General features: G+C 45.7%; 1 long non-coding RNA gene across 2 annotated transcripts; it reads right to left on the bottom strand.

Annotated features, from left to right (window-relative positions):
* Nucleotides 1-283: 283 nt before the first annotated feature.
* Nucleotides 284-47016, bottom strand: LOC147114185 (uncharacterized). 2 transcript variants are annotated; one of them, XR_015079365.1, is made up of 5 exons: nucleotides 46945-47016; nucleotides 35876-35963; nucleotides 34645-34865; nucleotides 1157-1194; nucleotides 284-486 (listed from the first exon to the last, which is right to left on the bottom strand). It is a non-coding gene; the product is annotated as an uncharacterized LOC147114185 (long non-coding RNA). The 2 variants fall into 2 exon arrangements; XR_015079366.1 differs by lacking the exon at nucleotides 35876-35963 and having other exon boundaries at nucleotides 46945-46995.
* Between the last annotated feature and the right edge of the window lie 13932 nt (nucleotides 47017-60948).

Below are 60948 nucleotides of genomic sequence, written 5' to 3'. Positions count from 1 at the left end.
TCAAATAACTCAGTAACTTTTTCATTTGTGTGTAATGTTCTTATTTCAGAGCAGAATAAAATGAATATTCCACTGTTACTCGTTCCATATTCTTAATTATACTGTACTATAGATATGGTAATCATATAAAAATCATCAATTTAAGCTGTATTTTTCTTTTTCTTTCGATGGGGATAACATAAATAGATGCTGCCTTATTACTTCCATGACGTCATGTGAGCTGACACCTTTTGCAGATATGGCCTATCTACCATCTGGAAAATACCCGAAGCAAGAATTGTACTTTAAGTCCACAGGAGCAAATTTCAATTTTATTAACCAAATTCAGTATTCACCTTCAAAGGTCATTGACCTGAAATGTTAAATCTGCGTCTCTCTCCACAGATGCTGCTTGACCTGCTGAGTGTTTCCAGCAGTTTCAGGGTTTATTTTCAGAATTCCGGCATCCACAGTATCTTGCGTTTGTTTCAATATTCACCTCCGTGACTTCATACAAAAAGAAAAAGTGTTAACTTTGCCATACAGGAAGAAAAATCACTTTTGTCACTTCAGTTGGTCATAAATATGGTACTGTTAATGTAAAGCATATGAATATGACACATATGCAACAGTCGTATGGGAAAGGGGAAGTCATGCTGGTCATAAACTACATATCACACTGAAGTGTTATAACCTAGTAATAGCTTACAGGCAATCACAAACACCTGTTATAAATAGGAGCCAATACACTCGAATGTACTCCACAATGTCTTGGAGAATTTAAAACAGATCTGAGAAGCTTATGTCAGTGAATTGGTCTTTCATTAGATTTTTGTCCTTGTTAACAATTGACAGTGTATCTCTTTACACATTCTTTTCCACTTTTTCTAGGTTCTGCTGTCATATTCTGTACTTGAAGCTAGGACCAGCCTCAATAGCCACCATCAGTGTTAACTACAGTAGACAGGAGTGGGCTTTCTTGGAGCAGGGTGCATTGTGATGACTTTTCCTCCCCAAGGCAGAACTCTGCTGCAAAACTATATAAAATACAGTATTCTGAACCGGATATTCCCGACAATGGTGCTCCTTCAGCAATTCTCAGCATGAGAATACTTTCACCCCATCCAGTAAATAAATCCTGCAGCTTGGTTAAACAGTCATGCAAACAGCCACTTACTTTAACCAACTAGTTCAATCATCGTCTCCATCCTGGGCCTAGAACAGTTACAGGAAACAAGAGGTTCTGCATTATTACATGGATTGATGTTAGCTATACATAACACATTGGTCTATTGATCATATAATTTACAATAATGTGCTCTGGCCGATTATAAAGTAAAATAATTATATCTCTATCATATTGACATAATTTAACTTTCAAAAACTTTGGGTCAGAGTTCAATCAGCATGGTTCTTACCTTGCCTTAAGCTAAGTACAGGGCAAAGGCCACCATTGTGTATAGGGAGAAAGCAGATGCTATGGGAATTCATGGGCTCCAGTGAAGGTCAAAGAAACAAATTTCTCTTCACCCAACCTCCAAAAACAGTGCGAAAGAACCACAGAAATTTGAAGCTCTGTTAGTTCATTTGAATTGAGAATCATTTCAACACTATTTGCCATTCTGGAGCATTCTTCCATTGTACAAGAAGTCAAGCGTGGTACTTTATATTGCAACTAAACCAGTGGCATCGGTCTAAAGGACACAATAGCCTTTTTATATTTTTTATCCCATCAGCTCCCATTTTTGCCATCTGTCATTGTATTTCTTTATTCAGCCTGCAGGGCAAGATTGTTGAGGGTGACAATTATAGAATCACTCTGAGATCAGCTGACAAGAGAGAGATGTGCAGAGGAACAAACAAATTGCTGCTTTTATTTTGATAGACAATAGTAATGATAAATTTTAGCTTACAGTACAATTTTTTTAAGATTGCGTCCATTTCTTGCATCCATGGAAAAGATTTGTGAGACCCTTTCTTTAGCATTATCTATTCCAAGTGATACAACTTTAAATGGAATTGTAGGAACAGAGTTGCTTCCCACCAAGATGGTCACTACTGTGTCAATGGAATGGCTTTCAGCACTTCATAGCAACTGCATCAAAGCAATTTAAGAGATTAATGGCTTAGGCCACTTGTACTACAATCCTCGCTGCATGCATGTGCATCTTCCCAAGAGTAGCTGCATCATGTCCATTTCCATCCTATCCCCAGTTGTTCCTTCCTGGAGAGTGGAATCTGAACAAGCTACTTTAACAATTGATAAGTGTGAAGTGGTGCATTTTGATAGGAAGAATAAGGAGGCCTTGTATGGATAATAATAAGTCTAAATGGGGTAGAGGAGCAAAGGGATAGATACACAAATCACTAAAAGTAGTGATACAAGCTAATCAGGCCATAAAAAAAGCAAACCAAGCACCGGGGGTAGAATTGAAAAGTAGGGAAGTCATGTTAAACTTGTATAGAACCTTGGCTAGACCACACTTGGAGTACTGTGCATAATTCTGGTCTCCATGTTATAAAAAGGATATAGAAGCATTGGAGAAGCCACAAAAAGGATTCACAAGGATGATACCAGAACTGAGAGGTTATAAGTATCAGGAAAGATTGAACAGACTGTGGCTCTTTTCTCTGGAAAAGAGAAGGCTGAGGGGTGATCTGAAAGAGGTCTTTAAGATGAAGAAAGGGTTTGATAGAGTAGACGTGGAGAAAATGTTTCCACTTGTGGGGGGGGGGGGACCAAAACTGGGGGCAATAGATATGATAGTCACTAATAAATCCAATAGGGAATTCAGGAGAAACTTCTTTACCCAAAGAGTGGTAAGAATGTGGAACGAGCTACCACATAGAGTGGTTGAGGCAAATAGCATAGATGCATTTACTAGATAAGCACATAAGGGAGAAAAGAATAGGATATGCTGATAGGGTTAGATGAAAAGAGGTGGGAGGAGGCTCGTGTGGAGCATTAACGCTGGCATAGACCTGTTGGGCCAAATGGCCTGTTTCTGTGCTGTTGACTTAATGTAACACGCAAGGAAACTGTTCCACCAAAATCAATGATTTCAAAAATGATTTCAGCTCAAACTCAATTGGATTCTTTTGTTCTATGTTACTGAGTGGAAAGAAACTAAGGCCTAGAAATTCAGTATAGCCGTGTTTGGGGCGCCAGTCCTGGAAATGCGCAAAGTTTAGCGCCAGGCGCAATTTAGCGCCACCTAGCGTGATATTGGGTTGCAGCGCCCCTAAAGGTGATTGCGGCGCTAAATCAGGCGCTGCACGCTACTCTTAAGGCGCTAACCCGGCGGCGCAACCCAATTTCGCGGCGGCGGGGCGCAGCGAAGGTGCTGTCAATAATCACTTTCCCTGAGACACACTGGCGCCGGCCAGCTCTTAAAGAGGCAGGTCAATTGGCATCACCAGACACACTCACTGCCTTGTAGGCCTTCAAAGTGGTGGGAGCCTACCTGTGGTGCACCAGCCTAGCAAGACATGGAAAGGGTGAGGCAGAGGGCGGAACGCCTCACTGATGGGGCATTGGATGCTTTGGTTGGCGCAGTGGAATCAAGGCCAAGGAAGATGGTCGGAATGTGATTTATGTTTTGGACAGTCTCCCGGGTGTGAGAGGCAGTTATGTGTCAGTGTATTAGTTTTGCTTTCTGTTGCCATAGCTTTCTCATGTTTGAAGGAACCACATTTTGTGTAATGAAACACTTTCTTCATTTACAATGGCTATGCCTGCTATTTACATGCATCTTGCCCTTCACAGGCTTGGGGATATCAGACCGGTTCCATTCCTGTTCTTGGAATGGCAGCAAGCATTCCGTGAGAGGGGCCTAGAAGCTACTTCTGATCAGCCTCTGATGCGCAGCCTGAGAAGAGCCGCTCGCGTAGAAGTTCAGGCCAGCAGGCATCTTCTCAGCCACCGACAGAGATGTCCTGCACCTTATCTGAGGCTGCAGATCTGGCTGAAGCAGCTGGCACAGCTCAGTCACCACCTCCTTTCTAAACCGCAGCCTTCTGACACACTGCTCCTCCGGCATGTTCATGTAGGAAAACTGCTGTCGGAAAACCCTGCCAGCGTAAGGTCTGCTGTGGCGACGTCTGTTGGCCCTCCTCCGTCTGGCCATGCCCGCCCCCCTCTCCCAGCATCTCAGTGCCCTTTCCAGATGATTCAGCAGCAGGACATTCCCCTCCAATGCAGCCCCCATAATAAGTGCCCACAGGAAGGTTCCCCATTGTCAAGGCTCACCAACAGCAAGGTGATGGTCAGAAGGCTGAAGATCGTCTGCCTGCGCTGGCTCAGTGGTCAAATGGCTCTCAGTGTGCAGCTCAGCAGCTCTTTGTAGCTCTCAAGGAAGTTGTGCTCCAAAAATGGCTGCCGCTTTTAAACCACACCAGTCCCCTTTAAATAACGCTCCTCCAGCCTGAGAGCGACTTGGTAAGGTTCCAGGTAAGCTGTCACTATTAGTGCCAGGCGCTACGGAGGGGGGCGCCACTGAATTTCCAGTCCGGGGCGCCCAAAAGGCATTGCACACTCAAATGACGTCATAATCAGCCTACACCCATGAGCAGGCGCTAAGATTTAGCGCCGGCACAAAATGCATGCTCAATATGGGGCGAGGTGCTAGGTGCCCTGCGCCAGCCCGGAAATTGGCTAGCGCCGCACTTCTCGGCCTCTTTAGGCATTAATCGGTGGCGCTAACAACCGAATTTCTCCCCCTAAGAAACATAGAAAGGGATTACAAAGTATGGCTCATTTTAAGCATTTAATGCACAGACACAATTTTGAATCACATGTTCTAATCATCATGACTGCAGGAATTCCTCAGGTGGGTCTGGAGCAGAATTGGTTCTGTTAGGTTTCTCCTGCCCTCAGCTGAAGAACCCTTTTATGATTTGCTGGACTATTTATCTAATGAATCACAGTTACTGAAAAGCTTGTTTAAATGACAATCACACTGGGAAGTGAACTTGGCATACTCTGAATGCAACCCTAGTATTTCATTGCTGGAGCTGGTGAGTTCTTCCAATTCCATAAAGTGTTTAATACTTAAATAAAGCTAGAAACAAATTGCTATTTCCTTAAAAATAAATAAATTACAGAAAAAAGTATGTGCCAAAGTTCTTGCATCTGTTTATCAAGTCATCTTTTAGCCCTCTCCTACTAATATATAGTGTTCACCTGATGTCACATTGCACTATGCAGCTGGGAAATTTGATACAATAGAAAGAGATTTTAAAAAACTTTTAATACACACAATATACACTTATATGAACAACAGGACCGTATTAGAGAATCATGTAAACGGGATCAAATCAGTGAACTTGGAGTGAATCTGTATTAAAATGCCCAATGTTCAGTGTCGGATTTGTTCCTAATTAGGTCCTAAATGAAGCAGGTGTAAAGTTGTTAAATTTATCCCAGGATTATCATCAAACAAAGCAGCATTCATCACTGTTAATCAGTTGTTACACAATTTCTTGAAATTCTAGCTTACAAATGCAAATCTCTTGTTATGACAAACATTGTCCTTGATCCTGGTGATAGCACAATTTATAGGTGTTCAAATCTTAAAATAAAACTGCTCCTAAGAACTAGGTTCATAACACCGCAAGTTTGAGAGTGACTCACTTTGACAATGGTTAACCACAAACTCCAATATGTCCAAAACTCTGCCACCCACATCCGAAGGGAAATTTTACAAATCAGTACTCCTGCACAGAGCTTCATGCAACAGGAGGTCTGTGCCTGTATTCCCAATGGGAGTGTCTATTCGTAAAACCTACTTTAAGTAGAAAATAACAAACAGAATGCAACTGTACCTGTTGTGCTAAACTATATACAATATTCCAGATGGGGGTTATTTTTTTTCCATTCAGCCATCCATGGAAATTCTCTAGCTTGACTCTTTCTCTCCCTCTCCCTGTCTCTGTCTCGCTGAAAGTCTCAGACAGATTCTTAAATTTGAACTGGACGGATTGAGAAATATTTTCCAAACATTAACCAGGACCAAGTACATTTAAATAACTGTCTGTTAAATTCCAAAAAGAGAAGCTAATCAGATATTTATTTCAACCAATCCCTTAAGAGGTTTGTACTTGGATTGAATGGGTTGGCTCTCCTTTTGGACATTTGGCTCAGATAGCATCTGACTATTACTATTGGATCAAAAATACCTAGAGGCTCGATTTTAATTGCCCACTCCCGACAAGAACAGGGCATGTGGCGGGGGGGGGGGGGTTAAAGTATCGGCAGCATAGTACTCACCTTGTCCACTCCACACTCATACCCCGCGCCAATTTAACAGACACATTTTGGGCAGCGTCTGAAGCCTTCGCCCGAGGCAGGCAAGTATCTGATTGAGATGCAAAAGTTGTGGCCTGATGACGTCATTCAGATCCCAATGTTATTTTAACCCCAGGCCATGCATTGCCGATCACACCCATGGAAGCTAACGTGAGAAGGCTCCAGGGCCAGAAGTGGCCCAGGTAAGTAAAAAAAAAACATTTTTGTTCAAAGTTTCCTTGTGGGCCAGGATAAGCAAGAGTGCTTCTCCAGGCTGTAAAAGGAATCCTTAGACCTCCTCTTTCCTGGGCTCCCCCTCCTCTCCCGGCTGAGATCGTATCCAGAGCACCCCCACCCAGTTGACTACAGGGGACTGTCCCTGGCAACGGGCTCCTGCCAGGCTTACCCTTCTTACACACACACACACACCCCCCCCCGGCCGTCGACTCCTCATCATTCCTGCTGGTTTCAGGCTGGAGTCACACCTGGACTATGTTAATGAGGTCTGGGAGTTAAAATGTCCCCGGCCTCACATTGGTGAGTCGGAGCGAGCCTGTCACTCACCCTGCTGACCCCACTCTGACCTCTCACCCCAAGTTAAAATTGTGGCTTAGGAAATTTTCTTTTCTGTGAGTAAAGCTGATTGTTAACCCCCTATATGCCATGACAGAATTAAAGAAGGCAATTCCAAATTACATCTTAAACAAACATTTTTGTCACCGAGCCCAAGTTTAAAATATTGGACAAAATAATTTGATGTAGATGCATTAAGCGTTCAGATGCTAATATTCGTGTAGCACAATGTCAAGGACATTAGAACAAGATTAAATAAATGGCAGAATATAAAAAGTTGCACATGTTCCCCTGCTCTTACGGTCTGTTGTTATTCCTGGTGCCATTGATTTTTGCAATTCGTGCAAAACTTTTTGGGCTTGGTGTGAATGATGTGTTGCTAGTACGATGGTGAGCTGTATCCTGGTGTTGCAATGCAAAAGAGGGAATTTTAACCGAGTAACCCACTCTGTAGAGGCGGGTCCGTGATTATAATGTGTTAATGAGGCTCCGTGCCTCAGATTTTTGCAGCCATTTGAATTTAACACTAGCCAGCCGAATGTCTTAGGGCTTGGGAAACCCGGCAGCTAAAGGGAGGCGAAAGCAGCTGGGTCCAGCAGGTAAATGCTTTATAAGAGCACTGCAGGAGTGCTTCCCCAGTCCCCTCAAGAGGATCTTCTGTTGCAATCAGCTGCCCCCCACCCCAAACCCACGATCTTTGCCAGTCCCCCTTTCCACCGCCCCCCCGACCGCTTGTCAGTCTGACTCCTCCCCCTCCCACCAACCCACGATGTTTCCCGATTGCTGGGCACCGTCCCCAACGGCTGCGGCCTTCGACCGCTGGCTTTCCCACCCGGCAGCCAGCCAGCCTCTTAATCTGGCCTGCTGTCAGGCGGAAAACCCAGCAAAAAAATGATAATGTGGTCCTGCCGTTATATTCCCGTCATTTCTTGGGGTCCCCCCCGAAACCCCGCCGCAAACATGCTCCCTCCCCACTTCCCCGTAAATATCAGGGCCACAGTTTCTCACTATTTCGGATGGATAGGAGCAAACAAATCCACACTGCACGCAGACAAAAGGATTTGCATTTTCTCAAATGCCCTAATCTAGTTTATTATTGAATGCATTCACAGAAGTAAAATGTTTAAATGATGGATTAGTAGTTTCAGAGTGATTCATTCGGGACCCGCCATTGAAGAGGTTATAAATGAAAAGCAATGAAGTCTATATAGTCCTGGGAAATCCATTGCCACCAAGGTCCAAAAGACCTTCTATTAAGGACCATGTTCTATGCCCTGAAGAGCTGAAACTGACATTGTGTACATCTCCGTGACACTGTGTGTCTAATTGCCTTATCTTTCATGTATTTCATGCATTACCCCACTCTTTTAAGTAGATGGCAGTTCAGTGTGTTATTCTCTGATGACTCCAAGAAAACTGAGCACATCTGTTCAAATATAAGTCATCAAGCAGAAAGGCTGGTCAACACTAATTAGTACTTCTTGCTTTGCTGATGCATAACCAGCATAAAATATATTTACTACTTGTTGGAAATAACATCATTTTCTTGAGATGATTCATCAGTGTTGAAATGAGCACAATATCAAAGTCATGCAAATGGTTTGGATTTAATCAATTTTGAATGTTTTCTCATAGAAATGGGCCCTCTCTATTTGTAGAATCAACTACCAACATTAATGTTTCATGTGTTTGTACGACATTTCTCCGTCTGCTATTTTAATCTGTTTATTTTAAATGGTGATTACCTCCATTAAAATAACAGACTGGGCAATATCGTACGAACATGTTATATTCATACGCTAATATCTGCACCTGTAATTTCTAGGCTATGGTTGAGTTGAATTAATTTAGGAGCACTGTTATACTACAGACACTGGTCTGAGACTGGTATTTGTAGAATGCAATACTTAATGCACAGACCTGGGTCCTATTGTCAACTGCGAATTGTACTAGTACCGTGACAATGGATCCCAGAGCACTCGTACTTGGACAGCTGCAGAGCTCCACACTGCAGGAAACTAATTTTTAAAATTAGGAGATTGCCGGTAGCAGGGTCCACTTTCTCATTATTAAACAGTTATTTGCACCCGATGAGAAGCCAAAGCAGCGTGGGTCTACCTACTCAAGGTGATCTTGCATCTCTCACATTAGTGTGCTCGGGTGTCAGATTGGCAACTTCATTTGCGAGTTATACTGACAGTTTCACAATGATGTATGCCTGAAACCATTTTACATTGACGTGAAAGTGACAGCACATCTGTGCTCAATGAGACAAATTAGTCTCAATCCTGATAATGTGTCAACAGCATGCTTTTGTTCTCACGTTTGCCACCAAAGAAAGAAAATCTGAGGTTAGGTGTTTACACCTCAGCAACTGAATGTTAATTATATAAAATCACCCCTTACCCTCAGCCACAATGCAAATATATACACATTTATATTTGCAGTTGGCGTAAGTGCGTGTGAGACTCTGAAGGTAACCTTCACCTTCTAGAGTTATCTGGGACAAAAAATGAAGAATCAACCAACAAAAAGAATCCAATAATTTAATTGGATCATTCTTTTAAAAAGCTGACACAGGTACGATGGGCCAAATGGACTCCTTCTGTGCTGTATGATTTAATAATTAATCTAACATCAATAAAAATGCTTAATTTCTGTCTATGATAGATTATTTATTGGATTATTAGATTCACCAGACTGATACCTGGGATGGCAGGAATGACGTATGAGGAGAGATTGGGTCGATTGGGCTTATATTCACTGGAGTTTAGAAGAATGAGAGGGGATCTCATTGAAACTTATAAAATTCTAACAGGACTAGACAGACTAGATGCAGGAAAGGTGTTCCCGATGGCGGGGGAGTCCAGAACCAGGGGTCACAGTCTAAGGATAAGGGGTAAGCCATTTAGGACTGAGATGAGGAGGAATTTCTTCACCCAGAGAGTGGTGAACCTGTAGAATTCTCTACCACAAAAGGCAGTTGAGGCCAATTCATTAAATATATTCAAGAAGGATATATTTCTTATGGCTAAAGGGATCAAGGGATATGGGGAGAAAGCAGGGACAGGGTACTGAATTTGGATGATCAGCCATGATCTCATTAAATGGCGGAACAGGCTCGAGGGGCCAAATGGCCTACTCCTGCTCCTATCTTCTATGTTTCTATTGTTTCTTGTTGGTTTCAGCATAAACAGGGTTACAGTCAGTTACTGCTACCTGCTTCTGAAAGTTGCATAGAATCGAAATTGCAGTCCAGTTAATTTTTACACAGTTATATAGACAAGCAAGGCAGCCAATGGGTTAGATTTTAGCTCCCTCCGCCTGGCAGAAATGGTGTTGTAACAGAGTTCAAATGGGGGTGCTAAACTTACCGCCCCATTTCAGCTCCACTGCCATTTTCCCTGGGGCCTTCCACTGTGCAGCTGAGACACTCGTCTGAATCAGGAGGGATCCTCATTGATGTATGCAAATCAGGATCTTATGACATACATAAAACCCCATTGCTATTTTCCATGCCTACTGTGCAAAGCATGTGGCACTCCACGCAATAAAACCTAGTGGTACTGCAGCAGAGGTCAAGAGGAGCAAGCACGCATCTCTAAGATTCACAAAAATAATGTCAGTCGCTGCCGCCCCAGGATCTTCTCCCCCGCCACCCCCACCACTCCCTCACCATGGTCGCAGCCTGTTGCCCCAGACCTGTCTTTATTGTGGCCAGGTCAGTCTCTCGGCCACCCAATATTGCACTGGCCCAGGGCCAGCGAGCTAATGGGGACGCTTGTTTGGTCTGCCGCATATATGTGCTGCCCAATAGTTAAAATCTACCCAAATTTGTCCACAGCCAGATCGTACAAAGAACAAATGAATAAGTAACTACATACTCTGTTTTGTTAGTTTTGGTTGAGGGGGGAATTTAGTCAAGGCACTGGGATATTATAAGTCTGTGGCGTTGCCACATTGGGGAAACACTGTGTGTATGTAGATAAACCTGTATAATCCCCTTTAACTGCTGTATTCCCCTCCCCCCGCAAGACAGTTGCAAGCTGAGAGGAATAAGGCATGTTCAGACTTGCCTGCTGCTGAGAGAAGGAAAACCAATCAGGTTCCAGCAGGTGACCAATCCGTGAGTCATCACAGGTTCGCGGGCTTTACGAATTCAGTACTGTATTGTGAGAGTTGGAGTAAAGACCTATTTCTTGTAGCTCGCTGTGTTGCCTATTTCTTTACGCGGGAGACCGTAGTCCCCCACATTGGTGACCCCGAATGTCGGCGGCCGAAGCCCCCGACTCACGCAGCCCTACAGAGGCCAGCAACGACCCGATGGCAACCAGCAGCAGCCTGATGTCGGCCGGCGCCGCATCCTTGAAGCTCCCCACCTTCTGGGAACACCAAGCACCAGCTTGGTTCGCGCACTCGGAGGCCCAATTCACCCTTCGCAGGGTTCAAGACGATGAAGAAAGGTACCTCCACGTAGTCTCAGCACTAGCAAGCTCTACCGCCGCCGAAATTCTCGACCTGCTGGGGAACCCACCACAGACCGGCAAGTACTCAACCATTAAGGGCCGCTTGCTGCAGGCTTACGGCCTGTCCAGGGAGGAGAGGGCCCGCAGGCTTCTCTCACTACCAGGCCTCGGCGACTCTACCCCGACCCAGTTGATGAGCTGGATGCTTGCGCTCCTGGGCTCTGAACCGCAGTGCTTCTTGTTTCGGGCCCTTTTCCTCAGCCTGCTTCCTCAGCAGGTACAGACTGCCCTCGCGGGGTCCCCGATCACAGACTGCGTACAACTGGCAGCCGCCGCGGACAAAGTCTTCGCCGTCGCCCAACTCGGCTGTGCAGCCGCGAGGCTCCCCGACACCACCGAGCGCGCGCCGCCACGCCAGGCCACAGAACTATGCTACTACCACGCGCGTTTCGGCCACAAGGCCCAACGCTACAGAGCACCCTGCTCTTTCGATCAAACCAAGATGGCCACCCGGCCCAACGCACCAGCCCCGCGCCGCCGCCTAGGCCCGCTCGACCGCACCCCCGCTGCCACGATGGCCATCGGCACTGCAGGTAAACTGCTGTACATAACCGACTCTCTTTCAGGGCGCAGATTCCTTTGCGACACCGGAGCCCAATGCAGCATAATTCCTGCCTCCCAGCTCGACATCCAGGCAGGCCGCAACGGCCCACCCCTCGTGGCGGCAAATGGCGCAGCCATCGCTACTTTCGGAAAGTGACGGGCCGAGGTTTGTTTCAACGGCCAGCGATTTACATGGGATTTCGTGACGGCCTCGGTGGCACATCCCTTGCTGGGCGCCGATTTTCTTTGCGCCCACGGACTCCTGGTCGACGTCCGCGACAGGCGCCTGATCGATGCAGCAACTTTCGTTTCACTGGCCTGCCAGCAGAGCAACAGCCCGGCCCTCGTCGGGTCCTGCTCCGCCCCGGCGCATGACGACTACGCCCGCCTACTCGCAGATTTCCCGAGGCTCACACAACCGACCTTCTCAGCCGCGGCAGCCAAGCATGGGGTCGAGCACCACATCGCCACTACGGGACCACCAGTGTTCGCCCGAGCCAGACGCCTGGACCCAGCCAAGATGGCGGTGGCCAAGGAAGAATTCGCCACGATGGAAAAACTGGGCATCATCCGCCGCTCGAGCAGCCCCTGGTCGTCCCCCCTCCACATTGTGCCCAAGCCAGGCGGTGGCTGGCGCCCCTGCGGCGACTACAGACGGCTCAATGACGCCACCACGCCCGATAGATACCCCATTCCGCACATCCAAGACTTCTCGGCACACCTAGCAGGAAAGTCCGTCTTTTCCAAGGTCGACCTGATTCGTGGCTACCATCAGTTTCCCGTCCACCACGCAGACGTCCAGAAGACGGCGGTCATCACCCCCTTCGGACTGTTCGAGTTCCTGCGCATGCCCTTCGGGCTCAAGAATGCCGCACAGGCCTTCCAACGGCTCATGGGCTCCGTCCTATGGGACCTGAGCTTCCTGTTCGTCTATCTGGACGATATTCTCGTGGCCAGCACCAGCAAGGCTGAGCACATCGCGCATTTGCGCTCCCTTTTCCAGCGCCTCAGCCAACACGGGCTAATCGTCAACCCGGCCAAATGCCAGTTCGGAGCAGCCCAAATTGACTTTCTCGGCCACAGAATCTCGCCAAGGGGAGCCATTCCCCTACCTTCCAAGGTGCAGGCGGTGGCGGACTTTCCCCAGCCCACCTCGGTCAAGGCGCTGCAGGAATTTTTGGGGATGGTCAATTTCTATCACCGGTTCGTGCCCAAGGCCGCCGCACTCATGCGCCCCCTCTACGAAGCCACCTGGGGCAAAACGGGCAAAGAGCAATTCACCTGGTCCAGCGAGATGGCGACAGCTTTCCACCAGACCAAAAGCGCCTTGGCCAACGCCACACTACTGGCCCACCCCATCCTGGGCGCCAAGACCACCCTCACCACGGACGCGTCGGATTGCGCCGTCCAGCAACAGTGGGCCGAAGGCGCGTGGCAGCCACTGGCATTTTTCAGCCGACCGCTGCGCAAGAACGAGCAGGCCTACAGCACGTTCGACAGAGAGCTCCTGGCCCTGTTCCTGGCAATCCGGCACTTCCGTTTCCTCCTGGAAGGCCGGCCGTTCACCGCATTCGTGGACCACAAGCCGCTCACTTTCGCCATGGCCGAAGTAACCGAACACTGGTCCGCACGCCAACAGCGCCAACTCAACTTCATCTCGGAGTTCACCACGGACATCCGCCATGTCGCCAGCAAGGACAATTTGGTGGCCGACTGTCTCTCAAGACCCTCGCTCCACGCAGTGCACCTGGGCGTCGACTACGCCAGCATGGCGAGAGACCAGGCCACCGACACGGAGATCCAGGCCCTCAGGACGTCAACCACCAGCCTCACCCTGGCCGACATCCACTTCCACGCAGCCAACACAACCCTCCTGTGCGACGTCTCAGTCCCCTCTCCTAGGCCGGTCGTCCCACCCGCCTGGCGCAAGCGAGTTTTCGACATCATCCACGGCCTCTCACATCCAGGGATGCGTGCGTCTCAGAAACTCATGTCCGCCAAGTTCGTCTGGCCTGGACTCCACAAGGATGTAAGAGACTGGACCAACACATGCGTGGCGTGTCAGCGCGCTATGGTCCAGCAGCACACCAAGGCGCCATTGGAGTGTTTCCCGGTGCCCGAGAGGCGTTTCGACCACATCGATCTGGTAGGCCCCTTGCCGCCGTCGCACGGTTTCACACACCTGCTCACGATCGTCGACCGCACCACCAGATGGCCCGAGGCGGTTCCCCTCGCCTCCACCACCACGACCAACGTCGCGCGAGCATTCGTCTCGACATGGGTGGCCCGGTTCGGCGTGCCGACTGACATATCCTCGGACAGAGGCCCCCAGTTTACCTCCCACTTGTGGAATGCCATCACCGCTGGCCTCGGCACCAAGTTGCACAGGACAACAGCCTACCACCTGCAGGCCAACGGGCTCTGCGAGCGCTTTCATCGTTCCTTGAAAGCCTCCCTCCGCGCCAGCCTGGCCGACAGCAGCTGGATCAACAAACTACCCTGGGTCCTCCTGGGATTGCGCACCGCGCCCAAAGAGGACCTCCGCGGCCGAGCTGGTCTACGGCCAACCGCTCAGAGTACCAGGCGACTTCCTCCCCCTGACAACGGAGCCGTGGTCGGCCGCCAGACAGCTTTCCCTGCACCAGGACGCGGCCCAGCAATTCCGTCCAGTGCCCACTTCGCAACACGGCCCACAGCCGTCCTACGTGCCTCGAGACTTACGACATGCGGAGTTTGTCTTCGTGCGCTGGGACGCGCACAGAGGCCCGCTGCAGGCACCATACGCCGGCCCCTTCCCAGTATTGGAGACGGGGGACAAAGCTTTTCTTATCAACGTCGACGGGAAGCCGGACCTTATTTCAGTAGACCGCCTCAAACCGGCGCACCTGGACCTCAGCTTCTTGTTGTGTATGTACCTTTAAGAGAATAACTGGTCTCAGACTGCAGTACCGGCAGTGACCACCCCTGTATAAAAGGCGCTAGAGAGCCTCTGTTGTTTAGTTTCGTTATTGCCTTTCAACAGTAAAGATGTGTTTGTTTTCACTCCTGCTAGTCCGTGTCTAAATCATTCACGGACTTAACACTGGCGACGAGTAAGAAACGAACTTACCTGCAACTCAGCAGCAGCTCCGACGACGTTGTTGAAGGTCGGAGCCAGAAGAAAAAAAAATAGAGTCCATTGAAACTCGAGAAACGGGCATCGACCGTCAATCATCGGGTTCAAGGCTTTGCAGGAGCGACTTTCCAGAGCCAGGCTGGGTTCCTCGGTCCGTGGTTTCCCAGCTAATCGGGCTGGTGGCAGGTAGTGCTCTGATACTTCCTGGGCTGCGGCGGGCTGAAGCTCGATCGGGTGGCCTTTCAACGGGGCCGGGCAGCGAGTCGGGAAGCAAAGAGAGAGAGAGGGTGGAGCATACAGGGCACGGCCGGTGTTTCGAAGCCGGGCAGCGTTCGGACCTCAGAAGAGGGAGGGAAGTGTCCCAGAGGGTGCGCTCCACGACGGGAAAATAATAAAAGAAAAAGAATACGTGCAAGAAACCATGGAAAGCAGCACTAACAACAGCGGGGAAGAAGGCAAAGCGCGGGAGGCGCCATTTTGTTAAATCGGAGAAGAAGGCAAAGCGCGGGAGGCGCCATTTTAGATTTGCAAGATGCCGAAGACTGGCTGTATCACTGCTTTTGATAATACATTAGAGGACTGGACCACGTATGTGGAAAGAGTCGAGGTATATTTCGAGGCAAATGATATAGCGGAGGGGAAAAAGGCATCGATATTGTTAAACTTAATGGGCGCTAGAACGTTCGGCCTATTGCGGGGTCTGATTACTCCAGCCAAACCGAAGGCAAAGAGTTTTAACGAACTTGTTGCTGTTCTACAGGAGCACTTAAACCCTGCACCGCTGTTGATAGCAGAAAGATTTAAATTCCACAGGAGAACTCAGCACAAAGATGAGAGCAATGCTGAGTATCTTACGGAACTACGCAAGCTATCAAAGCACTACCAGTTCGGAGCAGGACTGGCAGATACCCTACGGGACAAATTTGTCTGTGGACTCCTGAGTGAAGGAACACAGAAGAAGTTACTCGCAGAAAAAGAGCTGACGCTAGATCAGGCTTTCAGCGTGGCAGTATCGTATGAAGCAGCAGCCAGGGGAGCTGCAGAAATTCAACAAAAACCACAGGAATACGGCACCCACGAAATGACATGGGGATTTGCAAAATGTTATCGCTGCGGCAGAACTAACCATGACCAGAAGGACTGCTGGTCCAAAGACAAAATATGCAGACAATGCGGGAAGATGGGACACATTGCACGAGTTTGTAGGTCTGGGAAGAAGACCAGCGACAACAAAAAGGCTACTAAGGAACCATACAAGAAAGTACAAAAGATGACAGACAGTAGTTCCAAAGACCAGATGAGCGATAGTGAATCCGGAAACAGGAGACTAAGCTGTCTCAAACTTCACAATGTAATCGCAAAAGAGGATCACCGAACCATTTGGGTCACTCTCACGATAGCAGGGTCCCAAGTTAAAATGGAATTGGATACAGGATCAGCGCTAACCGTCATGAATCGACGAGACTACGAGCGGCTATTTTCACACATACCCTTGAGAGAGACATCCATCGTCTTGACGACGTATACGGGGCAAAAAGTATACCCCAGAGGAAAAATAAGGGTGCCTGTCGAATACAATGGCAAGAAAATACGGAAATTGTATCTCTGTATACTGCCAAATGGTGGACCACCGTTATTGGGACGGGAATGGATCAGGAAGATAAACTTAGATTGGCATTCCATTCATGCAATGACGGTGGACGGTAAAAAAGATGAAGACGTCACTCCTGGACGATTGTCAACAATCTTAGCTAACGCCAAAGAGGTATTTCAACAAGAACTGGGCACGCTTAAAGGCGTAACCGCCTCGTTAAAAATAGAAGAGAATGCAGTTCCCAAGTTTTTCAAAGCGAGACCGGTACCATATGCAATTCGCCCAGCCGTCGAGGCAGAACTGGAGAATCTGGAGAAGGCGGGCGTGTTGTCTAAGGTCGACTGGAGCGAGTGGGCGACACCCATCGTTCCTGTCATGAAGAAAACATTAAGCAATAAGTCCGGAGAGCCAAGGAAGATTCGCATCTGTGGGGATTTCAAGGTGACAGTGAGCCCAGTCCTTCACACAGTACAATATCCTCTTCCAAGGATAGAAGACATCTTCGCCTCACTGTCTGGAGGGAAGCGTTTTACAAAAATTGACCTAGCACAAGCATATTTGCAGATGGAGGTTGAAGAGTCCTCTAGGAAGTATCTCACGATAAACACTCACAAAGGTCTTTACCAGTATCATCGATTGGTATTCGGAGTAGCATCGGCTCCGGCGATATGGCAAAGAGCGATGGAACAAGTCCTGCAAGGGATTCTGGGGACTCACTGTTACTTGGACGACATCCTTGTAACAGGTGAAGATGACAGTGAACACCTTAACAACCTAGAACAGGTGCTCACTAGACTACGGGAACATGGGCTGCGAGCCAACCGCCCCAAGTGCGAATTTTTTAAGAAACAGATATCGTATTGTGGCCACGTGATTGATGATGAGGGGTTACATAAGTCCCCTGACAAAATTGAAGCGGTTGTTAAGGCCCTAGCGCCTGAAAATATGTCGCAACTGAGGTCATTCCTCGGGTTGGTGAATTACTATCATAAGTTTTTGCCGAATTTGTCGACAATTCTGCACCCACTGAACGCCCTGCTACAAACGGGGGTAGCATGGAAATGGAGCGATGATTGTAAACGTGCTTTTCAGAAGAGTAAGGACTTAATCACTTCGAAGGAAGTATTGGCTCACTACAACCCAGCACTGCCAATCAGGCTGGCGTGTGATGCGTCTCCCTACGGCATTGGGGCGGTACTGTCACATAAATTCCTTGATGGTTTGGAGAGGCCGATAGCTTTTGCGTCACGCTCGTTAACTTCTGCCGAGCGTAACTACGCCCAGATTGACAGAGAGGCCCTTAGCCTAGTGTGGGGGGTGAAGAAGTTCAATCACTATCTGCACGGTCAAAAATTTACTCTACTAACCGATCATCAACCTCTTGTCTCCATTTTCAACCCTCAGAAGGGCGTACCGATAATGACAGCACAACGGCTGCAGAGATGGTCCCTTTTCCTAGGGGCACACCAATATGACATCGAGTACAAAGGAACTAAACAGCATGGAAATGCTGATGGATTGTCACGTCTACCGTTGCCGACGGTGGAAGAAGAAGACCTTGCAGTGGATCCAATGGAGTTATTCCACTCGACCATAGTCGAATGTCTCCCTGTGACGAATGCAAACATAGAAAAGGAAACACGGAATGACCCGACACTATCACGGGTCTATGATTTAACGGTGAAGGGATGGCCAGCACATGGCGAACCACTGCTGCCAGCATTCTCGCCGAGAAGAGAACAGCTGTCAGTGTGCAGAGGAACCTTGATGTGTGGATCCAGAGTAGTAATTCCACCTAAGTTGACGGATAGAGTGCTCAATGAGCTTCATGAGGGTCATCTGGGTGGGGTAAAAATGAAGAGCTTAGCCAGAGCGTTTGTGTGGTGGCCGGGAATCGATAGAGAAATCGAAGAGATGACCAAGAGCTGTGCAGGATGCCAGAAGGTCCAAAACGCCCCACCACAAGCTCCTCTGCATCCATGGGAGTGGCCCTCATCTCCATGGCAAAGGCTGCACATTGATTTTGCTGGTCCCTTCATGGACTCGATGTTTTTAATTGCAGTGGATGCACATTCAAAGTGGCCAGAGGTAATAAAAATGTCCTCAACCACCACGGAAAAAACTATCACAGTTTTACGAACCATATTCGCCAGGAATGGGCTGCCTGAACAGATTTGCTCTGACAATGGACCACAGTTTGTGTCTGAAGAGCTCCGGAGGTTCTTAAAGAACAATGGTGTTAAGCATTACACATCTGCCCCATATCATCCAGCCACTAATGGATTGGCCGAGAGGCTTGTCCAATCATTCAAGAAGGCTATCAAGGCAATGTGTAATGAAGATATACCCCTACAACACAAGGTGGACAACTTCTTGTTTGCCTACCGGAATGCGACACATGCGGTTACCAACCAAACTCCAGCCATGATGTTCTTCAATCGAAGACTACGATGCCATTTGGATTTGGTTAAGCCAAACGTCCGAAGAGATGTGGAGAACAGGCAGTTTCAGAATATGAAGGAAAGGCCGACCAGGAGTTTTAAGATAGGTCAACCAGTTTTGGCCCGGGACTACCGCACTGAGAAATGGCAGCCAAGAACGATTTGTACACTACAAGGACCTCTCATGTATACCGTGGACGTTGGGGAGAGCATTGTAAGACGCCATGCTGACCAGATTCTAGAGTCACTGGAAAACGTCAACTCCACACCACGATCTGATACACCTGGTAATGAAATCGACGTTCCAATTGCAGCTACCGCAGAACCGGTAATATTGGAAGCAGATGAAACAAACAGCGACATTGATTCCGACTCAACATTGCCAGAAGAACCTGTTACCCCAAAGAGGCGTTATCCAGACAGAATCAGGAAGCCTCCTCAAAGACTGAACTTATAATTGCTTAAACTTAACCAATGTATCTTGCAACAGTAATTGTGATTGTAATTCATTATCATTTAGTTGTTAAATGAATTATGTACTGTTTATCTAAAAGGGGAGGAATTGTTGTGTATGTACCTTTAAGAGAATAACTGGTCTCAGACTGCAGTACCGGCAGTGATCACCCCTGTATAAAAGGCGCTAGAGAGCCTCTGTTGTTTAGTTTCGTTATTGCCTTTCACCAGTAAAGATGTGTTTGTTTTCACTCCTGCTAGTCCGTGTCTAAATCATTCACGGACTTAACACTTCCCGTTTCGGCCGGCTCTTCCCCCCACGGCGGGGCAGACCTCCCGCGTTGGCGGCGGCCCCACAAGAGGACCAAGACACGCCAGAACCTTACTTCCCGGCCGCCGCCCCACCTTCGCCGGCAGCCCGTCCAGCCAGCCCACCGGCAGACCAGCCGCCAGACCAGCCGACGATCCAACCGGCCAACCTCCCAGACAGCCCTCCTCACACGCCAGATGGCTACTACAGCCGCTACGGCCGCTTGGTCAAACCTCCGCAGAGACTGACTTTTACAGTTAACGAGGATTCTGGGGGGGCGTATGCGGCGTTGCCACATTGGGGAAACACTGTGTGTATGTAGATAAACCTGTATAATCCCCTTTTAACTGCTGTATTCCCCTCCCCCCGCAAGACAGTTGCAAGCTGAGAGGAATAAGGCATGTTCAGACTTGCCTGCTGCTGAGAGAAGGAAAACCAATCAGGTTCCAGCAGGTGACCAATCCGTGAGTCATCACAGGTTCGCGGGCTTTACGAATTCAGTACTGTATTGTGAGAGTTGGAGTAAAGACCTATTTCTTGTAGCTCGCTGTGTTGCCTATTTCTTTACACGGGAGACCGTAGTCCCCCACAAGTCCATCTTAGAATGACAGGCATAACCTCGGTTTAACATCTCATCCAAGAGGCAGCATCTCTGATAATGTAATGCTCCCTCAATACAGGCATTGATCTGTCAGCCTAAGCCATGTGCTCAATCTGTAGTGGGGCTTGAATCTAATTACTGTAAATATACTGTTTGCACTGAATATTATTAATTTACCCATTTTACGTTAAGTAAATTTATCTGTTAGTTTGTAGCTTTATCCATAGTTTAATAAAGTTCCTTATTCTTCCAGCTTTCAAAATCAAGGAAATCACATGATGGCTCATGATGTATTCCAGTAAAGAAGAGTTCTCTATTTGATTCTTGGGACTCGCTTATATGTTGGACATGTAAAGGAATACTTTGTAGGAGACATGATTCACTTATGGGTGTGTCCGGTGATGCTGAACTCAAGGAGAATATCTAACATAAAAACCTAAAAATGTACCACTGGCTATACAAGCATATAGCAAGCCTGGATGTCTAGTTACATCAAGACACTTCTTTGGTACCCAGTGGACCACTAAGGCACAGAGATGTAACATAAATATCAAAGGTGAACTCTAGTCTCCCACCAGGGCTGCCTATAAATAATGCTAAAAGATGTTATAAGCTGGTATAAAACTCATGGTCAGACGCATAACATTGATATGAAATGTTCACACAAAAAATTGCAGTAGTAGAATCTATACTAGATTCCTTTCATTACAGTCCTTTTTTAATGTTAAAATATAGGGAGGCATAGCTGGTGTTGATGTAAATTTAATTTGGACTACATGCAAAGAACTAGAGAACACAAGTAGCTGCAATAACTAGTGAATTAGAAGTCCCCCGCCCTCCACACATACACCCACACACTCGCACACACACACACAGAGGTTGTATGCCAAATACGTTGCACAAATAATGAGGTAGATAACTATCTGGGAATTAAACTGAATGCTATAGTGATAAGTAGGGACTGAGATGATCAAATACTCCATGTGGCCTCAATAGAGACCAGGAGAAAGAGGTTGTCTGTGGAGGGCACCAGGTCAGGGTAGAAGAAAGGGGATTGCAGCATGGATGAATATTCTGGAGTCTTGTTCGATGACCTTTGGGGATCAAGGAATGTTGGTATAAATTTTTCCCTCAGAAGATTAAATCAATGCAGCAGAGTCCATGATAGGATAGATTGTACAAGATCTGTGGAAGTCGAAGACTTGTTGATCTTTACTCGCTCCATGTTTTGTTATGTTTTAATGGGGTGGTACATTCCAAATGTAACTGTGCCAAGCTGCTGAGACCTGCATTCTGAGCACATCCCTACCCAATAATGGCTCAAAATAGCCTAATGCATGAAAACCCAATAAAATATGACAGTTTTTACTATTGACACGTGTTTAATTAGATATACTCTAAAAGCTCATATGCATTTCATTAACAAAAATAAAAATGCAGTCCAAAAATGGCCCTAGTGTAGCTTCTGTGCACATTATATAAAATGAAGAAATTTGATTTTGTTGCCTTGTCTTTCTTATTTATAAAGTATTCAGTGTGAGAAAACAGGGAACTACAGACCAGTTAGCCTGACATCGATCATCGGGAAAATGCTGGAATCCATTATTAAGGAAGTGGTAACAGGACACTTAGAAAATCATAATATGATTAGGCAGAGTCAACATGGTTTTATGAAAGGGAAATCTATTCGAGTTTGTTGAGGATGTAACTCTCAGGGTAGATAAAGGGGAAGCAGCGGATTTAGTATATTTGGATTTTCAAAAGGCATTCGATAAGGTGCCTGGTTATTGCACAAGATTAGGGCCCATGGGGTTGGGGGTAATATATTACCATGGGTAGAGGATTGGTTAAAGGACAGAAAAGAGAGAGTAGGGATAAACGGGTCATTTTCAGGTTGGCAGGCTGTTACTAGTGGGGTGCCGCAAGGATCTGTACTTGGGCCTCAGCTACTGTATTTACAATCTATACCCATGACTTAAATAAAGGGACCGAGTGTAATTTTTTTTTATTCATTGATGGGATGTGGGCGTCGCTGGCTAGGCCTGCATTTAGTGCCCATCCCTAATTGCCCTTGAGAAGATGGTGGTGAGCCACCTTCTTGAACCGCTGCAGTCCATATGGTGTAGGTACACCCACAATGCTGTTAGGAAGGGAGTTCCAGGATTTTGGCCCAGCGACAGTGAAGGAACGGTGATACAGGTCCAAGTCCGGATGGTGTGTGGCTTGGAGGGGAACTTGTAGGTGGTGATGTTCTCATGTGTCTGCTGCCCTTGTCCTTCTAAGTGGTAGAGGTCGCGGGTTTGGAAGGTGCTGTTGAAGGAGCTTTGGCAAGTTGCTGCAGTGCATCTTGTAGATGGTACACACTGCAGCCACAGTGCGCCGGTGGTGGAGGCAGTGAATGTTGAAGGTGGTGGATGGAGTGCCAATCAAGCGGGCTGCTTTATCCTGAATGGTGTTGAGCTTCTTGAGTGTTGTTGGAGCTGCACTCATCCAGGCAAGTGGAGAGTATTCCATCACACTCCTGACTTGTGCCTTGTAGATGGTGGAAAGGCTTTGGGGAGTCAGGAGGTGAGACACTCGCCGCAGAATTCCCAGCCTCTGGCCTGCTCTTGTAGCCACAGTATTTATATGACTGGTCCAGTTCAGTTTCTGTTCAATGGTAACCCCCAGGATGTTGATAGTGGGGGATTCAGTGATGGTAATGCCATTGAATGTCAAGGGGAGATGGTTAGAGTCTCGCTTGTTGGAGATGGTCATTGCCTGGCACTTGTGTGGTGCGAATGTTACTTGCCACTTGTCAGCCCAAGTCTGAATGTTGTCCAGGTCTTGCTGCATACGGACATGGACTGCGTCAGTATCTGACGAGTCTCGAATGGTGCTGAACAGTGTGCAATCATCAGCGAACATCCCCACTTCTGACCTTATGATGGAGGGAAAGTCATTGATGAAACAGCTGAAGATGGTTGGGCCTAGGACACTGCCCTGAGGAACTCCTGCAGTGATGTCATGTGATTGAGATGAATGACCTCCAACAACCACAGCCAACTTCCTTTGTGCTAGGTATGATTCCAACCAATGGAGAGTTTTCCCCTTGATTCTCATTGACTTCAGTTTTGCTAGGGCTCCTTGATGCCACACTCGATCAAATGCTGCCTTGATGTCAAGGGCAGTCACTCTCACCTCACCTCTTGAGTTCAGCTCTTTTGTCCATGTTTGGACCAAGGCTGTAATGAGGTCAGGAGCTGAGTGGCCCTGGCGGAACGCAAACTGGGCGTCAGTTAGCAGGTTATTGCTGAGTAAGTGCCGCTTGATAGCACTGTCGACGACACCTTCCATCACTTTGCTGATGATTGAGAGTAGACTGATGGGACGGTAATTGGCCGGGTCGGATTTGTCCAGCTTTTTGTAGACAGGACATACTTGGGCAATTTTCCACATTGCCGGGTAGATGCCAGTGTTGTAGCTGTACTGGAACAGCTTGGCTAGGGGCGCAGCTAGTTCTGGAGCACAAGTCTTCAGTACTATTGCCGGAATGTTGTCAGGGCCCATAGCCTTTGCAGTATCCAGTGTCTTCAGCCGTTTCTTGACATCATGTGGAGTGAATTGAATGGGCTGAAGACTGGCATCTGTGATGCTGGGGACCTCAGGAGAAGGCCGAGATGGATCATCCACTCGGCACTTCTGGCTGAAGATAGTTGCAAATGCTTCAGCCTTGTCTTTTGCACTCACGTGCTGGGCTCCACCATCATTGAGGATGGGGATATTTTTGGAGCCTCCTCCTCCTGTTAACTGTTTAATTGTCCACCACCACTCGCGACTGGATGTGGCAGGACTGCAGAGCTTTGATTTGATCCGATGGTTGTGAGATCGCTTAGCTCTGTCCATCGCATGTTGCTTCCATTGTTTGGCATGCAAGTAGTCCTGTGTTGTAGCCTCACCAGGTTGACACCTCATTTTTCGGTATGCCTGGTGCTGTTCCCGGCATGCTCTCCTGCACTCTTCATTAAACCAGGGTTGATCTTCTGGCTTGATGGTAATGGTAGAGTGAGGGATATGCCGGGCCATGAGGTTACAGATTGTGGTTGAAAACAATTCTGCTGCTGCTGATGGCCCACAGCGCCTCATGGATGCCCAGTTTTGAGTTGCCAGATCTTTTCGAAATCTGTCCCATTTAGCACGGTGGCAGTATCCAAGCTTGCTGATAATACAAAGCTAGGTGGGAAAGTAAGCTGTGAGGAGGACACAAAGAGCCTGCAAAGGGATATAGATAGGTTAAGTGAGTGGGCAAGAAGGCAGATGGAGTATAATGTGGGGAAATGTGAGGTTATTCATTTTGGTAGGAAGAATAGAAAAAGAGATTCTTTTTAAATGGTGAGAAACTATTAAATGTTGGTGTTCAGAGGGTTTTGGGTGTCCTTGTACATGAAACACAGAAAGTTAACATGCAGGTACAGCAAGCAATTAGGAAGGCAAATTGTATGTTGGCCTTTATTGCAAGGGGGTTGGAGTACAAGGGGGTGTTTTTGTGAATGGAGGCACATTAGAGGCAGGACTGCTGCTTGTCGGGTTTCAGTACCGCCTCCATCGAGTTGTGGCCAACCCACGCTATTTTCCCTTGATTGACCTTGTTAAGCCCACCCAGCGGGCTTAGCAGGCCAATTAAGGGAAAGCCGGTTGCAGAGCACGTCAATGTATGACGTGTCATCTGTCAAAAAATTTTGACCGATGAATTGTCATTGTTTGACAGCTCTGTGAAGTTGTCAAACAGTGACAATCTCTGCAGTTTGCTGAGGTCTTGCATACAAGACCTCATCAACCTTCTTTCTTTTACAGAAATGAGATGTTTGTTGCATATGAGAATGCAACGGACATCTCTCATCTGCAACGCGGAAGTGGGAGACTCTCCGTATAGAAACTGACTGAAGCCTGCAGGACGAAACAAAGGTAAGTACACTTTAAAAAATACTTAGAACTTACCTCAGATACTCACCTCTACACTCTTGCACCCATCACTCACCTTCACACCACACTTGCACCCACCCGACCACCTACTCGCCTGGCTGAGCTAGCGGATTTTGGAGACGTCGGGAAGCCCGCACTTGTGAGGGCAAAAATGGGATAATCCTATTTCTTGCCTGTTAACAGGCAGTTAATAGGCTTTAATCCCTTCCCGCCTCCAAGGAGACGGGACCCGGCGTGGGACGGCAACCCACCTCCTGGGTGTTATGTTCATAAATAGACATTATCATTATGAACAGCTAGCTTGGAGCTAGTCATTTATTCAGCCATGTGGACTAGTGTACAGGCATCCATCTTGACTACTGCCTTGTTGGTAGCCTAGTGCATTGTGGGTAGCCTACTATTTAAACATACAGCTCCACCTAGTGTACCATTCTATAATGACATGTTACTGATCATTATATCCCCTTTCTTTGAGGTTAAACAAAATCAATATCAATCAATATCAATCAATCATAACGACATAAACATCTTCACAGCAGTCAACACATTTTCAATATAGTTTTCTTTGTACTCAAAGATTAAGTCTATCAGGCCTTTTTACTTCACGTGTGGATCTTCTCAGCACAGGTAAGTCTGATGTGTTTTCATGAGAGCCTGTATGTGTGTTTGTGTTAGATTGTTCTGGTGGTGAGTGACAAGATTCAGTTGCGGCATTGTCATCGATTTGCTCTTGGATAGTTTCTTGTGTTTTCAGGAGGGAACGGCGGTTCCTCCTGAGAATCTGTCCTTCCTCAGTTCTAACAGTGTATGACCTTGGTCCTATTTCCTCAAGAACTGTAGCTTTCCTGTTCCATGCATCTGGATCCTCAATCCTGACAACATCATCCCTTGTCAATGGTTTCAGAGTTTTGGATGACTTGTCATAGTGTGATTTCTGTTTCAGCTTTAACAGTTGAAGTCTCTGTCTTAGTTCCTTACTCTGCTTTTCTTTTGCACAGCAGGGTAGCGTGGTACGCAACTTGCGACCCATTAGGAGTTCAGCAGGTCAAGAACCAGAGTCTAAAGGTGAGGCTCGGTAGCTCAGCAGGGCGAGATAAGGATAAGACTTGTTTTCTGTTCCTTTCTTCAGTAGCTGTTTGAGAACTTGAACACCTTTCTCTGCCTTACCATTTGACTGAGCATACAGAGGACTGGATGTGATGTGTTGAAAGTCATAATGTGCTGCAAACTGTTGCCACTCCTTACAGTTGAAGCACGGACCATTGTTGCTAACGGCAATCCTGGGAATTCCATGTCTGGCGAAGATGGTTTTCACATGCATTATGACATTGCTTGCTGTGGTGCTTGAGAGCAGCGCCATCTCAGGATAGTTAGAATAGTAGTCAATCACTATTAGATAGTCTTTACCATTCAAATGAAAGAGGTCCATACCAACCTTTTGCCATGGTGCTGTTGGTATGTCAGCTACTATCATTGGTTCCTTTGCTTGTTTGTTTTGGTGTTTCTGACATGTCTCACATATGCCTATCATGTTCTCAATGTCCTTATTTATGCCAGGCCAATAAACAGTGTCTCTTGCTCTCCTTTTGCATTTTTCAATTCCGAGGTGTCCCTCATGAATCCTTTTGAGCATGTCTCGACGTAGAGCCTGTGGAATGACTATTCTGTTCTGTTTTACTAATAGTCCACTTGCGACACTCAACTCTGACCTTATGTGAAAGTATTTTGGACAGGAACCTTTTGGCCAACCATGATGAATGTTCTCTATTACTGTTTGTAACACTGTATCTTTTACTGTTTCTTCTGCTATTTGCTTTGATTTTCTGTCTGACATGGGCAGCGCAGCAGTGACCATACTCACATGAACATCCACGTCTTCTTCAGTAGAGCTCACATGACTCATTGTGGGTGCTCGGGATAGTGCATCTGCTAACACTATGTATTTGCCTGGTGTGTAGATCAGTTCAAAGTCATATCTTTGCAGCTTCATCATGAGTCATTGAATCCTTGGAGACATCTCATTCAGATTTTTTTTAATGATGGCAACCAGTGGGCTGTGGTCTGTCTCAACTGTGAAGGTGGGAAGTCCATATATGTAGCCATGGAACTTTTCTAATCCAACTACCAAGCCTAGAAATTCCTTTTCAATCTGGGCGTATCGACACTCAGAATCAGTCATAGACCTGGAGGCATAGGCAACAGGCTTCCAATCTTCACCCTCTGCTTGTAGCAAGACCGCGCCTAGGCCATCTTTTGATGCATCTGTTGACACTTTGATTCTCTTTGTTGGGTCAAAGAAGGTGAGTACAGGTGTGGTTGTCAGCACTGTTTTGAGATTCATCCGCTCTTGTTCATGTTTTTCTGTCCATGCAAACTCATTTGTTTTATGTAGCAGGTCTCGCAGACAGGCTGTCTTGGCTGACAAGTTAGGAATGAACTTTCCAATGAAGTTTATCATCCCCATGATGCGTAGCACTCCTTTTTTGTCAGTGGGTCGGGGCACATTGATTATGGCATTTACTGTTTCCATATCTGGCTCTATTCCTTTACCAGATAGATTATCTCCTAGGAAAGTGACTTCCTGGACGCCAAACTGACATTTGGCTTTGTTGAGCTTCAGTGCATTCCGGCATATGCTCTGTAGCACTTTAGTCAGTCTCTCATTGTGTTCTTTCAGTGTGGAGCCCCAGATGATGATGTCATCAACATAGACCCGAACTCCTTCCAGACCTTCAATTATGTGTTCCATCGCTCTATGAAAGATTTCAGATGCAGATATTATCCAGAAAGGCATTCTGAGGAAACAATACCTGCCAAATGGTGTGTTGAAGGTACAGTATTTGGTGCTCTCTTCATCCAGTTTTAGTTGCCAAAATCCTTGTGAGGCATCGAGCTTTGTGAAGTATCTGGCACCTGACATTTCACTGGTGATTTCTTCTCGCTTGGGAATCTGGTAGTGTTCACGTTTTATGTTTGCATTTAAGTCCTTTGGATCCATGCATATTCTTAGATCATTGTTCTTTTTCTTTACACATACCATGGAGTTAACCCAGTCGGTTGGCTCTTCGACTTTCCTGATTCTGTCCATTCTGTCCAGTTCTTTCTTGAGCCGGTCACGCAGGGGTGCTGGAACTCTCCGTGGAGCATGTACCACTGGCTGAGCATTCTCCTTTAGCTGGATCTTGTAAGTGAATGGTAGAACCCCAAATCGTTTGAACACATCCTGAAAATTACTCACTACAGAATCCACTGAGTCATCTGGTCTGCTTATGGCACAGTTTATACGGTAGACTATCTTGACCAGTTCTAAGTCCTCACAAGCTTTGTCACCTAGTAGTGAATCAAGTCCTTCAGCCACAACAGAAAACATGAGATGATGCACTTTGTCTTTGACTGTCACTTTGAGTGTGCATACACCTAAGCTATCTATTTTCTGTCCATTATAGTTCTTCAGTAGTACTGACTTTTCCTGTATTTTGGGCTTTTCTTTCATATTTTTAATGTCACTCATACTGATTAAGTTTGCTTTTGCCCCAGTGTGTAGTTTCAATGTAACTAATGCTCCATTTACCTGCAGTGACATCATCCATTTGTCCTCTTTTACTGCATTAACTTTATGTTCAGCATTGTCCATTCCTGAGGGCTGCACATTTTCTGTATCCTTTTCTATATTGTCACATGTCACCATTCCTACAAAAAATGTCTCACTTAAATCAGTGTCCTCAATCACATTGACTTGTTGCCCTTTCTTTGTTTTTACTTTTGAAAAGCATTGTCTGGCAAAGTGATTCTTTCCATTACATTTTGTGCACATTTTTCCAAACACTGGGCATTGTCGTGACTGGTGTTTGTAACCACAGCGTTTACAATTAAAAATTCCTTCCTCCGATTGCTTTTCATTTCTGTTCTGTTTTAGTTTCTTCCCCTTGTAGGACACAGCACCGACAGCAGCACAGTCACTCATTACAGTCGCATCATTATTAATTTCATTGAAAGTCTTCGCGTGCTTTTGAGCTAGCTCACTGGCATGGCATATTTTCACAGCATTTTCCAATGTTAGTTCGGTTTCTCTCAACAGACATTCCCTGACCTTTTTATCATGAATACCAAACACAATCTGGTCATGAATCATGGATGATTTCAGTTCAGAGAAGTTACATGTCTGTGCTTTCAGTTTCAGATCGGTCACAAAGCTATCAAAAGTCTCATTTTCCTGCTTTGTCCGGGAACGGAACACGTACCTCTCATAGGTCTCGTTCTTTTTGGGAGAACAATGTGTATCAAATTTCTTTAGCACATCATCCAATTTTTCTCTGTCCCCCTCTTGATCAAATACAAACGTATTAAATACCTCTATCACCTGCGGACCTGCAACCATGAGCAGCAACGCTATTTTCCTTGCATCTGGCTTCGTACCGAACCCGATGGCAGCAATGTAGAGTTCGAATTGTTGTTTGAAAGTCCGCCAATTGCAGTCGACATTCCCCGTGAGTTTCAAACCCTCCAGTGGCTTCAAATTCTCCATGTCGCGTTTCACAATATTCAGCAGATTTTACCAGTCCTGGTACCATGTTATGTTCATAAATAAATAGACATTATCATTATGAACAGCTAGCTTGGAGCTAGTCATTTATTCAGCCATGTGGACTAGTTTACAGGCATCCATCTTGACTACTGCCTTGTGGGTAGCCTAGTGCATCGTGGATAGCCTACTATTTAAACATACAGCTCCACCTAGTGTACCATTCTATAATGACATGTTACTGATCATTACACTGGGAAGAAGGCATGGAGGCGGGTTGGAGATGGGTTTGCCACCCGCCCCCAAATTCTGCCATTTTCCTGGCCATCCCGCCTCTATACCTGCCTCCTCGGGACTGAGAAAATCGCCCCCCAAGTGTAAGGAAGTCTTGCTACAATTGTACATGGCTTAGGTGAGACCACACCTGGAGTACTGTGCACAGTTTTGTTCTCCATACCTAAGGAAACATATACTTGCCTTAGAGGGGGTGCAACAAAGGTTCACTAGATTGATTCCTGGGATGAGAGAGTTGTCCTATGAAGAGAGATTGAGCAGAATGGGCTTTAGAAGAATGAGAGGTGATCTCATTGAAACATATAAGATTCTGAGAGGGCTTGACAGGGTGGATGCTGAGAGGTTATTTCCCGTTGCTGGAGTGTCTAGAACCAGGGGGCATAGTCTCAGGATAAGGGATCGGCCATTTTGGACTGAGATGAGGAGGAATTTCTTCACTCAGAGGGTTGTGAATCTTTGGAATTCTCTACCCCAGAGGGCTGTGGTTGCTCAGTCGTTGAGTATATTCAAGGCTGAGATAGATAGATTTTTGGAATCTAAGGATATCAAGGGATATGGGAATCGAGTGGGAAAGTGGAGTTGTGGTCAAAGATCAGCCAGGGTTTTATTGAATGGCAGAGCAGGCTTAAAGGGCCATATGGCCTACTCCTGCTCCTAATTCTTATGTTCTTAACATGACTTCTAAAGTTCTAAATGCACAGTGAGCTCAATGTAACTCCTTATCAATAGTTGTATTATGGAAATAAATAAGAAATTCCAAGTGCATCGGCTTGCTGGCTGACAGAAGAGTGACTTACCCGGGGGTACAGGCTTGAGACACAGCTTGGACCCCTTAAAGATGTTGAAAATATTTAAAGTATTTTCCAGCTCCCTTATGAAGGGGGCCCATGGGCACTCCACACATGATTCTGAGGCGGGGGCAGGGGGGGCGGGCGGGGGGGGGCGTTACCCCACCCCGGAATGGAAACCCTTTACCAGGATTCCCAGCCTATTCTGATTGGCGGATGCCAGCACCCCTTAGAAATATGTAAAGTGGGGACGAGAAGTCCATTAAAGAATAATCATACATGGACTTTCAATGGAATGGGCTTGATGGGCCAAATAGCTTCTTTTTTGCTCCAGATTGTCTTACTCTGTAATGTTCTTAAATGCCTGATATTCTATTTATTCTCATTAATCAAAGACAATTGCCTCCTTTTCAGAGATTAGATGAGATTATTTTATTTCTCTTCCTTCCAGAATACTGCATTAATAAAGGGTGGTGGTAGCAGATTCAACAGTAACATTTAAAAGAGAATTGGATAAATACTTGAAGGGAAAAAAATTACAGAGCTATTGGGAAACAGCAGGGAAGTGGGATTAATTGGATAGCTCTACCAAAGAGCCGGCATAGGCATGATGGGCAGAATGGCGGCCTCCTGTGCAATATCATTCTATGATTCTAATATTTTAGCACCTAGTCATAGTCACATAAGAAAATAAGGGAGCGTGGAATAGGAAAAGGCAATGCAGCCCATCAAGTATGCCCCTTCAGTGGGCCATGCACAATCTATCTCCAGCATAGATTCTGCCCCACCCATCCAGTGTTACAAGGGAAAGCTCTGCACAAATACTCTGAACCCCAAAGATAACCAAGCAAAACTACATCGTATAAAATTAGGGTTGCAAAATTCCAGGAATTTTTAAAAGAGGAAACTTTCCATGGGAATTTTCAGGAATTTATGGGAATTTTGAGTTTTTTTGCACACTGATGGTTTTTATCTCTGACCCTTATATTATCTTTGTCATCAAAATAGACATACTGTTGCTTACAAATAAAAACAGGCTTTCAAAACTTTATTTAGGTTATAATTTTGAACTTTATTGAACTCCCACAAAAAAGACCCATCTAAAATAAAATAAAAAGAGCGTCAGCTTATTTAGCCTGTAATTTGTCCTTATTTTGTCCCTTTGAGTCTTCTACTCATGAGTCTTCTGAGTCTTCTTCTCATCATTGCTCCTCCTGATTCTCTGACTCTGGCTCTGACGTGTCCATTTCCTCCTCTGTGTCACTGTCTAGCTGTGGTGGACACTTCTGTATCTGGCTCAATAAGTTGTAGGTTCGCCCGGATAGCCACCAGTTTCTCCACTCACTTGTTAGTCAGCCTGTTGCGCACCTTTGTATGCGTATTCCCAAAAAGTGACCAGTTTCATTCAGAGGCCGCTGATGAAGGTGGGATTTGGAGTATCACCGATGCAATGGGTGACCGGGCCTCAGATGCACAAAGTCCCTTCCACCAGGTATGTGCACTGATATACTTGCATGATTCCAATATTCCGTCCCCATTCCAAAGACCTTGCTTGGTAGAGAACTTTGCCAGACTTCCCAGATCTTTGCCCACGTCCAGATTGAGGTGGCGTGAGAGGGTAGAAATCACACTAAGCACTGTTGATCTGTTCTCCAGAAAGTATTGGTCTCCCAACATGCTTTGGGTCCAGCATGTATGCTGCAGCATGAATCGGCTTGACACAAAACTCTTGACGCGTCCGTATGATTTGAACAATTGCCTTCTCCTCTGCTTTGAGCAGCAGGGATGTGGGTAGGGCAATGCTGATTTGTTCTTTTAAATCAGCAAAAAGCCCGACAGCATCTGACAAGACAGCATCATCTCCTTCAATCTGAGCAATTGCAGATGCTACTGGTGAGAGTAGTTTAAGGCTGCTAACCACTCTCTCCCAAAACACATCATCCAGCAGTATTTTCTTGATGGTGGTTTCCATATCCCCAGACTGGGATATTGCCATTTCTTGCAGCGACTCCTTACCCTCCAGAAGGCTGTTGTACATTATGACAACGCCACCCCATCTAGCGTTGCTGGGCAGCTTCAGTGTGGTGTTCTTGTTCTTTGTCGTTTGCTTGGAGTTGTAGGTTGCTGCAACTACCTGTTTTCCCCTGACATACTTAACAACTTGCTTGGCTCTCTTGTACAGTGCTTCCATGGTTCTCAAACCCATGATGTCCTTGAGGAGCAGGTTGAGCCCATGAGCTGCACACCCAATAGATGTAATATGAGGGTAGGCCTCCTCCACTAGAGCCCAAGCAGCCTTCATATTTGCAGCATTGTCAGTAACTACTGCAAAGACTTTTTGTGATCCAAGATCGTTGATGACCGCTTTCAGCTGATCAGCAATGTATGTGCCTGTGTGTCTGTTGTCCTTCGTGTCTGTGCTCTTGAAGAACACTGGGAGAGGAGTGGAGACGATGTAGTTTATGATGCCCTCCCCTTGTACGTTTGACCACCATCTGAGATAACTGCAACACAGTCTGCCATCTCTATCATTTCTTTGAGCTTTCCTTGGACTCTGTTATACTCAGCCTCCAGCAAATAAGTAGACAAAGCATGTCTGGTGGGAGGACAGTATGCAGGGCGAATAACATTGAAAAATCTCTTCCAGTACACATTGGCTGTGAGCATGAGGGGTGAGCCTGTTGCATATACAGCTCGAGCAAGGCACTCATCTGCATTCTTCTGGCTATGGTTATCCATTGTATCAAAGAACCTTCCAAATGGGCCAGGAGTTGCTGATGATAAGGAGCCTGATGCTAAATGTGAACCATCATCTTCTTGAATGGAAGCAGAGGAACTCTGGGCTGACTGCTGTGAGCTTTGAGTGAAGTTGTTGCATTTGGATAAATGCTGCTGCATCTTTGTGGCATTCTTTACATAGGGCTTTGTACAGTGTTTGCACATGTACACAGTCTTTCCATCTTTAATGCCTGGGGTAAAATGCTTCCACACATCCGACGGTAAACGTAGCATTGTTCTATGCAGAGAAATAAAGGGCATTTGTCTCTGTGTCGAACTGCGGTCGATCAGCACGATTGCAACAGGGTGAGTAAATTTTTCCTGATGCTCCATGTGACGGAAGCATGACCTGTGCATGCACGACGCTACATCACCAATAGAGGGAGCTAATCGCTCATCCACTCATCCAACCAATCAGGACACATTTGTTCACAGTCACACACAAAACTTGTAATTATTAAAACAAGCCAAGTAAGAAGATAAACATATATTGATGAAGAAATTCCTTAATAATTAAGATACCATCTCTGTTAGTAATTTTAAAAGAGGACCTGTGAAAAAAATGAAAGAAATACAAAAAAAAACAATATTATGCTAGCATGTGCTTTTTTGGGCAAAATTCCCAAGCTAAACTTCCCATGGAAAATTTCCGGAAATTTACCGGAAACTTTCCACCCCTTCGCAACCCTATATAAAATATTGAAAAGTTATTATTAGTGAAAACAACACTAATTGTGGTAAAGAATTAAAACTTGTTAAAAAAGATAAACAATATCAATGTCTCTTAAAAATGACATCAGATACAAAACTATTCTTTCATCCTTGATATGAAAGTAAGTGCCACTAGTGTGTGAGCATGTAGTGTACTGATGTATTTACCATGAAATCATAAAACATAGGTTCTGATCCTCTTGCAGAAAGTTCCCAATTCTAGTCGGGGGCCATCTAGAAAGGTGTTGAATGAAGGTAAGTTTCTTTCCCTGAGAAAGTTGAGAATTGGAGGGTGAATCATCTTCTCTCACGCTTGTGCATCTCATAATGACTGATTCCAGAACAGATTTAGCACAACCTTGCTTCTGTCTGTTCTCTGTCAGCAAATTCTGCCAAATACAGGAACATTAGATAGAAAGAGAAAGAAACAGCTTGTACACAGTTGCTTTAATAAAATACATATATATATTGATGGCTTATCAGCTTTTGACAACTTTAATCCTTGTTCCACCCGAGAGCAACATGATTCTCACTAATTCTAGTTCAAGCATGTTTTGTTGAATAAAGCAGTGGCAGACACGTCTAAGACACCTTGGGAAAGATTTCTGTGAAATTAATTCTGAGCCAATTGCACACATGACAGTAATGGAATAAGGCTGTTGAAAGCCTGTGTGACATTTTGTTCAGTATTTACTTTTTGTTGCTGCTGGCACTGTATAAATCATTAATGCTTTGGTGTCTCCTCTGCAACTGTTTCCTCTTTAGTGTAGCTCCTAGTTCCTGCATCACATCCTGCCTACAAATTGCAACAGGATGTGGCCAGGGACCAACTTTGCTGAACAGAAGCTCAGCTTCATCAATCACATTGTGTTACTTTGATTGGGCATCCTTTTGATATTTCCCACTTGAACAATGTAAATAATTAAGACATACCTTTACCACACAGTCAGTAAGTCCTGTATTCAAACTCTACCTATTAATCTAACATTTTTTGGGGGTGAATTTTCATGTTCCTCAAGGTGAGGGATGTTAGGAAAGGAACACTTTCCCATTTCAGACAATCAGGGTGTAATTTTAGCCTAAATGCTGGGTGGGTTTGGGTCGGCCGCCTGTTTTACACCACCATCCCCCCAACCCCTGATTTTTACTCTCCATTGAAGTCAATGAAATACTCTGTATTTGTTTCACTAATAACTGTACACCCAATCAGTCTGCAGGACTGCCCATTTGTTTTTATACAGTTGAAATTAATGGATGATCCTGGGGATATTTAAAGCACAATGCAAGTTATTTGCTACTTTACAACAAGCATTATTGGAGACATGAAGAATTATGTACCTTACATAGGAAGCACCACTGACATCCTCTGACTGCTTTAAAGGAAGCGAAAGTAGCTCACCTGTTAGTGTTTTCGAGCAGCTGACAGGCACCTTCACACGGGGCTGAATTTTGCCGATGCTCAGAGTGCGGGTTTGAAGGCAGGTCCACTGTCAAAATCACAAAGATTGACAGCGGATCAGTATCCCACTGTAAACCCGCCTCCTTGTCAGTTTCTCAAGTGTCGGCTCTGTCATCCCTGAACAGATCCGACACCAAGCGGCAGGTCAGCCAATTTAGATAGTTAAAAGGTAGTTAAGAACCATTTTCACATTTACTTACCATTTTACCAGGTTTTCAATGGGGTTCCTGGAGAGCGGCTATCACGTCAGGTAAGCATGTTGGGTTCTCAATGACAGAAAGCAGAGAGTTGGGATAAATGGTTCATTCTCAGACTGGCAATCAGTAACTAGTGGTGTTCCGCAGGGGTCGGTGCTGGGTCCCCAACTCTTTACAATCTATATTAACGATTTGGAGGAGGGGACCGAGTGTAACATATCAAAGTTTGCAGATGATACTAAGATGGGAGGGAAAGTAATGAGTGAGGAGGACATAAATAACCTGCAAAGGGACATAGACAGGCTAAGTAAGTGGGCAGAGATTTGGCAGATGGAATACAATACTGGAAAGTGTGAGGTTATGCACTTTGGCAGGAAAAATCACAGAGCAAGTTATTATCTTAATGGCAAGAAACTGGAAAGTACTGTAGTACAAAGGGATCTGGGGGTCCTGGCGCACGAAACTCAAAAGGTTAGTATGCAGGTGCAGCAAGTGATCAAGAAGGCCAATGGAATGTTGGCTTTTATTGCTAGGGGGATAGAATATAAAAACAGGGAGGTATTGCTGCAGTTGTACAAGGTATTGGTGAGACCGCACCTGGAATACTGCATACAGTTTTGGTGTCCATACTTAAGAAAAGACATACTTGCTCTCGAGTCAGTACAAAGAAGGTTCACTCGGTTAATCCTGGGGATGAGGGGGTGGTCATATGAGGAGAGGTTGAGTAGATTGGGACTCTACTCATTGGAGTTCAGAAGAATGAGAGGCGATCTTATTGAAACATAAGATTGTGAAGGGGCTTGATCGGGTGGATGCGGTGAGGATGCTACCAATGATGGATGAAACTAGAACTAGGGGGCATAATCTTAGAATAAGGGGCTGCTCTTTCAAAACTGAGATGAGGAGAAACCTCTTCACTCAGAGGGTGGTAGGTTTGTGGAATTTGCTGCCCCAGAAAGCTGTGGAAGCTACATCATTAAATAAATTTAAAACAGAAATAGATAGTTTCCTAGAAGTAAAGGGAATTAAGGGTTACGGGGAGCGGGCAGGAAATTGGACATGAGTCTAGGTTCGGAATGGTCATGGCCCTGTGGGTAGTGGAGCGGGCCCAGGGGCCGTGTAGCCTGGTTCTGCTCCTACTTCTTGTGTTCTAATTCTGTGTTAGATTTCAGGAGATGGTTTTATTCCTGTTCCTGGTTGGGGTGGAGATCGCCTTTACAGAAGGTAAGTACTGTAGAAAATATAGGGGCAGAGTGATCTCCTGGACTAGTTTCGATCGCCTAGATGGGTCGGAGAGGAATTTCCCAGATTTTTTCTCCCAAATTGGCCATTGGGTTTTTTATCTGGCTTTTCGCCTCTCCCGGGAGATCACATGGGTTCGGGTGGGATGGAGAGTGATAGAAGATTTGAGGTTAGGATCAGATCAGCCATGATCTTATTGAATGGTGGAGCAGGCTCGAGGGGCCGATTGGCCTACTCCTGCTCCTATTTCTTATGTTCTTATGATTGCTGTGAACAGGTGAAAGCTGCAAAAGTGGTCTAAAACCTACCATTTCACAGCTGTTCACTTCCCAATCTTAGAAGCTGGAGCATTAACGATTTGGAACCCACTTTTGAGCTTTATGTACTTTTGAAGTGTTTGGAGTAATCTCTCTGTCCAGTGTCACCTCCTTGGAACAACCTATCTCAACATTGACAGATTACTTCTTGTCAATGTACCTTGGCACATTGGATCCAAAACTGGCTTAGTGGCAGAAGACAGAGGGTGATGGTGGAAGGTTGTTTTTGTGACTGGAAGCCTGTGTCCAGTGGGGTACCGCAGGGATCGGTGCTGGGTCCCTTGCTGTTTGTGGTCTACATTAATGATTTGGATGTGAATGTAAAGGGTATGATCAGTAAGTTCGCAGATGACACGAAAATTGGTGGGGTGGTAAATAGCGAGGAGGGAAGCCTCAGGCTACAGGACGATATAGATGGGTTGGTCAGATGGGCGGAACAGTGGCAAATGGAATTTAACCCTGAAAAGTGTGAGGTGATGCATTTTGGACGGACTAACAAGGCAAGGGAATACACAATGAATGGTAAGACCCTAGGAAAGACAGGATCAGAGGGACCTTGGTGTGCATGTACATAGATCCCTGAAGGCAGCAGAACAGGTGGATAAGGTGGTTAAAAAGGCATATGGGATACTTGCCTTCATTAGCCGAGGCATAGAATATAAGAGCAGGGAGGTTATAATGGAGCTGTACAAAACGCTGGTAAGGCCACAGCTGGAGTACTGTGTGCAGTTCTGGTCGCCACACTATAGGAAGGATGTGATTGCTTTGCTTTGGAGAGGGTGCAGAGGAGATTTACCAGGATGTTACCTGGGCTGGAGCACTTCAGCTATGAAGAAAGACTGGACAGGCTGGGGTTGTTTTCCTTGGAGCAGAGAAGGCTGAGGGGGGACCTGATTGAGGTGTACAAAATTATGAGGGGCATAGATAGGGTAGATAGTAAGGAACTTTTCCCCTTAGTAGAGGGGTCAATAACAAGGGGGCATAGATTCAAGGTAAGGGGGCAGGAGGTTTAGAGGGGATTTGAGGAAAAAAAATTTCACCCAGAGGGTGGTTGGAATCTGGAACTCACTGCCTGAAAGGGTGGTAGAGGCAGGAACCCTCACAACATTCAAGAAGCATTTGGATGAGCACTTGAAATGCCACAGCATACAAGGCTGTGGACCAAATGCTGGAAAATGGGATTAGATTAGACAGGGCTTGATGGCCGGTGCGGACGCGATGGGCCGAAGGGCCTCTTTCTGTGCTGTATAACTCTATGACTCTATCTCAACCTCACCTGCCATCTATTCCATCAGTGCTCTTGAAAAAAATCTCACCTTGATCCTCAGAATCCCAACACGATCAGCCCCAACACCAACATATCCGGGCACACCAGCAGCACCAACATCCACACCAACCTTATCGGCAATTAACTGATGCTGCACAGGACACAGGACATCATCACCCGTGCACATTGCTGCCCGGGACGCCAGCGATGGCCTCACCATGTCCAGATTTGCTTCACTTAACACTGAACATCTTGGCTGTGACATGATGCACCCGGTCAGCACTACCCCACACCAGCACCATAAAGCATCCCTACAATGCCCAAGCCATTCCTCTCACACTCATCACCATTGGGGGTGTGTGGCGGGGGGGGGGGAATGTTATGTCTCACCATTCACTGGAACTCTCTAAGACACTTTCAAAGATGCACACAAATCTGTTAAGAAGGCAAAGTGGTGACAATAAGGATTTTAATGCTTGACAACGCATTAACAGAAAGTTTACACGAACATTGGCTAAAACATCCAAGTGCCTACCCTTGTGTGTTGCTAGTTGGTATGATTGGACTAGGATGAGGCTGAGTGTGAGGGGTGGCTAGTGAGATGGGGGAGTGATAATGTAGATAGAGAGGGTTGGGTGAAGGTGCAAGGTAAGTTGGTGTGAGTAAGGATGTGCAGGAGTAGGGTAGGGAAGGCAGAGTGATGGGATGTGATGAGTGGCACAGCAGGATGAGGTTGAGTGTGGCTTTGCAGTAACGTTTTGTGATCTACTGAGATCATTGAAAGGTGTGTGCCACTGCAGCCAGGTCCTCCTGACAACATCCCTGCTTGTGTCTTCATGTGCAATGTGCAACCAGGCTGTGCTGGTGTCCTGGGGAGGTCTCGACCGCACATTGGGAGGGAAGAGAACCTCCCTACGTGCTGTGACTCCCTCCATAAGCATATGGAGGGAGTCATGGGAGAGCCTGGGTGCAGCTGTGCAGTGTTTGTCTGTGTTTGCAGCACCTCAATGCTATAGAACACCAACAGCACAACTGTCAAAATGAATGTGGACATGACCCCTTTAAGGAAACCGGCTGATGTCGCATCATCAGATGATGTCATCAGACCCGCTTCCTTTTAATTGGCTGAGAACCTCACAGGGCGGGCTTAACAAGCCCAATCAGGGCAAAATCACTTGGAGGAGGCGGGATGAAGACGGGTGCGAAGTTTGAGGCCGCTGTCTGCTCCGGCCGCACCGGACCCGCCACGGCTGGTGAAATCACGGCTCTAGTGTGCACATATTTCTATATATTTTCATGATCTGAAAATTAGTTGTGGCACACAGAGGTGCTTTAGGCAAATAAATTAACAAATAATTATCTTAATCTTGTTGCATCAATTAAAATAACAAACATTAATGAATTTGGGAAATCTATTATAAAAAATCAGTTGCATGATAAAAACAGATTATGTTAAAGATGGATTGACAATTAGATGGGTTTCATTCTGATACATTTCAAAAACGGTGCATGAACATTGCAGGAAGGTTTCAAGCTGGAACCTGAAAAATCTTTCAACAAGATCTCGTGATGTTGTCACCCATGTAATGTTTTATTAAAGAGAAGTAACAAATACACTAAAATATTAATCACAAAAATAATAAATTCAAATTTGCAAAATTAGCATAGCTTATATTCTAAAAGACAGGACATCAAACTTATGTCCCAATTCTCTTTTTCGCTTTTGCTTCTCCGTGAAGTGTTGTGTCGCATATATAAATAATCTCCAAAGAGCATCAGTTTGAAATGTGAACAAAGTAAAGATGTACAATATTTTTGACACCCATTTACTCAGATGCTTGAGGCTAAAAATTGGAAAATCAGAAAGACGTAGGATTTAGAAATGAAAAAATCCACAGAACTATCTGAATACAACCAATGCAAACTTTCAGCAGCTGCTGACTGAAGGGGTTGTGACCACCTATAGAAATGAAATAAATCAGAGTCACCAGCCGGATGGGCAATACCATTTTGTTCCATACACTTTATAAAATGTATTGCAAATAGAATTATATCTGGTAAACTTACTGTAAAGTTAAAAGTTCACTATCTATTCATTACCATCGTCGAATCCCCCACTATCAACATCCTGGGGGTCACCATTAACCAGAAACTTAACTGGACCAGCCACATAAATACGATAGCAAAATACTGCAGATGCTGGAAATCCAAAATAACAACAGAGAATGCTGGTAAAACTCAGCAGGTCAGGCAACATCCGTGGAGAGAAATTTGAGTTGACGTTTCGGGTTGAAACCCTTCTTCAAAACTGGAAAGAAAATAAAAAGATCGAAGGCAAAGCTGCGATTGAACAAAAGAAGAAAAGGAGACAATAAAAGGTATAAGAAGCCAGATGAGATGGTAATGGGCCCGTGGAGACAAAAGGCAGCTGAGATTAGGTGTGAAGCGTACTGGCAGGATAAGGACAGCTGCCAGGTGAGAGAGAGAAACAAAAGGAAAGGAGGGGGGGGGGGGGAAAGGAGGACCCTTTGGCATAAATACCCTAAAGCATAAATACTTTGGCAACAAGAGCAGGTCAGAGGCTAGGTATTCTGTGGCGAGTGTCTCACCTCCTGACTCCCCAAAGCATTTCCACCATCTACAAGGCACAAGTAAGGAGTGTGATGGAATACGCTCCACTTGCCTGGATGAGTGCAGCTCCAACAACACTCAAGAAGTTCGACACCATCCAGGACAAAGCAGCCCGCTTGATTGGCACCCCATCCACCACCTTAAACATTCACTCCCTCCACCACCGGCGTACCGTGGCTGCAGTGTATACCATCTACAAGATGCACTGCAGCAACTCGCCAAGGCTTCTTCGGCAGCACCTCCCAAACCCGTGACCTCTTCCACCTAGAAGGACAAGGGCAGCAGGCGCATGGGAACACCACCACCTCCAAGTTCCCTCCAAGTCACACACCATCCTGACTTAGAAGTATATCAGCCGATCCTTCATCGTCGCTGGGTCAAAATCCTGGAACTCCCTCCCTAACAGCACTGTGGGAGTACCATCACCACACAGACTGCAGCGGTTCAAGACTGCCTTCTCAAGGGCAATTAGGGATGGACAATAAATGCTGACATTTCTAGCGACGCCCTGATCCCATAAAAACAAATAAAAATAATTTAAAAATCTGGAGTCATAGCTGACACAAAGTGAGATAGTTTCTGCTGACCAATCATTACAGCCCCGGGACATCAATATTTCTCAGGACAGTGTCTGCAATCCAACCATCTTCAGCTGCTTCATTAATGATCTTCCCTTAATCATAAGGTTTGGATTGGGGACATCTGCTGATGATTTTACAGTGTGTAGGGGGCGGCGTGTGCCCAGTTAGCTTCACCTCTGACTGTCCCGTGAGCGGTTCGAATCGCTCCCACACCCCTGGGTTCTAGACACCGGACTTAGGTACAGGCGGTGATACAGAAAATCGAGTAGACAAGTGGTTTGGTGCAAGAAAACCAAAATTTTATTAAAGCAGAATAAAACACAATCTTGAGAATTACTGGTATGAATACAGGCATAAACAATTACACTTATATGAGGAACACACGGCACATTGAAGGAAAACAACTAAATTAACAATCCTCTTATCCTGATCCCACCCCCTATACCTAACTACATTAAGCTATGAGGGGCCAGGAATTCATGCTCACCAATCCGAAACCTGTTGCTTTAACTGGGTTGGTTTTGAGGTCCACTCTTTCTGTCCTTTGGGGTATCCCATCGCCACATGGTCTCAGGGCGCGGTGCTGAAGTTGTTTATGTGAAGCACCCTCCTTTTCCTCAGCTAACGTCGTCGTCGAGTCGCGATGGGTTTTCTTCTTCTTCCTCGGGCAGTCGTTGACGGTATTGCTGCGGTTGGGGGTCGGTTCGCGGTCTTTATCGTCTAAATGATTTCTCTATCCAAGTTTCGTATGCCAGTTTATTCTTAGACTGGGCTATTATTGATTTTTCTACCCATCCTTCGAACGCTAGCTTATTCTTCAACCTGGGCTATGACTCTGGGGTTTTATTGTCCATGCATGTAAATGCCAACTTATTTCTTCAAGCGCCAGCTTATAACTAGGTGTTTGACCTCCAACACATCTTTCCGCTGCCCTTCTCTGCTTTTACCGTATTCTTTATCTCGTCTCGTCTCGTCTGCCCATTTGTGGCCTGTGTGTCCTGTGTGTTTTCGAATTGGGTCCGTTCTCCTCCCGTGTTTGGCCCTGGTGTACTGGGCGTCCTTGGTGTTGAGCAGCGCGGGGAGCGAGAAGAGAGCCCGCCACGAGGCCAGGGCACGAGAACGAGAGGCAGCAGGCCAAGGCCACAAGCAAGAGATAAGAGAGCGATCGCCTCTGATGGGCCTACAATTATACCCGGTTCTTCATTCCTTATCTGCGCGCCAAATCAGGTCAGTCCTTTGTTTAACTTTTGGCAGGCTCGTTTAAAATGATTACAGCCATTTACTGTAACGACTTCTGGAGTGGTTGGCTCCGGGTCTAATGGCCTCGATGTCCTGGTTGTTTGTCATGGATGAAACTTAATTGTCCCCATCCTGACTTGATGGCTACTGTGAGCTGTTACCAATTAAATATGCAGAAACCTAATGGCCTCGATTTTAGGCCCATTCTAGCTTGATCTGTTTCAAGGCGAATGAATGCATATTCTGTGTTTGCTTTGGCTGTCTGGCCCCACAGAGTCCTTTCACAGATTCCTGCATTTTAAGTTTCGCTTCAGGGTCTGCCTGTCTGCAGGGCCTTGCTTTTTAAAAATCCTGTTGGTTTTGGTCACGAGGTTACAGAAGCCATTTTGGGTACCCTGTTTTTAATAACTTGTCCAAACAGGGTCCCTTGATCCATAATTTTGGGGAATGCGGGAGTTTTGAGAACCCTACAAGTGTTTAGCTAAATTTGCAACTCCTAAGATAATGAAGCAGTCCATACCAGTCTACTGCAGGACCTGGACAATATCCAGGCTTGGGTCGACAAGTGGCAGGTAACATTCACACCACATAAGGGCCAGGCAATGGTCATCTCCAACAAGGAATGGTCCAATCACCACCCCCGCACCCCCCCCCACACCCACCCACCCGACCTTCAATGGCACCACCAGCATTAAATACCCCACCGCCAACATCCTGGGGGACACCAGTAGCCTGACTGGACTAGCTATATCAACAACATGACCACAAGAGCAGGGCAGAGGCTGGGTACTTTGCAATGAGTAGCTCACCTCCTGATCCCTCAAGGCATTTTCACCATCTACAAGGCGTGTTAGGAGTGTGGTGGAATAATCACCATTCACTACTCACCCAGATGGGTGCTGTAACAACACTCAAAAAGCTTAGTGCCATTCAGCACAGAGAAGTCCACTTAATCAGCAGTTCTGCCACCAGACGGATCATCCACTCCCTCCAAAATTAGCACACTGTGGCTGCAGGATGGACTTACGTAAACAGCACTTCCCAGCTCCACGGCCACTACCACCACCAAGGACATGAGCAGCAAAATCATGGGAACGCACTCACTTCCAAGTTTCCCTCCAAGTCATGTACCATCCTGACTTAGACATATATCTCATCCTTTCAATGTCACTGAGCCAATATCCTGGAATACCCTACCTAACATTTTCATGGAGCACTAATAGCACAAGGACAGCGGCAGCTTAATAAGGTCCACTACCTTTTCAGGGCAACTAGGGGCGGGCAGGCCTGACTCCAATATTCAAGAATCTCCAATAATTAAGCCGATATCTTTAAAGGAACATATACCTACACTGGCCCGAATTTTCTGCTGCCTACGGGTGCGTACGCGGTCGTAAGTGCCTCGCAAGTTCCGGGTTTACGCGAATGTGCTAAAACCTGGAACTTGCGATCTGTCAAGCATCTTCTTGACAGATCCACTGCATCCCCGGGAAATGTAGCACTGCTGGCGCAGAGTGGGTATTTTATATAGTATAATAATGTCGCTGTCCTCATAAAGCTGTCCACCCTCTGTGAGCAGCACCATGGCAGATTTATTATGTATTAAAGAAAGAAAGAAATAGAAAGAAATTGCATTTATTTACATATAATACATTTTACATTGCATAAGAACATCGAAAATACAGGACTGGAAAACTATGAAGTCCAATTGGCTTATCCTGAAAACTAATATCTCTCAAATCAACCAATCCCTCAAATATCGATCTAATTCTCCCTTAACTTTAAAAAAATATATTTTTCTCCTTTGTCTCCTTCAGCATTCAATTCCACAAGTTCACCACCCTCTTAGTAATATAGTTAAATCTAAACTGCCTGTGTACTTTCCCTATTCTAAGTTTGAGACCTTGTCCCTTGGTTCAAGAGTTTGTAGCAATCTTGAATATATTATCGGTGTTCAATTTATTTATTCTCTTAACAATCCTGAATCCTTGAATAATATTTGCCTCGAGCCTGCTCTTCTCAAAACAATCTCTTAAACAATCACAGACTCTTCAACCTCTCCTCACACCTCAGATGCCTTAAACTGCTTGATATATGCTCTTTATAAACACTGTGTCCTCCAACCTATCATGAGCAATGGGATGAGATATCTTCTAACCTTAATATATATTCTTAATATGTTGGGCATTAGCATTGGCTCAGTAGTAGTACACTTGCCCCCAAGTCAGAAGGTTGTGGATTTAGGCATCATTCCAGAGACATAATCTAGGTTGACACTTCAATGCAGCACTGAGGGAGTGCTGTTTCAGAAGAAATGCTAAACGTCTGTCCTCTCAGGTGAATGTAAAAGATCCCAAAATCAGAGGAGTTCTCCTGGTGTCCTGGCCCATGTTTACTCTTTAACCAGCTTCATTAAAATAGATTCTGCCGAGGGCCTCAGAAGAGTCGGGGGGGGGGGAGGAAGGGGGAAAGAAGGCAATCAAGGGGGGGGGCGAGCAGTGGTCAGCAGAGGTCCGCGGTTCTAATGTGGAACCGGTAGCAAAAACTCCTGTTTCTCCTGGCTCCGCAATAAGGTACGTATAAAAAAGGTTTATTTTTGGCCGCAGTCTCTAGGACCTCTTTATGGACATATCCAAACCCCCTCACTATCGTGCATCCCTCACATTGGCTCCTCCTCCACCAGGCCAGAGAGAATAGAAAATAGCAGAAAGCAGAGAGAATAGAAAAGGCAGTTGAGGCCAATTCATTAAATATATTCAAGAAGGAGTTAGATATATTTTTTTAGACTAAAGGGATCAAGGGATATGGGGAGAAGGCAGGGACAGGGTACTGAATTTGGATGATCAGCCATGACCACATTGAATGGTGGAGCAGGCTCGAGGGGCCGAATGGCCTACTCCTGCTCCTATCTTCTATGTTTCTATGAGGGAGAAGGGACCGCAACCTATCACCAACTCACACTTATAGAATCATAGGCCGGAGTTTTCTGAGGTAAGAGTGGGTGGGTTGGAGGCGTGGGGGGAAGTGAAACTTGAAAAAATTGAAAACCCGACACCAACCCGCCCACTTTCATCTGTCACTCAGGCGGGGGCTGCCAACCCGCTGCCAAGAGGCGGGTTGGCAATTTACATATGATAATGAGGCCTGAGACCTCTACTTTAACCTGCTTTGCAGGGTTCCCTGCAGGCGGCCGGGGATCTCGGGGCTCGGGATTCCCGGTGGCTGCAGCGAGGCAGCCTCAGCCTCGGGGAGCAATGCTTGTGGGCTGGGAGGAATAGGAATGCTTCCTCCCGGCCCCCAAGCTCCCCCACCATCAGCCTGGCCCTCCTCGGGGTTGGGGATCTGAGCCCCCCCCAGCGATCGAACACCTCCCCACCCCGGGATCACAACTCCCCACCTCGGGGACAGGGATCGGACCCCCTCCCCGGGACTGGAACCCCCCCAGGGGATCGGACCCCACGGGGGATCAGAACCACTCCCCTCAGGCTCAGACCCAAATACCCGCCGCCCCCACCATCCTGGGTCCGGGACTTACCTGCTGCTGTGGTCTCCTTCTCCGAGTTCCCCGCACGAATGGATGCCAGCCTGTCAATCAGGTTGACTTCCAGACAGGGAACCCGCCCCTGATGTCGCATGCACACTGTGGAGTTTAAACTCCACAGCATGCCGGGAAACCCGACCTTCCGTGTTTCCCGCCATTTCCTGGGTCCCCCCGCATCATGTGGGGGGGGGGGGGGGGGGGGACCCGGGAAAATCCAGCCCATAGAATAGAATCATAGAATAGTTACAGCTCAGAAGGAGGCCATTCGGCCCGTCAAGCCCGTGCCGGCTCCCTGCAAGAGCACTTCAGCTAGTCCCACTCCTCCGCCCTTTCCCCACAGCCCTGCAAATTTTTCTCCTTGTGTCCCATTGCACTAAGCAGAAATGTAATGTTATAGTGTTGTGGTTATGTTACTGGGCTGGTAAAGAATGAAAGAAAAAACATGGATTTATGCAGCACCTTGCACAACCTCAAAATATATTAAAGCACTTTACAGCCAATTAAGTACTTTTGAAGTGTAGTCATTGTTGTAATGTTGGAAATGCGGCAGCCAATACACGCACAGCAAGCTCCCATAAACTGCAATATGGTAATGACCAGATAATCTGTTTTAATAATACTGGTTGAGGGATAAATATTGGCCAAGGTACCAGGGAGAATTCCCAGGTTCTTTTTCAAAATAGTGCCATGGGAACTTTTACTTCCACCTGAGAGGGCAGACTTGGTTTAATGTCTCATCCGAAAGATGGCACCTCCGACAGTGCAGCACGCTCTCAGTATTGCACTGAGGTGTCAGCCTCAACTGGATGCTCAAATCTATGGAGTGGGACTTGAGTCCACAACCTTCTGACTCACAGGCGAGAGAGTGATCGGAGTTCATATGCCTCTCTCAGCTGAACACCCCCAACTCACTGAACATGGATTTGGTGACCAGATCCCGGCCTCTTCATCTAAGCAGATCTCCCTCTCCCCACTGAGCATCACTTACTGAGCTGTTGGGAGCCAAACTCCAACCTTCCTTTCCACATCCTCCTCCTCATCTCCCCTTCCATCCTTCTTCTCTACCCCACCCACTTTCCCTGCTCCCCTTCAGCTTCATCCTCCACTTCCCTCTCTTCCTCTCCCTCCATTCCCTCCCCCTCCTTCCTGTTTGTCTTCTCCCTTCAATCCCTCCCTCCTCCCCCTTTCTCTGCCTCCCTCCTTTCTTATCCTTGCTCCCCTTTCTCCCGTCTTTCTCTCCATCCCCACACTCTCCCCTCCATCCACTCTGCTCCCTCTCTTCCCCTTTCCACTCCATTCTCTCTTTCTTCCCCCTACTCTCCTTCCCCTCCTCTTTTCCTCCTTCCCTCCCTAAAGAGGGCTTTAAACTAACCAGTGGGGGGGAGGTTCCTAGAGAGCAAATAATAAAAATGACAACAGAGAAGGTCATAGACTTAGGTAGCAGTGGGGAAATTAAAAACCAGAGCGTGTCAGGAAGGGGCAGAAGGTATGGAGTAAAAGGTAAAGTAATAAAAAGGGCAAAAGCAGGAACTAAGTGTCACAAAACATATTTGAAAGTTCTCTATCTGAATGCATGTAGCATTCGTAACAAAATAGACGAGTTAATGGCACAAGTAATTACATATGGGTATGATCTTGTGGCCATTACAGAAACATGGCTGCAGGGTGACAATGCCTGGGAATTAAACATACCAGGTTATTTAACGATCAGGAAGGACAGGCAGGAAGGAAGGGGAGGTGGAGTGGCTATGTTAATAAAGGAAGGAATCACTGTAATACAGAGAAATGATATTGGGTCAAAAGATCAGGATAATGAAACAGTTTGGGGGGAGATAAGGAATAATAAGGGGAAAAAACACTAGTGGGCGTAGTCTATAGGCCTCCGAACAGTTGCAACTCTGTTGGATGGAGTATCAATCAGGAAATATTTGAGGCTTGTAATAAGGGAACATCTATAATTATGGGGGATTTTAACTATCATATTAATTGGACAAATCAAATTGGGCAGGGCTGCCTTGAGGATGAGTTCATTGAGTGTATTAGGGATGGGTTTCTTGAGCAGTATGTAACTGAACCGACCAGGGGGCAAGCAACCTTAGATCTGGTCCTGTGTAACGAGACAGGATTAATTAAAAATGTCCTAGTAAAGGATCCCCTTGGAATGAGTGACCATAACATGGTTGAATTCCATATTCAATTAGAGGGCGAGAAGGTTGGATCTCAAACAAGCGTGCTAAGCTTGAATAAAGGAGACTATGAAGGTATGAGAGCGGAATTGAGTAGAGTGGATTGGGAAAATAGATTAAAGGGTAAGACGATACATGATCAGTGGTGTACATTTAAGGAGTTATTTTACAACTTCCAAAAAAGATATATTCCACTGAGAAGAAAAGGGTATAAAAGAAAAGACAGCCATCCGTGGCTAAGTAAAGAAATTAAGGATAGTATTCGACTAAAAACAAGGGCATATAAGGTAGCCAAATCTAGTGGGAGGATAGAGGATTGGGAAAACTTTAAAAGACAGCAAAAAATAACAAAAAGATTGATTAAGAAAGGGAAGATAGATTATGAAAGTAAATTAGCAAAAAATATTAAAACAGATAGTAAGAGTTTTTATAGTTATATAAAAAGAAAAAGGGTGGCTAAAGTAAATGTTGGTCCCTTAGAGGATGAGACCAGGAAATTAATGGTGGGAAATATGGAGATGGCAAAAACACTGAATGAATATTTTGTATCAGTCTTTACAGTAGAGGACACTAAGAATATCCCAACACTGGACAAACAGGGGGCTATAGGGGGGGAGGAGCTAAACATGATCAAAATCACTAAGGAAGTGGTACTCGGTAAAATAATGGGACTCAAGGCAGATAAATCACCTGGACCTGATGGCTTACATCCTAGGGTCTTGAGGGAAGTGGCGATAGGGATTGTGGATGCATTGGTAATAATTTTCCAAAACCCCCTGGACTCAGCAAAGGTCCCGGCAGACTGGAAAACTGCTAATGTAACACCCTTATTTAAAAAGGGCAGTAGACAGAAGGCTGGAAACTATAGACCGGCTAGCCTAACATCTGTGGTAGGTAAAATTTTGGAGTCCATTATTAAGGAGACAGTAACAGGACATTTGGATAAACATAATTTAATAGGATAAAGTCAGCATGGTTTTATGAAGGGGAAGTCATGTTTGACAAATTTGCTGGAGTTCTTTGAGGAAGTAACATATAGGGTGGATAAAGGGGAACCAGTGGACGTAGTGTATTTAGACTTCCAAAGGGCATTTGACAAGGTGACACACAAAAGATAATTGCTTAAGATAAAAAATCACGGGATTGGGGGTAATATTCTGGCATGGATAGAGGATTGGCTATCTAACAGAAGGCAGAGAGTTGGGATAAATGGTTCATTCTCAGACTGGCAATCAGTAACTAGTGGTGTTCTGCAGGGGTCAGTGCTGGGTCCCCAACTCTTTACAATCTATATTAACGATTTGGAGGAGGGGACCGAGTGTAACACATCAAAGTTTGCAGATGATACTAAGATGGGAGGGAAAGTAGTGAGTGAAGAGGACATAAAAAACCTGCAAGGGGACATAGACAGGCTAAGTAAGTGGGCAGAGATTTGGCAGATGGAATACAATACTGGAAAGTGTGAGGTTATGCACTTTGGCAGGAAAAATCGTAGAGCAAGTTATTCTCTTAATGGCAAGAAACTGGAAAGTACTGAAGTACAAAGGGATCTGGGGGTCCTGGTGCATGAAACTCAAAAGGTTAGTATGCAGGTGCAGCAGGTGATTAAGAAGGCCAATGGAATGTTGGCTTTCATTGCTAGGGGGATAGAATATAAAAATAGGGAGGTATTGCTTCAGTTGCTTCAGACCGCACCTGGAATACTGCATACAGTTTTGGTGTCCATACTTAAGAAAAGACATACTTGCTCTCGAGTCAGTACAAAGAAGGTTCACTCGGTTAATCCCGGGGATGAGGGGATGAGGAGAGGTTGAGTAGATTGGGACTCTACTCCATTGGAGTTCAGAAGAATGAGAGACGATCTTATTGAAACATATAAGATTGTGAAGGGGTTGGATCAGGTGGATGCAGGGAGGATGTTCCCGATGATGGGTGAAACTAGAACTAGGGGGCATAGTCTTAGTATAAGGGGCTGCTCTTTCAAAACTGAGATGAGGAGGAACTACTTCACTCAGAGGGTGGTAGGTCCATGGAATATGCTGCCCCAAAAAGCTGTAGAAGCTACATCATTACATAAATTTAAAACAGAAATAGACAGTTTCCTAGAAGTACAGGGAATTAAGGGTTACGGGGAGCGGGCAGGAATTTGGACATGAGTCTAGGTTCGGATCGGTCATGGCCCTGTGGGTAGCGGAGTGGGCCCAGGGGCCATGTAGCCTGATCCTGCTCCTATTTCGTGTGTCTAATTCTGTTAGATTCAGGAGATGGTTCTGTAATAGTAGATTGGCGGTTAGGATCAGATCAGCCATGATCTTATTGAATGGCGGAGCAGGCTCGAGGGGCCGATTGGCCTACTCCTGCTCCTATTTCTTATGTTCTTACATCCTTCCCTCCCTCTCTCCCAGCTCTTCACCCCATCTCCTCTCCCCCCTCCTCGTCTGCCATCACACTTTTTCCTCCTTTCCTCTTCTCACCCCCTTTGTGCATTTTCTCCACCCTTCCCTCTGCCTTCTTTCCTTCTTGAACCAATTCAATTATTCTCACCCTTCTTGGCCTGAATTCAGCACTTGGTCTTGACTGCCCATGTGCAATGCCATGTGAGATTGACTAGTATTATTGTAATTCCACTCTATAATGAATAACAGGCAGCAATGTGTTACAATCAAAGGGCTTCTGTAATATTATAAACTACGAACAAAGCCAGAGTCATTACCACCCCAAGGTTGTGAGTCATCCACTGCACAGTGCCAGCCAACTATTATGAAACCAAATTAGCCTCCGTTGACTGGCTTGCCAGTTTATATCATCTAGGATAACGACAAAATTCAGCTGTTCAAGTTCAGAACACAAAACAGGTGTTGGAATGAAAGTCTTGCCCTTTATCATCGTAGCATGATAGAAAAGGTTCAATGATACAAGAGCATTTTGACAGTGTATTTCAACAATATTCGCGTGTTTGCTTTTACATAACGAATACTTTATAATTCAAAAATCTACCCCTTCCCCACCCACCACCTGCATCCCCCCATGCCCCCCCACCCAAAACAAAATCTGTAATAACGTAATGCCTGGACTTTCACACAAGCTCTTAGGATTTCAGGTAAAAATGTCACAATCAGTTCAATTGCCCTTTCTCCGACCTGTGCTGTGCAGTCGTGCTTTAGTGCATCACTCGGAACCTAATGCCACAGTATCGGTTCTTCTGACTTCCTTCTCCATATTTCTGCAGAAAGCAGGCTAAATAGATTGCAATATTAGTTGTTCAATGGAAGGTTTTTTCTTTCCATATCCCACCGATACTTCATCCATGATAGGATGTGTATCATACAAATATAAGCAATTTAATTTAATGTGTCTCACCTCTTTACTCCCCAAAGCCTTTCCACCATCTACAAGGCACAAGTAAGGAGTGTGATGGAATACACTCCACTTGCCTGGATGAGTGCAGCTCCAACAACACTCAAGAAGCTCGACACCATCCAGGACAAAGCAGCCCGCTTGATTGGTACTCCATCCACCACCTTAAACATTCGCTCCCTCCACCACCAGCGCACTGTGGCTGCAGTGTGCACCATCTACAAGATGCACTGCAGCAACTCGCCAAGGCTTCTTCAGCAGCACCTCCCAAACCCGTGACCTCTTCCACCTAGAAGGACAAGGGCAGCAGGCGCATGGGAACACCAACACCTCCAAGTTCCCCTCCAAGTCACACACCACCCTGACTTGGAAGTATATCGCCGATCCTTCATCATCGCTGGGTCAAAATCCTGGAACTCCCTCCCTAACAATACTGTGGGAGTAGCTTCACCACACGGACTGCAGCGGTTCAAGAAGGCAGCTCACCACCACCTTGTCAAGGGCAATTAGGGATGCGCAATAAATGCTGGCCTTGCCAGCGATGCCCACATCCCATATACGAATAAAAAAAATAATTGCATTCCACAATTAGCATACTGTAAAGAGTTTATCATTAGATTGGCTGATTGGTTGGGCAGGATTCCCATCAAAGGCACACATGGTCTGGTAGTTTGATGTGCAGAAATGGTGTGGTCCTGCTATAGATCACTGACCAAAACATGTAATAAATTCATACCTTTTTCCTCACCCCCACCACCAGCAAGTATAAGGAACTGGTGAGGTAAAGCATTGGATCGGACCAGGACAGAAACAGATCTGAAGGAATCATTTTAATTAACTGTCCTAATTCTGCAGCATGCAGTATACCTGTGGTAAACCACTGTTTGTATTCCACTGTGTACATGCCTGGACATGCCTCGGCTGACTCCTCCCACAAGTCCTAGTATAAAGGTGACTGCTCCCCAGCCCTTTGTATTTCTGGACCGGTCGACCACTCGAGGCAGACCTTCATTCTTTTGTTAATAAAAGCCTTTAGTTACTCTCTTAACTCTCAGTCTTTTATGAGTAATTGATAGCGCATCAATACCTTTAGCTTATCCCCATCCATTTCTCTTCTTAAATCGAGTGAAAGAGCTTAGGTTCATGTGCCTTTTATAATTTGATCTGTTTTCTTTAAACCTGTCAACAAAATATAGAGAAGTCTTCATGAATGCTCCTGAGGTTGTGCAGTATGTCTCAAAAGGGGTTAGTCTATGAGTTAGCCTAGTTAAATAGTCCTTTAAATTTCAAAAGTGACAAACCTGAAACTATTTGAATAAGTCATTATTCCCAAGCTGATATTGTGCTTGTAGCTATGAAAATGTTTTAATCTGTCTTGGGATAAAAAGTCTCCCATCTCCTGAATATCTTTGTAATGTTAAACCTTTCATCCTGTGCTCAGAAATCTCTGGCTTTTTTCCAGAAAAAATGTGAAATTCCTATGAGAATGAGAGGGATCTATATATTTATATATTTACTATCAGTTCATTAAGGAGAGTTTGGCATATGGGTGTTCTGTGGTCCTTCTGCTGAAATGGCCAAAGGGACACATTTCAAGCCAGAATGAAGAATGCCAGTTTCCATTTACACCTGCAACTGTCCCAAGGACTGGGGTGGCCATGCAAGATTCAGCCTAATTTGAGGTGGTCAATAATAAACTTGACCATTTGCCAATTACATCCTTCCATTTATCCTGAACAAAAACTTGCATTTATCTAGCGCCTTTCATGACCACCAGACGTCTCAAAGCGCTTTACAGCCAATGAAGTACTTTGGGAGTGTAGTCACCGTCGTAATGTGGCAGCCAATTTGCACACAGCAAGCTCCCACAAACAACAATGTGATAATGACCAGATAATCTGTTTTTTAGCCGTTGATTGAGGGATAAATATTGGGGATAACTCCCTTGCTCTTCTTTGAAATAGTTACCATGGGATCTTTTACGTCCACCTGTGAGAACACCTGTCAGTTTAACGTCTCATCTGAAAGACGACACCTCTGACAGTGCAGCACTCCCTCAGCACTACACTGAAGTGTCAGCCTAGATTTTTTGTGCTCAAGTTCCTGGAGTGGGACTTGAACCCACAACCTTCTGACTCAGAGGCAAGAGTGCTACCCATTTTTTTATTTTTTATTATACTTTATTGAACATTAAGAACATTTACAACATCGTGATCATTACATTGTATGATACAAATCAATTCCACCGCCCTGCACAGCCATTCTGCCACCACATTTTAACATCAAAACCTGAAGTTTAATTTGTCACCTGTAACATATATTAATCGATTGTACTTTAAAAATTGGTTGTAAAATACTGTCCTTAAATTCCTTTCTGAATAAAACATCCACAGAGCCTTATAATGGTCTTTTAGCTTATATTTAAAATACACTTTTAGATTGATTCTCCTCCCCTTAAAAAACAGAGCATTCCTTCTTTGCACAATCACGAATCTAGCCAAACTGAACATTAAATTAATTGCCGCTCCGCTAGACTCTGGCAGACTCTCCTGCAATCCCCATCTCAAACTTGAGTCCCACGGGATTCCCATTCTCACTGTTCGGTCCCCACCCAGCAAAAAAGCTTCACACAACTGTCGAACATAGTACTTAAAGTCATTTAACTGCGGACATAACACCAGTAAATGGGACAGAGTCTCATCCCGTGTCCCACACATTGGGCAAGTTGCCACCTCCACTCGTCCAATCTTGCACAAGACCGTCATGGTAAAAATCCGGTTGTGAGCCAATTTGAAATCCAGTTCAATCCATTCTGGGCATTTAAAATTCGCCCACACTCCCTTCCAAATCCTGTTGAAGTCCAGCTGTGGGTATATACTCTGCCAAACCTCCTGACCAACAGGTGTCTTGAATCTCCATTCTCTGAATACCTCACAGAAATCTCGAGTACTACAGTTGTCAAATTGGACTAACTCTCCCCCTTTCTCCAGTACAAAGCTTGGAAAAGCAGGACACATTTTACTTCCTTTGGAGATTTCCGCATTTATTTCTTCCATCCAATCCTGTGGCATTGCCCTCACAATCTTCTCATACATGATTCCTATTGCTTTTCCTTCTACCTCCTGATCCTCCTCCCACACCATGTCCCTCACTATCGCTTCCGGCAACCAACCTGGAATCACCTCGTATAATATATCTTTCACCGATATAATCCCAGCTTTTATAAAAGCTTGACTAAATAAAACCTCTCCTTCGATGTTGACCCACCTGTTCAAAAATAAGGGCTGTTCTAAAAATTCCTCAGCTCCCTTGGGCATAAACTGCACACTTTTTAAAAATTGAGCCCAAGTCTCTACAACCCCCTTATAAAACCTAGGGAGAAGCTTAATCGATTTCAAAAACATATTATTGTATTCCATATACAATATCCCCAGCCCTCCTATCCCACTTTGTTTTAAAAAATGCTCAAAACAACTCTTCCAAAAACTTGAATTTGACTTCTGAAGAAATCTCTTTACCCATTTGATTCTAAAGGATTTTTTCTTCAAATCAATATCTGGGAAGTTGAGTCCTCCCTGATTTCTCCGTCCAATGACGGTATTGTAAGCCACCAAGGCTGGTTTCCCTTCCCATAAAAACCTCACACAAGCCTCTCGGATGGACTTTTCTGCCCACTCAGGAATATCCTCCACCGTCAATAAGTACCATAGCTTAGATAGCAGGAGAGCAGACACCACTGTCGCTCTTCCTTGCACTTTCAACCACCTTCTTTCCCATCTTCCCAAAATCTTTTTAATTTTCATAACCTTCGGTTCCCAATTTAATCGATCCACTTCTTCCCTGTCTTTCTTGCACCCCATATGCACCCCCAGAACTTCCAAAACCTCCACCACCTTAAAGGGACATTCCCCCAACCATTCCCCCCTACCCCTCCCTGCAACCAGGCATTGGGACTTACTATAATTCACTCTGGCACCTGAAGCTCTACAATATTCCTCCACTACCTCCATAGCTTTCCTCACTGACTCCCCATTTCTCAATGTTAAGGTTGTGTCATCTGCATATTGGTGTATCACCGACACCAGCCTAGAACTGGGTACCACAATCCCAATTACACCTTGTTTCTTTCGCATCATGTAACCTAATGGTTCTGCTACCAATGTGTACAGCAGTGGGGACAGGGGACAACCCTGTCTCACTGATCTCTGTATCGGAAAATACTTAGATAAAAAACCATTACATTTAACACAGCTAAATATGTTTGAATAAAAAATCCTTATCCGCTGAATGAAATTTTCCTTGAAACCAAATGCTTCCAAAACCTTCAATAAAAACTCATGAGAGACCCTATCAAAGGCTTTCTCTTGATCTATCTTTAATACATAAGCCTCCCTCCCACTCTCTTCCATGAGTTCTATCGCATCTCGGATTGAGACCACAGAGTCTGCAATGTCCCGGCCTATGACTCCATAGGACTGAGAGGGCCAAACTATCTCCGGTAACACCTCCTTCAAACGATTTGCCATAACCCTCGCCAAGATCTTATAATCCACATTTAATAGTGTGATGGGCCTCCAATTCTTCAGATCCCGTCTATCCCCTTTATTTTTATATAAGCTAAGCTTATGATACCTCTCCTCATAGATGGGGCCAGGCTTACCTCAATTTTAATTTCCTTAAAAACTTCTAAGAGCAATGGGCTTAAAATCTCGAAAAATTCCTTATAAAATTCTGCACTTAGTCCATCGGACCCTGGGCTTTTCCCCCCCTTCATTCCACTTATTGCTATTTTTATTTCCGCTAATCCTACTTCTTTATCACACATGCTTCTCTCATCCTCCTTTAAACCCTTTTCAATAAAAGCAGTAACCTTCTCCATCTCCAAATTGGAAATGTCTTCTTTTGTATATAGCTCTTGATAAAAGCTGCTAGCTGCCTCCAAAATCTCCTCACTTTCATGAATGATCTTCTCCCCAACCTTCAACTCCTCAATTAACGATAATCTCTGTCGCAGCTTCTCTTGCTCTAGAAAATATCTAATGCATCTTTCGCCCTCCAATGCATCTCTAGCCTTTGCACGGAGAATGGCCCCCTTGCATTTTTCAGCTTGCAGTAATTCCCACTCTTCCTTTAGCACCCGGAACTTAGTCTCAGCTCCCTTATTCCCTCCGTCAACTGCTTTACAGACATCCGTAAACCTTTTGTTTATATTCTCTTCTCGATGCCGGTTAGCTGCCGCCCTCTTTTTCCCATAACGTACCGAAAAAACTTTTACCTCATATTTGAAATTGTCCCACAAACTCTTCTTTCTTTCAAGAACAAAAGTTCCTTCTGAGCATTCTTTATTATATTTATAATCCCTTCTTTATAAGCACTTTCCTTCAGGTATTGATTGTTTAAAATCCACACCCCTGAACTGATCTTAACTCTGCTGTTCCTAATTCTAAGAACCAAAGCCGAGTGATCACTAAAAAAATACTTTTTTATAATAAATCTCCATCACCTCCGAACTTAACCCTTCCCGCATTAACACAAAATCTATTCGGCTCTGTTTTAAAACATCACTCAACCTGCTCTGGAGAACTCCCTTTTTATGGGGTTCCGGTCCCTCCATAAAAGTCTCTCAAATTTAAATTTGCCATCATTTTTATAATCATCCCTCTGGAGTTATCCTCTTTAAAGGTCATCTGGGCTGAAATGTCCATCCAAGATAAAAATACATTAAAATCCCCCACTATACAAGGATTTTCCACCTCTGCCACTTCAGTGAATAACCCCCGAAAAAACTCGCGACGCTTGCAATGGTCGTTCGGTGCATAGATATTAAAAAGATCACAATTAAATCCCTCCAATTTTACCCTTAGCCGTAAAAATCTCCCCTCAGTGTCCTTGTCCACCAAGGCAACATTCTCTTCTATGGACGGACTCACCAAAACAGCCACCCCTCTACAGTTATTGTTTGCACAACTTGCAAACACCTCTCCCTTCCAAACCTTCTGAACTCTTTCTAGAATATCCTTATCCCAAAAGGTTTCTTGCAGACACAACAAGTCCGTGCCTTTAAAACCCTGCAACAACTGCTGCAATTTCTTCTCGCCCCTCAGTCCGTTCACATTGATCGAGACCAATGTAATCATGGCTCCAAAGAAGGGAAGTATGCCCAATAATCTCCCCATCATTTAATCTCTGGCTCTTCCCTCCTCTCATGCTCCTTCTCAACTTTTCGGCCAGCTGTTGCTTTTTCCTGCAGCCTCCGGCTCTTTTTCCCCTCCTGTTTGACCCCTCCCTGCTGTTTCAGCCTCTTCCTTGCCTTAACTTTGGGCCCAGGAGCTGCCCTTTCTCCCTCCTTCTGCCCCTCACTAACCTTTCCCTTTCCACATGATGCCACCCCATCCCCGACTTCCATGTCTCTGTCCCCTTCTAATTCCTCACACTCAAGCTCTTCTGCAACCCCCTGTGCCTGCTCCCCGTCAGATACATAATCCTGCTCCCTGTCAGATACTTCATCTCCCATAGAGAGTCTTCCTGCTATCGCAGTTTCTCCCACTGTGCCGCCCCCTTCAACCACGTCTCTACCTCTGACCCTTGCACCTTGTTCCCTCACTCCATGGGACAATGGCGCACCTACATTGTTCCCTTCTGACGTCTCTATCTCGCCGATCCCATTCTGCTGTCCCTTTAAGGCTCCTGCTTCTTGCACCCTCTCCCCGCCCTGCCCCCTCCCGCTCACCAAAATATCCGACTCCCCGCCTTTCCCCGGAGCACTCACTTCCACCACACACCCCGCTCCTGCCTCCTCTCCCCCCGCAGACACCAGACTCCCCAGGGGGAGCCGAACTGCACTAAGGCTCGAGTCTGCACTCGACCCTTGCTGCCCGCTGCTGTCTTTGTTCCCCTCCATAGCATTCGCCGTGTTTTCCGCCATCTCCATCTCGATCTCCGCTCCGCCAACCTCTGCCTCTGCCTCTTCCTGTGCTCCTTTTTCCTTCATTTTACCGGCTGTGTCCTCTGACTGCACCGCACCTCCGGCCGTTCCACACTCCTCTCCTGTTCCTTCTCCCATCTCATCACTCATTTCGCTCCCTTCTGCCACACACTCACAGCGGGCGGGGCCTTTACGACACACCCCACAGCTCTCCGTCTTGCAGCTCCGTGCGATATGTCCCGACTCACCGCAATTGTAACAATACAAATCAGGACAGTTTCTCACGAGATGGTCATGTCCCAGACAATAGTAACACACCTTTACTTGGTTATCGTGCAGCACACGAAAGTATTGTACTCCTTCCAGTGTCTCGAACTTCATACTGTAAGGCAAAGACCTCACCCCCTCTGGGAACCGCACCTTTACATACCAGGTTCCGTCTGCTACCCGTGTTCCCGGATAGTACCTCCTCTTTATTTCGGAACAGATTTTAATGTCCCACGACTCCAACTTTTTGCTCAGCACTTCGTCCTCGATGTACACGGGCAAGTTCAAAAATGAAACCACCACCTCCTCTGAATATAGCAGAGTCACCTCCAAAAATTTCTCCCCAACTTTCAGAATGAGCAGCAGTTTTTCCACCTCCTCACGGCCACTGACCGTCACCTCAAATCCCACATTTGGTTTTGGTCGGCAGGCAAAACAGCTTCCCTCACCACAGTCCTCATGAACCGCCTGGATTATATCCCAGGCTCGAATCTTCTTATCTTCACATTGCACCACCACCGTATTTTCTTTACCAAACCTCCTGAGGTCCCGGCCCAAATCTTTGGGCCTTTTTTTCCCCCTTCCCACCACAGTTTCTTCCCTAATAAAATTCCTCTCGGGAATATTGTCCTCTGAGGGGCCCAGCACTCCGGACCCCTCAGCAGCCATCTGGCTGTTTTTTGTGGGCCAAAAAGGCCCTAAAACCTGAAAACAACACCCCGAAACCCTCCACCAACTTTTTACAAAACTTTCTCCAAAACCCAGCTGCAATTAGGCAACCAGTCACACCTAGCTCACTCCTAGCCCCTCCCACCTAGAGAGTGCTACCCACTGAGACACAGCTGACACGGAAAATTAAAGGCTATTTCCCTGCGCATGAGATAAATTGGCCTCAGGGTTTTGGCTCTGTAATAGATGAGAATATTCATTGTCAGCATTAATTCTGCCCAGATGGGAAAGGAAGCGAGTCCCAACACTTTAGATTAAAACTATTTTTTGAGGGACCATAGATTATTGGAAAGTGAGGTGTTGCAAAACCCATCTTTGATGGTTTGAAGGGATATAAGGTGAACTCTTAAGTCTTTTCTATCATCTTACTCTGGATTTTTCACCTTCCATATTTTCTATCAGTCACATAGGTGGCTCCCAATCTGCCTGTGGCTTCGAGAGCACTATCACGAGCCATGGTATCTAGGTCAACAACAACAACAACTTGTATTTATATAGCGTCTTTAACATCGTAAAATGTCCCAAGGCGCGTCA

This window comes from Somniosus microcephalus, chromosome 8 (genome assembly GCF_052327205.1).
Source record: "Somniosus microcephalus isolate GS21.2 chromosome 8, FLI_Smic_1.0, whole genome shotgun sequence".
NCBI lineage: Eukaryota > Metazoa > Chordata > Chondrichthyes > Squaliformes > Somniosidae > Somniosus > Somniosus microcephalus.
The sequence above is the reverse complement of the archived record's forward strand: the minus strand, read 5'-3'. Positions and strand labels throughout refer to the sequence as shown.